Source organism: Lissotriton vulgaris, chromosome 3_1 (assembly GCF_964263255.1).
Source record: "Lissotriton vulgaris chromosome 3_1, aLisVul1.2, whole genome shotgun sequence".
In the NCBI taxonomy this organism is placed as follows: Eukaryota; Metazoa; Chordata; class Amphibia; order Caudata; family Salamandridae; genus Lissotriton; species Lissotriton vulgaris.
The window spans coordinates 1,078,280,139-1,078,352,227 of record NC_141689.1 but is presented as its reverse complement, the minus strand read 5'-3'; the positions used below and the strand labels follow the sequence as shown (position 1 = coordinate 1,078,352,227).

The 72,089-nt window shown below is 41.0% G+C and overlaps 1 protein-coding gene across 2 annotated transcripts; it reads right to left on the bottom strand.

Moving 5' to 3' along the window:
- Positions 1-52,419: 52,419 nt before the first annotated feature.
- On the bottom strand, positions 52,420-71,213 carry LOC147727430 (uncharacterized). 2 transcript variants are annotated; one of them, XM_086963114.1, is made up of 4 exons: positions 71,108-71,213; positions 58,436-58,507; positions 56,028-56,066; positions 52,420-53,174 (listed from the first exon to the last, which is right to left on the bottom strand). In XM_086963114.1, exons 2-4 carry the CDS (start codon positions 58,493-58,495, stop codon positions 52,794-52,796), a joined length of 480 nt encoding a protein of 159 aa, XP_086819240.1. In that variant the 5' UTR covers positions 58,496-58,507; positions 71,108-71,213; the 3' UTR covers positions 52,420-52,793. The 2 variants fall into 2 exon arrangements, with proteins under 2 accessions (XP_086819240.1, XP_086819239.1); XM_086963113.1 differs by lacking the exon at positions 71,108-71,213 and having other exon boundaries at positions 58,436-58,512.
- Positions 71,214-72,089: the final 876 nt, after the last annotated feature.

Genomic DNA, 72,089 nt, shown 5'->3' with positions numbered 1-72,089 from the left:
AGCAACGTTTTTTTTTTTAAATAACAGTAAAACGACATACTTCATTAATAAAAAAGCAACTTCTGTGTCTCGACCACTAAATGGCTCTAGACGCCATGTTTTGTCTTCCCCTGAAGAACATTTTATTTCAATACGTAAACAAGCATTACCATAGCCAATAGGTCACGCCTTAGGACCTTTTAAGTGTTGAGCCATGCAGCATATTATCCTGAGTGGTTCAATTATATCTTAATTCCTGAATATGTGTAGTTTTGTTAAGTTGTTTATAGTGTAGTGTTATGACTTGCGTGTAGTTTAGTAGTGTAGGTAGGCTGCAGAAATGGTATGCATGCACTTTGGTGAGGAAGGGGCAAAATTGGTGTGGTTCATTACATCTCAAATGTGTGCTTATTCGTAACTATGAAAGACCCAACTGGGATTTACGATTATTTTTGATTCGTATGGTGGGTAGTTTGCGTTTGTTTATGTTATTATAGACCTGCCTCGCTCTGGGAACATCACCCACATCCAAACAGAAAACTAGCCCTGAAATGTTAACTAGGCCAGAAGCGTAGGACGGATGAAGCACGTGTGCGAAGTTTATTGTCAGTCTGTGTTTGTTACGTGCTTTTGTGCGCAGTGGAACACTGAACGTTTTTTGTTGTTGGTTTATTTGTAATATGCTTGGCAGCATATTAAAGACAGCGTGGTTTTGCTGTGTTTTAAGTATATTTTTGTCTCTTTAAAGTAAATAGTTAAGTGTTTTTTGGGGGAAAATGTGCTAAATGTGCTTAGAGCATCTAAAAGGCAGCGTGTGTTTTAGTTGTATCTGTATTTTTGAATTGCAAACGCTGTATACATTGGCAAGCGCGTTCTTCGAACAGTATGCCTATATATTCGACATTTTCAATTAAAAAACATAGGGGCAGATTTACAAGCCCCTTGCGCCTCTTTTACGCCGCCGTTGCATCACTTTTGTGACGCAGCGGCGGAGCAAAAAATGCGCCATGATGCGGGGTACTTACAACGTGACGCATCTGGGACATGCGTCACGTTTTAAAGCCCTGCACCAGAAGGAGGCGTTCCTGCGCAGGGTGGGCGTTCCGGCGCAGGAACGTCTCCTAAAAGTGGCTGAGTGAAATCTACAAGATTTCACTTAGTCACTTTGGGGCCCATGCTGCGTCAAAACCCTGCGCCTGCTTGAAGCTGGCGTAAGGATTGACGCAGCATTAACAAGATAGGGCCCCCCAGAGCCTTGCTGGAGCTGCATCGCGCTTGCGACGCAAATCCATTAATGCGTGCCCTTACGGCACACATGTGCCACGCATCTGTGCCGTTTTTGCCCATTGGTGCGCCACATTGTAAATGCGGCGCATCAATGGTGGCGGAGGCATGGCGCACAATAAGTGGCGGATCCCTGCTAGTATGCAGGAATGCACCACTTATTGTAAATCTGCCCCATAGAGCCTTATTTATGAAGGTCTTGCGCCGCCGGTGCGTCACTTTTAAAATGGGAAAAAGTGACTTACCAGTGGCGCAAGGCCTTCATAAATGAGGCCCATAAATGTTAAGGGAAAGACACGCTACTTTTCAGATGCCCCTGAAGCCCATTACCAAAAAGCAATTGGAAAATAGACACATAGCCTTTCAAATCGCAAAAATGGCATGCACCGATAAATGTAAAAGTTTGAGTAAATAAGCACATACTTTTTTACAAACCATTAACACTATCTAGAATGAAATTAGTGTAGTAGTTTAGCAAACGAGAGAAAGAGACGCTGCTTTTCTATTCGCACATGCTGAGGTTCTGCGATTTCAGATTTCGTCCCGTATCTAGCCGCCATTTTGTGTTCTGTCGAAATTTTGTGTTGCCCTCACTCAGGCGGCACGGCGAACGCGATGCTTTTGCTTTTCCAGCTGCTACGTGTCCTTTCAGTTAAAAAGAAACTCCATTGTCCTTGTTCATGAAACCCGATGTCAGGGTCTGGCCGAGTTCCTTAATCCATGTCTGGCTCGATTGATCCCTGTCTCAGCCGACTATTTGCCCTCTCCTATTCTTCCCTTATACTATCTTATCCGACTGGCCATCGCTATTCTCTCCTTGTATGCTCCTACTACACAACTATCCATTGAAACACACCAGCATGTCCTGCCACCTGCGAGAGGGGATTGTGAACACCATCACTGATTAATTTGTTGGGAGGGGTAACACACGGGGTCCGAGAAAGAGGCGTTTACTAGGATACCTGATAGCTTGTTTTCCAACTTTTCCTATTGGTTCGTTTTGTGTGTGCGGGGAGTGAGATATCGTAAATATGTTTAGTATAAGAGATTGTACGCCACGGATTGAAGTGGCAGTCTCCTTAGAATATACACTTTGCATGTACTTCTGGGATAACTGTGCTTAGCTGCAGCTAATAAACCTGGCTTCCACGCTCAACGGAGTGTCTTGTGTCTCTGTTAGTAACAAGGCAGGTGAGCCCGCGGATTAAGGCGTGCCCTGCGCCGCCCGGCCCATAAGGCCCGGTTCTCCAACTGGCGCCCAACGTAGGGCGGTTTCAGTGGTAGCGGTTCAGCCCGAGGGTCGTGAGAAGCCCCGCAAGAAAATTCCGGAGGATTCGCGAGCCACACCAAGCGACACCTGCATGTCGAAGTGGACCGAAGATCTTTTGCAGCGTGGCTGCTCCTTCTCGACAGCTGCTGATGACTGCTTCCCTGACTACCGCCCTGCCTTGGACCCTTTGGTGATGATTGGTATCGCGAGACGTTAGACGGACCTCCGTTTGCGTGAGAAGACCATCTAGTTAAGTATTCGTGGGTAGCGCCCACTTTTTTGTTTTGTTTTTGTTTTTTGTTATTCGCCTGTTGCAATAGTCGAAGCTGAGGGGTGAGTACTTTTGTACTGTGTTCTTTGCTTTCACTCCTTGAAGCTAGTGAATGGATCAGAGTGCTTGAAATGCCTGGTCTGAGCGGACTTGGGAAACTTTGTTGTTGTTGTTGTTCTAGGGATTCCCGGTTTGAGGAATCATGTCCGATTCCTCCGGTTGGAACTCCCACTTATGAGCTTTATTCTAAGCATGGTGTTGGTCCTATTGCTTTTAACGATGCATGGATTCGATACACAAGAAAGATGGTATCTTACGGTGGCCACAAAATAGTAGTTTTGAGCCTGACATATTAGATAATTTGGAATCGATTCTGTTTAAAAGAAAAGCCCGTCGGGCAATGTTTGACTCTTTCCGCCTTTGCCGTAAGGAAGCCAAACAGAAAGAAATTAAGCAAGCAAAACGAGATAGGAAAATGAAAGATATGATGGTTCTACAGGCTGCCCAGCAATTTAAAGACGAGGAGACAAATTGAGTGATTGAAGTCTCAGATAGGCAGCATCGGATGGCAATAGATAGGTGCTATCCTGTGTTACCCCCGCAACGTAAAGATCTTGAAGAAGATCCTTTAATGTCTCATTTACTGAAATTGCCTCCGCCTTATGCGCCAAGCACTGATGCACCTGTATTATTGCCACCTGCGCAACAACCTGTTGTTCAGCCGGGAGCTCCGGCTCCTGCACATCCGGCTCTTCCAGTAATACCACCAGCACCTCCTTTGCCACAATCTTCTTCTGTACCTCAGTCTCCTTTGCCTTTTGTATCTGTTGGAACAGATAGCCCTTCTCTACCTTTGTTTAATACTTCATCTCCAGTTTTACTCCCCACTTCCTCACTGATGCGTAATAGGCTAGTTAATACTGTTTCTGTTTTTTTCTTCCCTATCTTTGGTTCGTTTAATAGGACTCCTGCTTTCTCTCGAAGATAATCTCGTAACCAACTCCCAGATTCTGAGGAACGGGTTGTGTTTGACTCCCTTGCTCAAAAATGGATGATGAATGGTCCATTATATAGTGTACCCAATATCTTGAGTACCTTTCTTCAATGGAATGCACCTACACAAAGATACGTTTTTTATGTTATGTGTGATGCGCTCATTAAAGGTTGGGAGGATATGGAGTTGGACCTAACTCCTCAGGGTTTGCTGGAGATACAGAATAAGTTCGATAAGGGACTTATAGTGGGTCCTGATGTTCAGGATTTCATACAGACACTTGTTGCTTTTAGGACCTTGTAATCTTCTCGGACTATTCCCGAACCTGATCCTGGAGTTAGACAGAAAACGAAGAATTATCCTATGAGGGAAGTTCCTCCAGTATGGAGGGAAGCGGTTCCCCAAGCAGGTGCTAATCCACCTATCCCTGCTCATTTTCAGCGTGTATGGGTACATGTTCCTTGGAAGAGAGCTGAAGTTTTAGCACTTAAGCAGACTTTGCCGGACCCTCGTAAAAATCCAGCTGGCTATTATAAAGAGTTGTCCCAGAATGTTGATGCATGTCTTATGAATTTGGCCGATATTGATCTGCTGATGGGGAATGTGGTTCCACAAGCGTTAAGGGCTCGGATTCGTAGAGAGGATCACGACCAAGCTTTAGGTGGTAGTTGGAATGATATAGTTGCCGCGGATGCAGCACAAGTGGGTGGTGCTAAACCAGATGATTTGATGACACAGTTGCCTGGTAGAATAATAACTTTAATGAAGACGATGATGCCTGCTTTACGTGTCAATTGGGAAAAGCTGGCTGCGTGCAAGCAGAAAAAGGATGAGTGTGTTTCCGATTTCTTTACTCGATTCGAGGAGACGTTTATCGACCATAGTGGTCAGGACTTGAGTACTGAAGGGGGACAGCGATTATTTGTGGATACATTTGTTTTTAATTCACTTCCTGAATTATAAAGATTCGGAAAGCTCTTGGGCTGTTTCTTCACCTGCTCAAATATTGGCTACTGCTCAATATTACGAGAATAGGGACAAGGAGGAAAAAAGATAAAGCTGAGAAGAAGACTAAGGATTTAAAAACGAAAGTTCTTCTTCAGCAGGCTTATCCGCCTCGTTCCGGTCAGCGTCAGTTCCAGCAACCTATTCAGTCTCGAAGGTTGCTGCAGACACCTGAGCCTTTTGTTCCGCGACCTTTTCTGGGTCCTAATCAGTGCGCCTATTGTAAAGAGGAAGGCCTTTTTAAGAATAGTTGTCCGGTTTTATTGCAGCGTAATGGTGGATTTCAAGGGTCGCGTGGCCGTGATAGTTTTTAATCAGCACCTAGAGGTAGAGGGCGAGGTACGTTGCCTCAGGGGCAGCGTTCCTTTACCCCTCAGAACTCTTCAAATTATTTTGATCAGCAGAATACTCAGTCTGCGCAGTATTATAATGATGATTATTGTGTGGAAGGTGAGGTTCAGGATTTTCATTCTAGTTAGGACTGCCATGGACAAAGAAAGGGAGTCGTATCAGTTCCAGTGGATCAAAATGGGCCTTATGTTGAGGTTGTTGCTTTGGGTGTTGCAGAGCCATTTCTTTTGGATACTGGTGCAATGAGAAGTTCTATGATTCATTCAAAACCACATGGGGCACCTTTGTCTGGCTTAACAAACGTTTCTGTAGGATTTTCTGGCGCCCCAGTTTCTAACCCAGTTTCTTGTCCTTTGCCTCTTTCAATTGGTCCTTATGATCTGGAAGCTCCACTTATTTTGACGACTGGCTGTGGAGAGAATTTGTTGGGTCTGGATTTGTTGAAGTGTCTTCATGCAACGTTGTACTGTTCCCCCTCTGGTGTGCGTCTTACTTTGGGTGAGAAATTAGTTTCTCCCATATATCCATCAAAGGATAGTTTGCCACCTGAGTTGCAGTCTCTTCCTTCCACACTCTGGGCTACAGGTCCGAACGATGTTGGTTTACTACAAATTCCTCCTTATGTGGTTACCATCAAGTCGCCAAGTATTCCACAATACAAGATCTCTAATGATGGTGAGCGAGCCTTGATGGCTATTATTTATGATCTGGTTCAGAAGGGTGTGGTTGAGGAAACAAGAGGTAACGTTTGCAACAGTACTGTTCTCCCTGTTCTTAAACGTAGCGGTCCTTCTCAACTACCTGTGTATTGTTTTGTGATTGATCTTCGAGAGGTCAACAAGATTGTTGTCCCCCAGTTTCCTGTTGTTCCCGATATTACTGCTTTACTTACCATGATACCCGCTTCAGCGGCATGGTTTTCTGTTATCGATCTGAAGAATGCTTTCTTTAGTATTCCCATTGCTGAGGAAAGCAGAGATATTTTTGGCTTCTCTCTTGGAGGCCGAAGCTTCCGGTTCAAGCGTGCTTCTCAAGGTTATTGTGAGAGTCCCTCTATCTACAGTCAAGCTTTGAAATCTCAGCTTGATGCTTTTGCTTTGCCTTCAGGTGCTACTTTGATACAATATGTTGATGACTTGCTGATTGCTGCCGATTCGGAGGATATTTGTAGGATGTGACGGTTTCTTTGTTGCGTCATTTGTCTGACTTACATCATAAAGTGTCTCCTAAATTGCAATATTGTCGCCAAGAGGTTACCTACTTAGGTCATCTCTTGTCGAACGATGGAAGGCGATTGACCCCAGAGCGAATTCAAGCGATTGCACAAATGTCTGAACCAACCACACAAAGGGAGGTACGTGCCTTTCTGGGTATTACCTCATATTGTAGGCAATGGATTCCAAATTTTTCTTTGTTAGCTAAGCCCTTGCTGGCGCTTACGTTGAAAGATACGCCACAATCCTTCCCTTGGACCGATGAATGTCAAAAGAGTTTTTCTGATATACGTGATGCTTTGTGTTCTGCACCTGTGTTAGGTACTCCGGATTACAGTAAGCCTTTTACACTCTATGTGCATGAAAGAGAAGCTTGTGCATTGTCAGTTTTAACACAACAATTTGCAGACAAACAACGGCCATGTGCCTATTTTTCGGCTATGTTGGATCCAGTAGCCAAGGCATTACCTAGTTGTCTCAGAGCCACAGCAGCGGCAGCAATTTCTATTCGACAGTCTGCTGGATTGGTATTGGACAACACCCTTGTTGTCATGGTACCACATACAGTAGATACTCTTTTGAACAGAACTAAGACACAACATTTGACGAGTGCTCGCTTGTCTGGATATGAGCTAACACTTTTGGCTAGTCATATACATATCAAGCGGTGCAATACTCTGAATCCAGCGACATTGTTGCCCATACCAGATGAGAAAGACATTCAGGAACAGCATGATTTTTTACTCCGAACAGAGGAGGAGACGAAAGGCAGAATAGATCTAAAAGATACACCACTCGTGGATCCGGATGGGATGCTATGGGTGGATGGATCTTGTTTTAAGCTTCCGAATGGAGAGACAACTGCAGCTTATGCTGTTACTACTTTGCATACTGTAGTGGAGCAGCACATATCACACAGAATTCAGCCCAAGCAGCTGAGTTAATTGCTTTAACAAGGGCATGTGTTTTGGCGGAAGGAAGGAGGGTAAACATCTACACCGATAGCCAATATGCTTTTGGTGTAGCTCATAGGTTTGGTCGCTTGTGGAAGGAAAGAGGATTCTTTACTTCACATGGGACTACAATACAGCATGGTCAGTTGGTGACTGACCTTCTTGATTCACTTGCTTTGCCTAAACAAATAGCAATAATCAAATGTAGTGCTCACAAAAAGATTGTCGACGATATGGGTCGTGGGAATGCTTTTGCAGACGAGGTAGCAAAAGAGACAGCAAGAGATGTTACGAGTCGAATGTATGTTGCGGGTCCTGTGAGATGGATCAGAGAAGGAGGAATGTGTGAGGACACAATAGAAAGTGTGAGAATGATTCAAGAAGAGGCCACTGAGAAAGAGTTGAGTAAGTGGAAAGAAAGCACTGGAATGTTGAACGCGACTGGGTGTTGGACGTAGTTGTCGGGGCATCAACGATGGCTGTTACCAGACGCCTATGTAATACCTGTAGTTACTATGGCGCATGGCCCAGCCCATATTAATGCGAAGGGCATTTGTAAAGTTTTGGCCCCAGTATGGCAGAATGAAGGAATTCCGAAATGTGCAGAAAACGTAGTAAAGCATTGCATTGTCTGTCTAATGCATAATCCAGGAAAGGGAATTCCGACTCCAGCAGGTCATTTTGCTCCCACTACGTATCCGTTTGAGGTATTGCAAATTGATTTCAATCATATGGATCGTTGCAATAACCTCAAATATGTTCTGGTGGTGGTTTGTGCCTTTTCCAGATAGATAGAGGCCTACCCCCTAAAGGACAATACTGCTCTATCTACTGCTAAAGTTCTTTTGAAGGAGTTTTTCCGGAGGTTTGGTTTGCCGCGCATTGTCTGGTCTGACAATGGAAGTGAATTTGTGGGCGAGATCATGCAGAAAGTATGTGCAGGTCTCGGTATCAAACAGAAATTTCAAGCGGCAAACCACCCTCAGTCAGCGGGATTGGTAGAGTGTTATAATGGTATTTTGCTGTTGACACGAAGGGTCCGTGAAGTGAACGCCTGACCCTGGAGACTTGCCTGCACTTCATCCTGTCTCCCACCGACCAGAGCTGCTCACCTTACCCTGCCGAGTCCTCCTGCTGCCGCACCGCATTAACAACAGCGGCCGCAGTTGGGAGGAACTCGGCTTCCCAGGGGGCATCGCTACCGCGCCTCGGAGCGCGTCATCATCGAGCGCCTGGCGGCGCTACAAAGCGGAGGCACGCCCGCAACGCGGGACGCCCGGACGAAGCCCGGACCAAGGGCGGGCCCGTCTAAGCCCATCCAGGACCGGACCGGGCTACCACCCTAACAGCTGCTCTACAAACAGTAAGGACTCTTATCTTTTTGTACTTGCTGACTGTTTCATCTATCCTTCTGCTCGTTTTCGTTATCACCTTGCTTACACGATAACTACCACTGGATGGACGTTCTATATTAAACATTGAACTGTCCGCTTTGCCATCGCCTATCAATCTGCATCATGGCCACGCCTTGCAAGGGTGCTCTTAACCCATTAACCCCACTGGGGAGGACAAATACGAAAGGACCTCTTGATGCCTACCTAATAAAGAGGGTTGCAGCTATTGACCAAGAGATTGCTCTTGTGGAAAGACGTTTGTCTTTCGACTCGCAGAGAAGCAAACACTCCCCTATAGACACCAGCACTCAACTCATACCCTCTCCTACACATCTAGGTTCATCATCGACATACTTAGATGTCCCACTCATATTTCAAGAGAGCTTACCCCCACCAATTACAGTAAATAGCCCTTCTCCTAGTGATGTACCTCTGGAACTCTCTTCAGATCTATCATTAATAGAACCCTCATTGCTACAATACCCATACCAACACCTAAGAGTGCTCCCGATAAGCCTGATAAGCTACCATCTGATAAACCGCCAACAAGGGCATACTCTAAGAGGAAAAAGGGGTTCGCCACTGAAGGGGAGAATCTCGAAAGTACCCAGAATTTCGAGAACATCTATTCCAAGAAAACACCCTCAAAATAATACTAGGAAAGCTCCTGCACGCCCTGAGTCTCTTAATAATTTATACACTCCAGCAAAGGTAGATGGGTCTTTCTCTTGCACCCTTGAAAACATAGAGCATCTTATGAAAACACTAGTTATGCCACTGGTAGAAAGAGTAAAAAGACTGGGCAATGATCTGACTAACCTGTCAGCTGTAACAAACGAAAACACCAAACTGTTGAGTGAAAATAATAAACTTTTGACAGAACTATCACTCAACACAAAAGCTTCTAGTCTAAAGGTCCCCCCACCTACAGCAGGCCAGCAGCCCGATATTATGCCCCCTGTACTAAGTACAGCTACATTACATCCAACATTACATCATAACCCGAAGGATACCCCAACTAATAGAAAGGCTAAAGCACCTGCGCCACCTAAAAGCGCTAGGTAGGACCTACCTAAAACAACTTTGAACACTACAGTGACTAACCCCTCAGAGACAGTGGGACCTAAACCAACAGAAAAAGAAGCTGAGGGAACTCCCGCCTTACACAAAATCATTCCTTCCAATAGGACCAACTCATCCAGGGAACTAAATAACGACCGATCTTACAAGAGAAAGAACACCAATATTTCCAAGCATATTGATCTACCCCCTGATTCTGCCCCTTTTGTCATCATACTCACAGGTGTGCCTGAGCTCGTAAAGGGCAGACGGGAAGGTTATTATGATTTGTCCGGCATTTGTTTTGTTTGTTCAATAAGAGTGGTCCAGCCGGTCAGGGACAGGACCCAGCCTTTCCCCTTTTTCCCTTGAGCTCGTAAAGGGCAGACGGGAAGGTTATTATGATTTAAAAAATAAAGTCACACATTGGCTTAGAAATAATAGACCTCTACCACCGCATTTGGATGGGGAAATAGTGAATGTAAGGCGTCTGTGGTGGGTGGGGAAGAGGCCAAAAGATATCTCGGGAGACGTGATTGTGATTAACTTTAGAGATCACAGGGTGGTGACACACATCACAGACTGGTATGATACCCGGGGGGCAAATGGCATCTCCTCAAGGGATCTAAGCTATTTTTACCCTCAACCCATAGTTGCTCCCCGGTATAATGGGACCTCTTTCGACAACCCCTCACACCGCCCCTTTGTTCCCTCGCTATTGGACATGCATATTGGACCTAGGAGGCCTTTGTGGAGTATCCCGAGACCCAGATTGCCCAGACCAAACCATAGTGCCTGGGGGAGACCAGGCGATTTCATCCCGCGCCTTTCATACGTACCACACTGGCAAATCCCTTTGGATAACAGATACGATGCTCTGTCAGGACTTGAAGACCTAGACTGACAGGCAACTTACTCTGCAAAGGAGGAGACACCACCTCCAATCAATACACTACAACCAGTACTCTTCTGTCACCTACCATCGGAAGAGCCAGACTTGAAAACAAAGGATAGTCCAAGGCCACTTCTAACGGCCTTAAACGTGAGGGAAGGCTCTGTGCCGCCATTAACTGGGGAAAATATAAAGAGAACTTCTTTAGATCTCAATCCTGTTTTACATCAATTCCAGCTATCCCTAAATGATTATAACCTTGTCACCCCCACGTTAACAGTGGACCCACTACATGCATCCCCCTCGCATACTCTTAACTCAAATGGGAGACCCGGACACAACCGAGAGGATCTTAATAAGACTCCTCACACACTGCTCTCATGGAATGTGACGGGCCTTGGAAGTAAAACTACCTATAAGCCCTGGTTAGATATCATCCAAAAACATGGCATACTGTGCTTTCAGGAGACATGGCTCCTGGAGGAAGTACACCTGTTAGGATACCAGACTTTTCATTCACTGGCGATTCCATCCACCCAGGGACGCAACAAGGGGGGACTTTGCATTTATGTTTCAACCACTGAGGATGTTAAAGTCCATAAATTTTACTCTAGCCAACACTTCCAAATATTATCATTTAAGTGGGGTTTTACTCATAACATTATCATAGTAAACTTTTATAACAACATGTCAAGTAACGAGATGGAGCCTACTATGGCAAAAATGTTGAGTTGCATCAATCAACTGGCTGAAGAACTTGTAGGGGAAAAAACGATAGTGTGAGTGGGGGATTTTAATTGTACCATCTGCCCGTTTAACGAAACAGATTTGTGCGGTCTGTCAGACTACGGGGAGGATGGTCCCATACACTTTTCCCACACTAAGATGGGGTCTCTCCTTAATGATATTGTTTTCCATCTTGATTTTTCATTTGTTAACCGGATTTGTTCACCACCTGTCCCATTCGAGCCAACCTTCAATGGCCGAGGTTGCAATTCGACAATAGATTTTGTCTTAATCACACCCGTTACCCCGGGATTCATAACCTTCTGGGAAGTTGGGAAAGACCTATCAAGTGATCATTACCCACTGACCATTGGTGTAAATGTTACAGGGCCTCACTGCAAGAGATCGACCATATACACTTATCCACATAAGATCAACGTATCCAAAACCAATGGATATGTTGTTAAATGGGAAAAGATCGTGCCTCGAGTGTTCCTCCAAAATGTGCTTACATCATGTGCTGCCGACGTTTCTGTATGCTTAGAAGACCATAATGATTCAAAGAACGTAATGGCTGCTTTTTCAAAAATACAGCATCACATTAAAAATCTGCTGGTCCGAGTGCCTAAAGGAAACACAAAAAGGCCCCAAGGGTGGTTCAACAGCAAGTGCACTAAGGCACTGAAAGATCTCAAAAGAGCCCTGTCTTTAAAACCTAAAAATCCAGACCTAATACGCGAGACCAGGAGAGCATATAAATCATCTATTAAAGAAAGAAAGTTGACTCTGAAAAAGGAGGCATGGGAATCATTAATGGAGGCATTGAGGCAGAAGAACAGCTCTGCTTTCTGGAGGGTGGTAAAATCTTTATACCAGTCAAGGGATAATGATAACACCATGGACCTAGCCATAACGGGTGAAACATGGGTAAGCCACTTTAGACAACTGTATAATCCATTAATCCCTGGAGAAAGCACAACACCATCAGGGGTATGGCCATCAATAGAAACGGGACGACATAATCGTGCTACGGAGTATCTTCCAGTCCACCCATTCCCTATCGATCTATTATTCACTGTTGAGGAAGTTCATGACGCCATCAGGGAAAGTGCACCAGGCAAAGCCCCAGGACCTGACTGCACGCCGGTGGATGTTTATAAAGCAGAAGCGCACTTTTGGGCTCCCCTGCTCACAAATGTCTTAAATAAGGGAAACCAGAGTGGGTTTATTGATACCTTGACTGACGCTATCGTGGTCCCTATATTTAAAAAAGGTAACAGGGACGACCTTACCTGCTATAGGCCGATATCCCTTTTGGATGGCCTAATGAAAGTGGTTGGAAGAATAATTCTAAAGAGAATGCAACTCTGGGAAGAAGACCATAATGTAGTTTCCCATTTACAGTACGGGTTTAGAAAAGGAATAGGGACAATTGAACAGTGCCTAAATTTGTCCCTCCTTATCTCCAAGTACACTCATGCCAAACGCGGAGCACTTTTTATAACCTTTATTGACCTTAGCTCCGCGTTTGATTGTGTTGATCATGATTTTTTGTGGGCAACACTAGGAGATATGGGCATTGATAACCGCATCATTAGCTCTACAAAGATGCAGGGGCAAGAGTTAGGTATGGGAAACACGGGGAATGTACGGAGAAATTCCCGATTACTAGAGGGGTGAGACAAGGCTGCATACTGGCCCCGTTGCTTTTTACATACTATATTAACTCAATTGGCCAGCACCTTTCAACCCTACCTAATGATTACCCAACTGTTAAAGGCTTCCCGGTCCCAATTTTATTATATGCCGACGATGCGGCTATAATGTCCCAGACTAAAGTCGGTTTACAACGGGCGGTAAATACGTTTACGTGTTACATGAGGGATAGAGGCCTCAGAGTTAACATCTCGAAAACCTTCACGATGCCCTGTACCCGGAGGATTAACAGAATTCCTTGTACCATATTCCTAGATAATCAAAAAATTGCAACAACAGATACATTTTGTTATCTAGGAATTTTGTTTGATAGACGGTGTCGCTGGCAGGCAGCAATAGCTGCTAGGAAGCTGGCCTATAGTCGAACCATAGGTGCCTTGCGTGTTTTTTTCCGATAAAACTGGTCGCAAGCCTGTTAAGGAGCTGATTCAGATTTACCGGGCTAAATGCGTATCTACGGCTACCTATGGCGCTGGCATATGGGGAATTGAGAAAGATCACTCCCTACAGAGTTGCGAAAACCAATTCATCTGCCACCTTTTGGGTGTGGCAAAAAGCACCTGTACTTATATGTCACACATTGAAGTAGGAGTTACATATCTTAATGACATCATTAAGATGTCCCCCATTTTGCTATGGCACAAAGTGTGGGTCACACATGAAGCCAGTTTTAACAGAGACCTTAACGAAGACTGTCTAGCCCTAGAGGGGGCAGCTAATGTTGGATGGTTATCCTATGTGAGATCCACACTTACTGATTTATGCCATCCAGAGTATTTTGACAACCCTACAACTCTAGATGGGTTGTCAAGATTAGCTTTGAAAAAAATGATAACTACCCACCTAGAAACTGCCAGATGGAACAGCGAAAAATTAAGACGCACAGTGCTAAATTACCAGGAAATTACACCAACTGAGGGTTTGCAAACCTACCTCGTCCTGGTACAGAGCCCTTATCTCCGCATGTTGTTGACTCGCTTGCGCCTGGGCTCCTTCTTCCGCATGGTCACTCTACCTAACGTTAATGACTGGTCCTCTAATAAACTAATATGCTCTTGTGATCACACTTCTGTGCAGTCTAACATTCATATTATGTTTTTTTGTAATATATATACGAACCCCAGAAAAAAATTCCTGATACCGCTATTAAAACTATGGGGGTTACGAAAATGTAGACCAGCATATCAGAAATTGTTACAGTTAGAAGGAGATCATGTCATTTATGCCGTCTAATGTTTTTTAAAAATGGTAATAACGTATAGAAAATCATTGTATTAAATCATCTTCTCGTGGTACATTGTTGTTTGTCACCAATGAAATGCTTGTATTTTATGGTTTTTATGAATTTTATGAAATGTTTCTTAATGATCAAGTAAGCGTCTATTTCGTATTGATTATGCACAAGTCACTTTAAATGTTGTATCTATAAATGTTTTTTACAGTGCTTTTATGATTTTAACTGAAAAATCGAATAAAGCTTATTTGAATTTGAATTTGATATAATGGTACTCTCAAGCTTAAATTGGCAAAGATTCAGGTGAGCACAGGTCTCGCCTGGCCTGATGCCTCACCATTAGCACTTCTGTCTACAAGAACCACTGCTCATTCCCGCTAAGGTCTAAGTCCGTACGAGGTCGTCTTTGGGCGACCAGCAAATGTTTGGGGAGGGCCTCCGCCTAAAAAATACTCTGATATTCCATACCCACTGTTGATTGACTACTTGCATGACCTCACCACTAAATTGCGTGTTCTTCAGCAACAGGCTCAAAACGCTTTGCCCGAGGCCTCCGCAGACCCAGGTTATTCCATCCAACCTGGCGACTGGGTCTGCATTAAAAACTTTCAGCGAAAGCGGAATCTGGAACCTCTTTGGGGCCCGCTGCGTCAAGTACTGTTAACTACAAGGACAGCTGTGAAGGTTTCTGGGAAGAAGAATTGGATCCACGGCATGCACTGCAAGAAGATACCCCAGCCTTTGCCTTTAGACCAATGGGTTCGAAGGGTATAGCGGACACCGAAAGTGAGACAGTACCCAGATTTGTACCATTCAGTCGTGCACGCCTGGACCATACGACCTGCGAGAAAGAGGACGACGATGTGTTACAGGATGCCGTCCCAACACATCTGCGTTTGAACACTGTGAATCCAGAAACCTTGTTTAAGGACCAGACAATTCCCAACAAGACTCGATATAATTTACGACCAAGAAGGGTCGAGAACAATTGAATTTTTTATGATTTTTCTGGTCATACCTTTTATAAAACAAATACATTTTGTGTATGTATTTTTCTTCCACCATCCATCAAGTTGCAGGGTCACGGTATGAGTCTTAAGCTGTGACCTGAGTAGTGACCTAGGTTCCACAGGACTTGCAGTGTCATAGGACGGCTAACAACCACAGCTAAGTGATCTAGGAAGATTACCGTGAGCAACGCCTTTAAAGTAATGGATGTTGAAATGGAAGTTAATGATCAGACTGTAAATATGAAACACCGATTTAAGAAGCTTATGGTAGCCCTATGTATTTTAATATGCTTATTTACTCTATTAGCATGTGGAAGCTGGATCCTTTATTTTTTGCAGCCTTTACCTGTTCCTACTTCTGTCCCCATATCTTTTTCTGCTACTGCCTCCCCACACCGGTTCTATACATTTTCACCACACGAGCAGATCAGGAGGACCGAATATTTCAACAATTCGTTCATCCAGTTATTACATCAACACCAGTTATTAATGAATACTACTGATTGTTGGGTATGTGGGCTCATGCCTCATAATACAGAAAGAGGCATGCCATACTTGGTTTTTCCATTCTCATATGAAGGTTCCGCTTGGGCATATCTGGCTATGTTTTCTAATCTTTACCAGAATCAGTTGCAATACCCTCCTGGCAGTCCATGTGGTGGTGGAGCAGACTTTAGTCATAGCACTTTAATTAAGGGAATTGTGACTATGGCTAAGATTGCTCAGATTAGTAAGATTCCTGCAGATGAAAAGAGAGCATACGATGGATGGAACATAACCCGGTATGTTACCACCCTTACTGAAAAAGCCTAATTGAGGAGCTCTCCACCAATTTGGACTGTGCCTCATCGAGGTAATTTCTGTTTACAAATCAATGGTCAGAACGTTAAGAATCAGCCAGAAAGGAGTATCTGTTCCTATACCTATGTCTATACACCCCAGATTCCCTCACCGTTAGTGCCATCACAAGGCACATATTTCATCTGTCATGATAGAGCCTATACATGGCTTCCCACTTATTTCTCGGGAACATGTTATGTGGCTTTTCTACTTCCTCCAACCTATACCGCTCCTTCAAATCATCACAAAAAGAGGTTTGGTAGAGGAGTCTTTGATCAAAAGGACACAGCAGGACAGGAGGCAGCAGATTTCATCAAAGGGTTGCTTCCTTTCTGGGGCCCAATGGCCAATAGCAGAGACATCAGACACTTAGCTCGTGTTGTTGAGGCTACCATAAATGAAACTTCTGGAGCCTTGAGTAATGTAACAGCCGAGCTTCAGGCGGATCGTCTTATGACGTTACAAAATCGGTTAGTTTTCAATATTATCTTTGTAGATATGGGTGGAGTCTGTAAATTGATCGGTCTAGTAGCTGTGCTTATATTCCTGATAATGCCCCTACGGTATACCAAGCTATTTCTAAGCCACATACCTTCTCTGAGTCTATACATCGGGACATGGGAGATTGGTCTGTGAAGGGATTGTTTTGGGGACTACTGTCCACATGGGGATGGAAGATATTAACTTTCCTGGGAATGATTTTGGCTATTATCTTCTCTTGTTGCCTTTGTGTGCAGTGTGGACCTGTAATATGTGGCCTGTGTGCTACTATGTGTGTCCCGAAGCCTGCCTCACGAAAAACTGAGAACATAAGAATGATGATACAGCAACAGCTCGAAGACCTCATGGCCATTGATATCGATTCAGATTGACTTGAATCCTTGGTTAATTGCCTGAGTAATGGCAAAAGGAGGGTCTGAGGTTCTGCGATTTCAGATTTTGTCCCGTATCTAGCCGCCATTATGTGTCCTGTCGCCATTTTGTGTTGCCCTCACTCAGGCGGCACGGCGAAAGCGATGCTTTTGCTTTTCCAGCTGCTACGTGTCCTTTCAGTTAAAAATTAACTCCATTGTCCTTGTTCATGAAACCAGATGTCAGGGTCTGGCCGAGTTCGTTAATCCATGTCTGGATCGTTTGATCCCTGTCTCAGCCGACTATTTGCCCTCTCCTATTCTTCCCTTATACTATCTTATCCGACTGGCCTTCGCTATTCTCTCCTTGTATGCTCCTATTACACAACTATCCATTGAAACACACCAGCATGTCCTGCCACAGGGGATTGTGAACACCATGACTGATTAATTTGTTGGGAGGGGTAACACACGGGGTCCAAGAAAGAGGCATTTACTAGGATACCTGATAGCTTGTTTTCCAACTTTTCCTATTGGTTCGTTTTGTGTGTGCAGGGAGTGGGATATTGTAAATGTGTTTAGTATAAGAGATTGTACGCCACGGATTGAAGTGGCAGTCTCCTAAGAATATACACTTTGCATGTACTTTTGAGATAACTGTGCTTAGCTGCAGCTAATGAACCTGGCTTCCACGCTCAACGGAGTGTCTTGTGTCTCTGTTAGTAACAAGGCAGGTGAGCCCGGGGATTAAGGCGTGCCCTGCGCCGCCCGGCCCATAAGGCCCGGTTCTCCAATGCTTTGTGCGAATCATCTCGTTTGCTAAACCGCTATAGTATTTTAATGCTGCATCACGTTTAAACCTAATAAAAAGTTTGGGCTTTTTGTTCCAGATATTCACATTTGTGGGTGCCTTGGAGCAAACTGATAGAGAAGGGTAGTTGCACTGCAGGCAGTGCTTTAAACAGGGAAAAATACGTGCAGGTACTCATTAAAATGAGTCTCTTCCCTGCCTCCTTGTCAACTATTACACTTCTGTTTACAACCACTAGCATCTGCCACAAAAACAAGATGGCGGACAACACTTCCTCATTTCGACTGACTGGAATGTTGACAGACATCCAACAGCCAATCAGAATTCCGTGCACGCACGCTAAGGTCCGCTCACGTGCAAGGACAGTGCAAGGATGGTGCACGCCTGTACGCGCACCGTGTCCATCTTGTAGATATATAATTTGATGAAAGTCGATTTTCTCAACAATTACTGAAGGGATTTTCACCAAATATACAAAAGGCACTTCTGCATACTAAGCTCTATCATTTTGCCAAGTTTGCAGTAATTCCATTCAGCCGCCGGGCTGTAGCTGTGTCTAAAGGTCCTATGGAAAATTGCATTGGACTCAATTTCACATTCAATTTTTTCAAAAACTACTGAAGGGATTCATACCAAACATACAAAAGGCACTGCTGCCTTTAGTCCCTACCATTTTGCCAAATCTGGTGTAATTCCGTTCAGCCGTTCGAGCTGTAGCCTTGTCAGAATGTCCCTATGGAAATTAACATGGGGTAAAACACGTTTTGAGACCACCCTTTTTTCTCAGCCCCCGATTGACAAATCCCCCCGAAACTTTCAGGGAAGGAGCGGAGCGCAGCGAGGCAAATTTAAGGAAAATTACAGGCAGATCCCTGAATCGGCCCCAAAGTTATTCCCAATAGAATGTTCAGAATTTCCTATGGTAACTAACTATATATACCTACTGGCAACCGCCAGTAGGTAATATATATATATATATATACATATACATATACATATATATATAGAAGAAAGACTCGTCCGAAACTCCAACACTGCCAAATGCCACGCAGTCTCGAAAAGACGAAGAGAGGAACCCAAGGATGGTGCCAAACAAAGTGCGTTTTATTTAAGCTCAATTTTGCTCAGCATGCCCGCCATATATATATATATCCACACAGTTACAGTGCAAGCTAACATTAAAGAACATGAGCTCTACTTTGAAACCTTCTGTGGTCTCTCCGCTTTGGGCAAACCTGTGTTGTGAGGAGATATATATATATATATATATATATATTCAATGAAAAAACCATAGGTTATAGACCATATATAGTTAGGAATTCGCATTTACAAAACCTTATTTTACTCGCACAAAACCATTGAAATTCCATATATAGTTAGTTGCACTAACTATATATCGCGCACCCGCAATCCACTGCTGATGATGTCACATATTACATCATTCATGACATGGTCAGTGACATCACTGATGACATCACTGATGACATCTCAAATGATATCACTGATAACATCACTGATGACATCTCATTTGACATTACTGATCATATCACTGATGATATCATTCATGTGATAATACGATGAACCTCTTCAGACTCTAATATAACCTTAGATACAATCAGTGTAAACAGACACTCACAGACTGTCACTCATCCATGGAGTTACTCACACACCTAGTCAGTCATGCAAAGAATCAATCACACCTCCATTTCCTCAACTATACAGTTAGACAAACTTTACTTATTCAAACATATACTAACACATATTTACTCTCTTATACAATCCCTGATACAAGTTCACAATGATCCATACAGCCACTCACACATTCACTGGCTCTTATGCACAGTTATTTATATATGTCAACTCTCACATGTACTGTGCTTTACATATGTACTTACTTTGACATGTAGCACTGAGATATCCATTCACTCACCAATACACTCATGCACACAGTCAACCGCCCATACAGTTGTTTCCACATGCACTTTTGAAACCATACATCTAGTGAATCAACTGCTCACACATCTATGCACAGAGTCATACACCTCCCAGCCACCCACAAACACACACAGTCTCCCATACAAATACTTGGGCAACCAATCAATAACCCATATAGTTACTCATATAGCTACTTATCAACACATGCAACAGTTTACAGAACAACAGACATAATGATGCACAAATTAAGACAGTTTAGTCACTAACCCATGCACTCAGTGAGACACATTTAATAGCTCACTCATACAGTCAGTCATGCACCTACTAAATCCTTCATCCAGACACTTATACATCCACTCATTCTTCAATATGTAAGACATATTTTAACTTTACAGAAACATACAGTCACTGGATGTTGTCATCAGTCATGTCATTTGAGATGTCATCAGTGATGTCACTGACCATGTCATGAATGATGTAATATGTGACATCATCAGCAGTGGATTGCGGGTGCGCGATATATAGTTAGTGCAACTAACTATATATGGAATTTCAATGGTTTTGTGCGAGTAAAATAAGGTTTTGTAAATGCGAATTCCTAACTATATATGGTCTATAACCTATGGTTTTTTCATTGAATTTCAATGGTTTTTTAAATGTAAATTTCTAACTATATATGGTCTATAACCTATGGTTTTTTCAGTGAATTTCATTGGTTTTTTAAAAGCTAACATCTGTAGCTGTAAAATGTATTATTCTTTAAATCCCAAAATATATATAGATATTTATTGATAATTTTTTTAAAATATTTTTTTCTTCGCTTCTAGTTCGCGAACCGGGAAGCTTTCCGTTAGCTCATCTTGATGCCGCGATCTAGTCCGCGAACCGGTCAACGTTACGTTAGCGGAACAGTGACGCGTCGCGGAAGCGCGACATATCACGTTATCGCGTAATGCGTCTAATGACGCGTCGCGTTAGCGCTCCCGGAAGTGCTCCGGACCGCGGTCCAGAAGCGATCTGGGACGCGGCGCGCGCCGCGTAACGTAAGCGGAACAGGTCATGTGACTTGTTTATCAAACTTCTCATTGGTTCATTTCACTTTTGGTTTCCAAATGATGTATGACTAGGTCATGTGACCTAAAAATAACACTTTTCATTGGCTCAGAACTTTTGTTTTCCCCAAATCATGTAAACCCCTCCTTATTTCCTCACTCTGACTTTCATCTTGGTGAGAGAAAGACCATTTATCTGAAGATCCACAATGGCTTCCATTCTTGCTGCAGCTGGTGCACCCCCACCACCACCTCCACCTCCTCATAAGAAGAGAGGACCACCTACACAAATTATGACTAACAGAGAGGAGGAAGATGAGGAAGAAGAAGAAGAGGAGACAGAGGAACAACAATTTGTTGATGAGTTGCCCCGGGTTTCCAAACGAAAATCCAGTTTCATATGGCAGTTTTTCACCATCCCTCCTGGAACAAAGAAAGTGAATGCAAAATATGCCACCTGCCTCATCTGTGATCACAGATTGTCGAGAGGCACAGAAAAGAAGTACAGTATGGGGAACTATACAATGCATCGTCACATGAGCAGGTGGCATCCCTTGAACTACAGCCGGGCTGAGTTAAGGGATCTTGTAGACAATCCGACGGCAACTCCTGTGGCAAGATCTACATCCACATTGTCTTTGACGGGAAGAGAGGCACAAGAGACTGTGCCAAACATCCAACCTAACTTCCAGCACATAAAGTTATCTTGTGTTTACTGTGGTGAAATGCTGTCATATGGCAACATGAGTGTCAACCTCATGAACATTGCATATGAAAATCATAAATGCCCTAATGCACCCAAAAAGTAATTTTCTTTTTTTTGCTCCAGTTGAGCCGTTTTGAAAGCCTGTTTTTTGTTGTCTCCCCTCCATAAAAAAAACAAAAAAAACATAAAACAGTTCTAAAAATACAAAAAAATCAAAAAATGTTCAAAAAATAAAAAAAAAAATATAAAACACCAAAAACAAAAAAAAACAGTTCTTTTCAGAACTACCTCCCCTTTCAAACAAAATTGCTAGAATGTTTATCACTCTGGCAAGCTCTATTTCTTTTGGTTCGCTTCAAGTTCGCTGACCGGTTCGCGAACTTTAAGCGAACTAAAAAAATATTTTTTTAAAAAAAAGAAGAGTTAGTATAAGGGAAGTAATCAGAGAATAATGTAAAAAGAAAGACAGCTAGAGAGAGTAAATGAGAGATAGTGTCAATGACATCATCAGCAGTGCATTGCGGGTAAAAAGAGTGGAAAACATTTACCTTATAATTCTTGTTACCTTTTTTAAATATTTTTTCATACTTTCAATCTGTAAAACAAAGAACAAACATTTCAAAAAATATTAAAACATGTATTTAAAAATTAGAAAAGACAAGGGAAAAGGTTCAAAAACAAACAGTTTTTCAACAACTTTGACATTTACAGAAGTCTCTGCTTCTCTACGTTCACTACACAATCCTAAAGATATATATTCGAAAGAAACTGTATCTTGATGTTGCTGAACTGAGGCCTATTTTGGAACATGATGTTTTTCTTGCACTGCTAATGTCTCACAATAGTGATGCAATAGCAGCGCAAAAAAGATGTAAAGCCATAAAAAAATTGTGTCTAACATTGTAAATGATTGTTTTAGGATGCAAATAAGATGTGTGCTTTCAAGAGCTTTCTTTGAGGTGAGGCCTCTTTTTTTTTATAAAAAAAAAAACACTACCCAGAAGTACAGCACTCTAAGCATTAAAATTGATATTTACAGAACTCAGCTTACCCATATGTACCACACATTTCTAAATGTATATCATAAGGACAAAAAGCATAACATTAATTATACATGTTAAATGGTTTATTTTTGCTGTTCTCAGAATGTATCAAATTTCACTTAAATCAGTGACTTGAAGGTATTCATCATGTAACAGCGGGGAAAAAAAAACACAATCAAAATGACTGTGTTTAAAAAACCCATACAACCTAAGAAATCTGATTTCAAAACTTCTTAAAATTAACTTACTTTCAATGACGTCGAAGGATCTTCTATAAACAGCATCCACTCTGTTGTGCTTTAAATATTTTCAGCCCGCCACTTTCTGAAAGAAAACCTCCATCGATACGTGAAATATGTTACATAGAAAAAAAACTTCTCTCATTATATCACATGTTTCCACTAGGCCAAATCATGTTGCCGCGATTCGCAAATCTTGTAATTCTTCCAATCAAATCCCGACATTTTCTATTTTCGCAACTTTCAAAAATAAAATATTTGAGATTATTTTCACAATCCTGGACTACTAATATCTTACTCTTCTTTGTCACTCATGTTCTCCTTTTCCTATGACACTGATACTGCTTACTATGAAGCAGACTTACTTGCATCAGGTTTATATAGTTGAATTTTTAATCGAGACAGCATTGCAGACTTACATTCCCTCTACTTAAAATTTTGGTTTTAAAAACACCAGGTAAGAATTTTTAAGGTCAAACGGCAATTTTTTTTTGAACGTTACAACAGAATCATTACAGAATGACCAGCCGTTTCCAGACTTTAAGTAAGCTGTATAATGTCCTGATGTAGTTGATGAACCATCGTGATAGATAATTGCTACAGTAACAAAAGTCCTCCCTGATATTGACAGCTGAGAAGCCACAAAATTTTTTATTAAAGTTGACAATTTTGTTCCATCAGGCCTACATCGTTGCATCATTAAAATGACATACTGGCCATATCTACGTATAAATAATGTTGACATCATATCACATTTACATTGGCTACACTCCATGTTGTGATCCGCTGCATTTACTAGCTTATTAAAGGAGACTGATTTACTGTCTGGCAAAGTTAAATATATAAATCTTTCTGAGTCTACACTAGTAGTACTTGATACCATACAGTTCTCGCAGTCATGCTGCCATTGATAAGAAAGCCCAAACAGGTGATCTACATCTACACCCTCAACTTGCAATATATCAAGCATATACATTAAAAACTCCTGACAATCTTGCTGATTATTTTCAGAGAAGTCTGTTTGACCTGAACATTCATCTAACAGATAACGAACTTCAGACACACTTTCTACTTTTGTTCGATCAGTGCTACATTTCTCGAAAACAGAATTCAACAAACAGCATAAAATTTGTTCAGAATTCAACAGAATCTGTTCTTTTAAACTCTCTAGTGAAAAGAGAACATTAACCACTACATTTGCATAGCAGTTGACACCAGAACTGTTTTCAAATTGAAAACCGACAACATCTTCAACAGAATCCACTTTCTTTCTGCTAACAACTTTCGGTTCATTGACTTTTAGTCTTTTTGCAACAACCTCCCTACTATTACTACTATTTCTACGTTTCCGGCCTACCACACGTTTCTCAAACAAAGGATATTGAGGCAAATGTGGCGCATACTCTCTTCTTAACCTATTGTATTCCTTAACACAATCTAGATCCGCACAAATGTTTGTGACATCACAGTCAATCAAGTACAATCCCGATAAAGTTCTAACTCGCGACAATGCCACATATGCCATACCCTCCTTGAACACTGAACTGCCAATATTCACCAATGCACAGTCTACACTTAAACCTTGCGATTTATGGATTGTCACCGCATATGCCAAGCAAACAGGAAACTGTTTACGGCGAACATATAAGTCTTTAACAAGCAAAAACCTAGCAGAACAACGAGCAATTTTCTGTACTTCCTCAATGCCATCAAATTCAATTCGTAAAAATTCTATTCCATCTCTATTTCTGTATTTCTCAAAATCAACAACATTACCCATTGATCCATTTACCAGACCTCTTTCTACATGTAAATTCCGTCTCAAAATGATTCGGCAATTTAAACACACATTCAGAGTCTTTTCAAAACCCGCTGTCTTAGATATAGTCTTCTCTAATGAATCCAATTTTGATTTCAAATTATCTGACAAAATAATTGTTGATCCCATATGCTCTAATTTGTCGATAGCTTCAAGTTTCACAATCTCTTGCTTTTCTAAATTCAACATTTTGTTGTTGAAGATGGCACATTCTGCAAGAGTTGGCATGAGACATATCCCGGATTTCTTCTCAGTAATTTTCTGAAAAATATTCTCAGGCACAATCTCTTGTTTGGGATACAAATTTGACAGTAACCGTGCATTTAAAGCTTCTTTCCCATACTCGGTCACTTTTCCAATTCTAATATCTTGTAGAATATTCTTGTAATCTTCATCCTTTGCCTGACGCATATTTTGATGCAGTTCTGCATAATTGAAGTTTAACCATATATTGACGTTGCCAATGCTCCCTAGGCACTTCCTGGTATCTTCATGCGTGAGTATTTTGAACACAGGTTGACCTTTTACTGGTGTCAGCTGTAGAAGATCTCCGAAAACAATAATGTGTTTCCCACCAAATAAGACATCATATTCAGTTTTAAGTACTTCTTGCATTCTCAAATGCACAAAGGCAAGCATGACATTGGAAACCATGCTTACTTCGTCAATGATAAGTAGTTTCATTTTCCTCAAGACTCTTGAAACTTCACAGCAAGCATCTCCAGATAACTTGTTGTATTGTAATTTGTTGTCATGCTCCACCGGCAGCATCAATAGACGATGCAAAGTAATACCTTTAATATTATGTGCTGCCAGTCCAGTAGGAGCGGTGACAACACAAGACAGCGATGACTCAGTCCTTTCCTGCAAATAACAAGAGATTGCTTTAATGAGGAAACTTTTTCCAGTTCCCGCTTCTCCACTCACGTACAGTCGGACAGGCTTCAACGACGTACACGAGCACTCTTTCTTCTCATGACTTAATCCGTGCTCAATTTCCTTGGTAACTTCATCATATATTTTCCTCTGCTCAACGTTGAGTTGTTTTTCCAAGTCTTGTAAGTTAACTGAATCCTCCTGAGCATGTGCCATGGCTCTTTCTACTTCATTCATAGCAGTGGCAGCTTCATTTTCGATAATAGGTCCTCCAAGTGGATCTTGACTCAATGAAACAGAACTCTGACTGTCCTGAGAACTGTCTCTGGCAATCTCGGCTGCAATCGTTGCTTCCTGCTCAATTTCCAAAGTTAGCATTTCTTGATATTTAGAAAAAGCAGGACATTCTATGGACTCCTTGGCTGCATTGAAAGAGTCTTCGTAACAGAGGAAATCTCCAAGCAGTTCCTCTTCTGCACGCCAAGGCTTGAAAAGTTGCAAAAGTGCTAAATAGAAAAACTCCTTTTTTTCTGGAGATTCGCCACTTAATTTTCGATGGTTTACTAATTGGCATTTTCTTTGCTTGACCAGGCATCCCTCACTTCCAATTACAGCATACACTCCTTTCTCAATATCTTCTTTGATGTTCCTCTTGAATATATAATTTTGGAGAACCTCATATAGACAAACATTCTCAAGGTGACTGCTTCGATTTGGATAATATGTATCCAACATGTTGGTCTTCAAAATGTCGGTACTGTTTGGTTCCTTTACTGCCAAATACTCAATTTCCCGAACAGGTTTTAGAACTCGATTTCGCGTTGCAGCAAGACCAAGACTCGCCCAAACGAGACTCCTGGATTTGGCATAGAGACTTGCTGAAGACAATCGATCAGAACATTCGTAAGCTCCGATTTCTCGATGCGACAACATCTTCAGACTGAAACTGTACAACTTCTTGCTGAGGCTCTTTTCATGGGAAATGTCCTCCCACATATCCTTCAGTTCGGTCTTTTCTTTTTTGGTGATGTAAGATGTCACATACCGAGCCACTGCCATACAGTTGTCAGCCACAAACTGTATATCCATGTTCGCATTCCACATGGACAAAATCACTGGGTTGTAGTCATTGATGTACTTGGACTCTTCGTTCCTTTTCAAATTGTATGTATTCTTGGGTGATTTCCTCGTCACATTATGTCGCAGCGAAGACATCAAACTGTTCACTCTTCCTTTAGAAATCACCGGTCGTGGAAAGTTGAAACGACATTTGGTGTAGAACTTGTCCTTGTTTCTGAATTTACGACGACAGTACTTCCCACAACGATGGCTTTGGAAACGTAGAACTTGTTCTCTTAGACTTTTCTTCTCCGTTGCGTTTGGAACAGCACATGTAGAATACTGTTCGATGAAATTCATCACTAAGTCATCCGGATCTGTTCCAAATTTAGGTGCATCCTTGATCCACAGCAACATATGTATATGAGGGGCACCTCTTGCTTGATACTCCTTTCTCCAGAAGAAATCCAACACCTCTCCAAGAGGTGGATTCTTTTTATTTGTGATGAAAGACATCATAGCTTCAAATCTATGATTGAAGTACCTGCATACATTCACAGGATCCAAAGAACACAGTTCTCCAGGTGTCTTGAATTCAATGTTTTCAATATTTCCATTTGCCTCTCGTAGAAATTCAAGTAAGTCATCCCAGCCATACTCAGCACAGCTCAGAGTGAGGAACCATGTCGGAGTTCCTAAGTTCCTCAGCATACATTTTAAATCACCATGACGACGGTACCAGTACTCATTAGTACCACGCTGACACGCCATGAGATTAATTAAGTGAGAATCCAAAATACTGTCTTGGACATTGACTTTATGCATAAAGTCACTTGCCGAGATGTTTCGCATCTGTATACCACTTTTTAAGATATGGTTCACTGCATATGAAAGTCCAGACAGATCGCTTTCAAACAGGAGATGAAACAAATAGGGAATGCATTGCCGAAACCTAGGATCTTCTGCATACAATCGTAAAGTCCGGTATTCAGACGCAGGAATTTCACGAGGTCGCTCATCATATCTTCCTCCTTGACCTGTGGGAAATAGCTGTGGGAAACACCGAGCTTCCAAACTTTCCTCCCAAACACTAATGGGACTCCCTTTGGCTTGTTTCATTTGAAACAACTCAATAGCATTCCCCATGACTTCCTTGGAATGCAAAGGATGAACACTATAATGTTCATATATTTCTTCACTTTTAGAGGCCTCTAGTTTCTCAATTTGGCCAGCACACAAATCGCTATCCTCTTCATCACTTACTTCCTCTTCTGCAACATATACATTCTTATAGTACTTATTATTTTTCTTCAAATACACTGTTGCCTTTTTGACTTTCCTAACATCCACTAAATCTTGCCATATTTTCTTATTCTTTGTTGGAACCCCATTAACCAAGATAACCAGAGGTTCCTCTTCCACTTTTTCTATTCCAATTGTGTTAATGTTTTTGTTCAAATCTAGAGGCAAATAAACAACTCTTCCCTTTAATCCTCTCTGTAAATCTGCTGGAGGCAACTTCCCTGTCTTTGGCTCCATTCTTACAATAGCCTGAAAGGGATGGATACTTTGAATCAAAATAGATTCATAAGTATTTAAATCCTTCAATTCAGAAGGAATCTCAACCAATTCCAGATTATTATGAACTGCCCTAGCAGGCATCTGGTTTTGGTTTAATTTATTACAACAATAAGTACACACACGTTGATCCGATCCCAAATCAAAATAATTTTCTACCATCAAGTATGTGGCTAAATCCTTCCATTCACTATTATTTTCCCTTTCACTTTTTGCATATAAATCCACTACCTTAGTCTGATTCTTATAATAAGTGCGTCGACAACATACACAAGTGAAATTAGGCCTCTCACTTGATTTCATCTGAAACGTGGCAATTTCCTTCTGAAAATTATCTGTACTGGAAACCTGTACATTATCTTCCACATTACCCTCTACTTCAGGGTCAATTTGAACATTCTCATCTTTACTACCAAAGTAACAAAACTCAATTTCTTCACAAAGATTCTTCACATCTATTTCAGAACCATGCAAAAGAGCAGCACATAACTGTTTAAGCATAATTGCTGGACTCTTAGCATAATACAACATTCTCACTAAATTTCTCACTTTATTATGATGCACTGCTAGCATCCTGAAATGATGAAAAACACTCTGGCATACTCTCCTGGAAAGACAAGCCAGTGAATGACCACGCAAACCTGTCATTTGTCTCACTCTGCAAGGATCTAAATTTTGCAACAACTTCATTTTCTGCTTCAAACTTTTCTTATTAAATGTCCGTATAAAATCACAAAGCAAATTGATGGAAACCTGTCGCACACTGCAAATAGAACTACACTTCCAAATGTACACAGGACCCTTAGGACGTCTTCCTAAAACCTCATCACTTAGCGCCTCTTCTGTCTCTGTTGTCACAAGTTGTTCTTTTTCAACTGGACAACCATCCTTCACTTCATAAGCTCGACCATTGATGTCAACTGCATGCACCAAATCATTATCCTGAAAATAAGTCTCTTCATTAAAAAATGCCTCAGAACTTGAACTATGCATCCATTCTCCAGAAAAAACTTCACAAAAGTTAGTACGATTTACTACTCTCTTCCATCTACTTTTTGTTTTGAAATCAGAAATTACCTTGCTTAGTTTCCTAATTCTATTAATTACCAAAATAAACAACTTTCGCTTGATTTCAAAAGCATGATCAATAATTTTCTCTACATTTTTCTTCTTCCTATAAAATGCCGCTTTCTGTTGGCCTTTCTTTTTAATATTTTTCAATAAATTAACTAATATCCTATTACGGAACATTCGTTGTCGAATGTCCCTAAACTGTTGTTTCCTTCTACTATCATGCACAGAGTTATCTCTTCCTCTACCAGTAACATTTGTGATGTGTCTCTCCTTTCCATTTAAATTACTTTTTTTTTGGTGAACAGACACATTTTTTTGTGCAAAATTTTTTTTACTACAAATATTTCTTAAGAATGATTTCGTGCTCTTACCCGGCCCTTTCTTGGTGTTTTGACAAGTATTTGGGGAAGAGGACTGCTGCAATAAAACATCATCCTGCTGTCTTTGACGTTTTCTAGCCTTTCGTATTCGACTTCTGGAAGGCATTTTCCAAACTATGAAAGAATCTGCAGTTGAATCTGTGAAAAAATATAATATAAAATGTTATTAACCACTATTACCAAACAGTAAATAAATAACAGTCATCTAAAACTTAATGCCGTACTAATTATTTAACATAGCAAATATTTTCCACCAGCACTGCATCACAAAAATGACACTCAATGGTACAAAACAGGCATACAACACTCATAAATCACTCCCTAATATTTTAAATCATTAATTCAGGATGACGATAAGATGTAGCCTATCTAAAGGTTTGTTTAGGCCCAGATCTTTGGACTGGGGTGAATGTGTGTCATTGATCCACATTCAGTCCATCACCTGTTTTGTTTATTTGAGGTGAGGCCAACACATGGTTGCAGATAAGATTTTCACTGAAAAAAAACCAAGGTAAAAAAACATGTGAAGGCCTACCAATGAAGTAAATCATTAAATGAAAACCAATACATTTCTGGGAATATGCACTACTAGTGCTTCATAAGATGTTTTGGGTCATATTTATAAGTTATTTGAGTATCTAGTATGCTATTTTACATTCTTCATGGTGCAAATTTATTGTAAATACGCTCCCACCTGCGGGTGGCAAATTTAGATTTTGATTATGGGAGTTAGATAGGCATGTTAATAATTTCCCAAAAATGGTATATAACCCCAAACAACCTTTGTAGCAAATGCTCTTAGCCATGTTATCCACCTCCCATTGGATAACATGGCTAAGAAGTGCTTGCAAATGTGATAAAAAAAGGCCTGCAATGCATGAATATCGCAGAAAAATCAGCGATATTCATGCATTTTCCAGCAAATGCTCTTAGCCATGTTATCCACTTCCTATTAAATAACATGGCTAAGAACTGCTCAGGGCACCATGAGGAACGCTTTCCATTTAAAAAGGGAAAAATAACATCAAAGACACTAAAATGCCTTCTAAATATGAACCCAAACAACCTATGAAGCAATGTGGAAAAAACTGCCGCAATGCATGAATATAGCAGAAAAATCAGCGACATTCATGCATTTTCCAGCAAATGCTCTTAGCCATGTTATCCACTTCCTATTAAATAACATGGCTAAGAACTGCTCAGGGCACCATGAGGAACGCTTTCCATTTAAAAAGGGAAAAATAACATCAAAGACACTAAAATGCCTCCTAAATATGAACCCAAACAACCTATGAAGCAATGTGAAAAAAAACGGCCACAATGCATGAATATAGCAAAAAAATCAGCGATATTCATGCATTTTCCAGCAAATGCTCTTAGCCATGTTATCCACTTCCTATTAAATAACATGGCTAAGAACTGCTCAGGGCCCCATGAGGAACGCTTTCCATTTAAAAAGGGAAAAATAACATCAAAGACACTAAAATGCCTTCTAAATATGAACCCAAACAACCTATGAAGCAATGTGAAAAAAAACGGCCACAATGCAAGAATATAGCAGAAAAATCAGCGATATTCATGCATTTTCCAGCAAATGCTATTAGCCATGTTATCCACTTCCTATTAAATAACATGGCTAAGAACTGCTCAGGGCCCCATGAGGAACGCTTTCCATTTAAAAAGGGAAAAATAACTTCAAAGACACTAAAATGCCTTCTAAATATGACCCCAAACAACCTATGAAGCTCTAACAGTACATATCCTGAAATTTAATTCATTTCAAAATTCGTTTTTAAACACAGCATATAAATCAATTGTATACCTGCATTCATGAAGAAATAACTAAAAATGTCCTTGAGACACATGAAAGTGTTTTCTGGAATGCCCTAGCACCATTTTTGGGACACTATTAACATGGCTAGGTAACTCCCATAATCAAAATCTAAATTTGCCAAGCACAAGTGGGAGCGTATTTACAAGACACTTGCCCCATGAGGAACACTTTACATTTTAAAAGGCGAACACAACATCTTAGACACTCAAATACCTTATAAATATGGCCCAAAACAACCTATAAAGCTCTAGCAGTACATATCCAGAAATGTAATTGATTTCTTAAATCGTTTTTAAAAGCAACATATCTGTTTCAGCTTACATAACAGACCATGAAATGGCCTCCATGTATTACAATATCTTGTGTTACTGCATGCCAGAATGTTACACCAAATATGCAATTATAATTTCTCTATGAAACTAATTCTATTAGTATATCACTAGAGACAAAACCACATTTTAAAAACACAGCTTTCTTCATCATTTTCTCCTTAAATCATACTATTCTCTATCTAAATTAAATAAATCTTTTCTCACCTTAGCAAATATTTTTTGAGTTTTGAAAACAGTCTCAGAAATACACCAAATTGTCTTCAGCAGAAGAAAAAGGATGCACTCCAAAGGCTGCAGCTATTGAAAGCACAGAAATACAGATATTCTTTTCACATATCTCTCATATTAGCCAATCATACCTCTTCCCTCACTTTTTTCAAATCAAAACCCTTCCCCCCTCTGCCCTGTCTGCCTTGTTTCCATAGCAACCACCTCCTGGAAGACCTCTCATGTTTGCAAATTCACAAAACAATGTTTCAATTGAACTCTGAACTCTCAGTGCACCTGCGTATCCAGTGCAATCTTTCATTAATTGTTTCTTCCTTGACCATTCAAATTACATCTTTCAAAGAACACATCCATGCACCCTAACTTTCTGTTTTCCGAAATGGAAATGCACCAATCACTGCTAATGAATCATTAGCATAGTAAAACCACAGTTTTTTTTCTTTAGAAACTCCTACTGTTTCAACTGCCCTTTCATTACCACACTTCATCTGACTGCAGAACAACCTTCTTCCACCATGTTTAACGTCTGGATTGTTGGACATAGTTACATCCACTGGGCTCAAAGGTATGCTGAGAGCAGAAATTTACACAACCTCAATTTACAAGATGTGGAAATTAACTGGTTGGGCCAAAGAGGATTAAAATGTCACCAATTGATTCCATTGGTGAAAACCTTTATGCATTTGCCAAAACCTGACCTGTTAATAGTGCACTGTGGAGGTAATGATTTGGGCACTTTGACAGGGGTAGGTCTGGAAATGCTTTTAAAGGACACCTTGGCGCAATTAATGGCACTTTTTCCTCAAACTGCCTTGGTATATTCCAATATATGCCAAAGACAGAAATGGAGGTGGTCCAACCAATTTTGTCCACAAATTGAGAAAGCGAGGAAGCATGTAAACAAATCTGTTTCAGCTTACATGAGAGACCATGGAATGGGCTCTCTGTACAACAACAACTTGCGTTACTACATGCAAGATATCTACAGAGGAGATGGAGTTCACTTCTCAGATGAGGGCAACAGAATTTTCATTCTGAATTTAAGACTGTGCATTGGTACCTACTTATAAGTACCTAAATGTACCATAAACCCAAAAGCTCTTCTCAGAGCTACCCTACATCTGATCACTCACAATTATTATTTTTCTCTAACTTTTTTCACTAATTTTCCACAAAATTCGCTCCCCGGAGCGCTACCCGGTTCGCTAACCGAAAGCTAACCTCGCGGAATTTTTTTAAAAAACATTTTTTTTCCCGCACATATAAGCCTCCTCAGCCACGCTCAGAAAACCTAGGGGGTCAAGATAAGTCTACCATGACCCCTTCTACCCATTCTAAACATTATTTGCCCTCCATCTTGTATCTTAATGCGAACGAAACACAAAATGGTGGACTCCCGTGACGCTTAAGGTTCGCTAACCGGGCAGCTTCCCGGAAAGCGGTCCTAAAAAAAGGCGGGAAAGTAATTTACAGAAAAACGACTAGAGACACTCTCACCAAATATAGATTAGCTCATACTACATAACAATCCCTTCCATTCTCACAAATTTCATTGAAATTCCATTTAGCCATTTAGCCTGTAGACCTCTCCAAGTACCGTGAGGTAAATTACTTCACAAAACACATCTGAATTGTTGGAATTGACAACCAATGAAAATGTTACTTTCATTTTCTACTTTTATTACCTGACATTTGATTGGTTATATACCTGTATATATATAAAGGGAGAGAAGGAAACACAGCCATTTTGACTACTACTTCTTGTTGTACCTCCTATTTCAAAAGCTTCAAAAAACTTCAACTTCTTTGTGAAGGTAAGTTATAATTTAATATATTGTGCACTATGACTTAATATAGTAGACTTTTTCTGCTAGATATACACTATCCCTCTGTAGTAGTAATGTATTTAGATAGACTTCTCTGTTATAGTTATCAATGGAGTAAGGCTTGTCTTGGTTAAATCACATACACTTTTTTATAGTCCTATTTCCACTCTCATACTATACACTGCCAAAAGATAAATTCACTGATAAAAACTGCCTATCTAAAATTAATCCCAACAGTGCCCTATCTCTACTAATATATATTTTCTTATTCAAAATTTCAGGCAAAATGGAAGGCGAACAACAAGTTTCATTTTCGATTGAACTGAAGGAGAACAGCCAAGACAAACTTGATGACTTTATGGATGACAGTAGAGACCACGAACTTCTACAATGTGTTGAAGCAGTAGACAACTTGCTTCAAAATGAAAAACAATTACACCCTATAATAAATTATGACATTTCTGACAATGAAATGTTAGAAAATTTAATAAAATATGAAACACAATCATAATAAAAAAAAAATAAACAAAGAAAACAAAAAAAAACAAGAAAAACAACAAACAATTAACATACAGTATTAGAAAAGTCTTTCATTCTTTTATCCATAAAGTTCGCTGCCCAGAAAGCTATCCGGTTCGCGAACTTGGCGCTTACCACGCAAAAAAAAATTTTTTTTTTTGGACCCTCTAGGCCCTTTTAAAACCTCCACATAAAACCTAGGGGGTCAACGAGGATCTACTATGCCCCCTTATGGTAATTTCCCCCTTTGTTTTGGCCTCCTCTTGTCTCTCGATCCTACCGAGAGACAAGATGGCGGCCGCTCCGGACTGTTTAGAATGTTGACAGACACCGGAGGGCCAATCAGCTTCTCATCGCAAAGTTCCGTTACGCGAAAGGTTCGCTAACCAGATAGCTGCCCGGAGCGCTGTTACAGATATATATCTTGATTTAAACGTTAATTTCTCAAAATCCATTGAAGCACATATATTGAGACCTAGCAAAGGCACATCGGGCTAACAGTCCCTACAATTTTGCCAAATTTCGTGAAAATCCATTCAGCCGTTCGGGCTAAAAGTGAGTCCCACCGCCCTATGGAAAATAACATGGGAAAAACGCGTTTTGGGACCCCCCTTTTTTCTCGGCCCCCCCTTGACGAACCCCCCCCAAATTTCCAGGTGCTGCTCAGAAACAAAATGTGCCATTTTCCTGAAAATTTCAGCCAATTCCGTCCACAAACGCCAAAGTTATTAGGCATAGAATTTTCAAAAGTCCCATAGAGAAAAAATCCTAACTATATATACCTACTGGCGACCGCCAGTAGGTAATATATATATATATATATATATATATATATATATATATTCACTGAAAAAACCATAGGTTTCACACCAGTTATAGTTAGGAATTAGCATTTAAAAAACCTATTAAATTCACTAAAAAAACCATAGGTTTCACATCAGTTATAGTTAGCTGGAAATGTTACTGTCATAAAACCATTGAAATTCAACGTTATAGTTAGTTGGACTCACTATAACTTGCGCGTGTAATGCACTGCTGATGACGTCACATATTACATCACTCATGACATGGTCAGTGACATCACTCATGACATCACTGATGACACCATCCAGTGAATGTGTGTCTTTCTGAAAAATAAATAAATAAGAATAAATGTTTAAATAAGTGTGTAAATGGATGTTGTTTTTTAAAAAAAATGATTGGTTAATATGTATCAGTGTTTCACTTTGTTTATAAATGGCTGCATGGATTGGTGAGTAGCTACATGTGTGTGTATATGGGTTATTAGATGTTTTTTTAGTATCAGTATGAGTGTCTCTATGGTTTGGTGGGAGTGTTACTTAGCACATAGATGCATCAATGACTGACTCACTGTTTGTAAGTGTTTTGAAGACGGCATATGTGCAGGACTGTTTGGGTGGATTAGTGTGTATATGCGTGTGTTAGTGAGTGAATGACTGTCTCACTAGTGTCTTTATCAGTAACAAGATATGTTTAAATCTAGTATATGTGAATATTGATGTATATGAGTGATTATATGTGAGTGTGAGAGATTGAAAGACTTCTTGTTTAAATAAGTATGTGTTTCTATAAGTGATTGTTTAAGAGAGTAAGTATGTGTAAGTTTCCTTAGAAGTAAGGTGGTAGTGTGTGTATAGCTGTATATGCAAATAAATGGGTGTTCAATAGTTTATTTGCATGTGTGAGTATGTGTGTGAGTAACTTTTGGATGACTGTCGGTGTGTAACAGGATGTATAGATGTATCACTACATATGATGAGTGAGTATATGTATGAATGACTATATAAAACTGTTGATGAATGAGTAAATGTGTATATAGATGGTGGAATTATTGAATTGGTTGTTGTAACTGGTATGGGTATCTCCATTTTACTGAAAATGTTAGTTTCTTTTTTTGAATATGTGTTTCAAGGGTTACATTACAGTGAAAGGAGGTCTGTCACGCTGTCACAAGGATGATGTCATCAGTGATGTCATGAGTGATGTCACTGACCATGTCATGAGTGATGTAATATGTGACGTCATCAGCAGTGCATTACACGCACAAGTTATAGTGAGTCCAACTAACTATAACGTTGAATTTCAATGGTTTTATGACAGTAAAATTTCCAGCTAACTATAACTGATGTGAAACCTATGGTTTTTTTAGTGAATTTAATAGGTTTTTTAAATGCTAATTCCTAACTATAACTGGTGTGAAACCTATGGTTTTTTCAGTGAATTTCAAAGGTTTTTTAAATGCTAATTCCTAAATATAACTGGTGTGAAACCTATGGTTTTTTCAGTGAATTTCATAGGTTTTTTTAATGCTAATTCCTAACTATAAGTCTCACTTTATAAGTAAGACTGTTAGCGCTCTAGTTGTTTAGAACACTCTGGTACATTCTGTCATTGGGCTACAGTTGTGCTACATCTGGCTGAAGCTAGGGAGACATGCTCCATCATTCAAACCAACTTTTCAAATTTTAAAATAGTTTGTAAATTTTGTGGTCAAACGATTTGCTATGGTGAGCATTGCATCACTCTTATTAATCGTGCTTGGGAAAACCACAAGTGCCAAAGGAAATATCAATTTGTTTCCCTTTTTTTTCTCCTGTTGAGCCCTTTTGAAATGCCTGGTTTTTGTTTCTCTCCTTAAAAAATACAAAAAAACTAAAAATGTTCAGAAAAACCAAAAAAATCAAAAAAAGTTTAAAAACTCCCCCAGAAAAATATAAAACAACAAAAAGAACAAAAAAACAGTTCTTTTCAGAACTACCTCCCATTTATATAAAATGACTTAAATTTTAAAACTCTGCCATTCTCTTTTCTCCCTGGTGCTTTCCCGGGTGCGCTCCCCGGTGCGCGTACCAGGCGCGCCCCCGCGAAAATCGAAAAAAAAAAATTCTTTTTTGACCCCGCGGGGCCCTTTTACGGCCCCCACATTAAACCTAGGTGGTCAGGGGGGGTCTACCCTGCCCCCTTATGGTCAATTCCCCCCTTTGTTTTTGACACCTCTTGTGTCTCGATTTTACCGAGAGACAAGATGGCGGCCGCTCCGGACTGTTTCGAATGTTTACAGACACCCGAGAGCCAATCAGCTTTCCGCGCGCAAGTCGCGTGGCGCGACCGGAGCGCTCGCCGGTGCGCGTACCGGGGCGCGCTTACAGGCACGCCCCGGGGCGCGTAGCGTAAGCGCGTCGGGTCATGTGCCCTGAAAATAACACTTTTCATTGGTTCATAACAGTTTTGGTTTCATAATGATGAAACCCCTGGTCATGTGACCTAAAATTAACACTTCTCATTGGTTCAGGATATTTTTTTTTCCAAATGATGAAAGCCCCCACCTTTTTTCCTTATTCTACCTTTTTGCTTTGAGAGAGGAAGACCTTTACTTTTATCTATAGAAAATGGCTACATTAGCTGCAGCTGCTGGATCTTCTGGACCACCACCACCACCACCACCACAAGGACCTCCACAACTTCACAGTGGTGGAGATCCAGAACAGGAGGAGGATGAGGACGAAGAGGAGAGTAGATTCGTCCGAGAGGACAACATAACATACAAGCCAAAAGAGCACATCATTTGGCAATTTTTTTCTATCCCGAGTGACAAAAAAAAGTGAATGCACCTAAAGCAACCTGCCAAATCTGTCATCAGGAGATGTCAAGGGGGAATCCCAACAAGAAGTACTCCTTCGGCAACTACACAATGATTCGGCATATGCTTAGAAAACATCCCAACAACTATTCTAGGGCAGAGGTCAGGGAACTGGCCAAAAACCCTGCACAATCTTCTGCCAGCACCTCCAAAACTACTGTTTCCACCCCATCAGGACCAGAAGCTAGGGAGACATGCTCCATCATTCAAACCAACTTTTCAAATTTTAAAATAGTTTGTAAATTTTGTGGTCAAACGATTTGCTATGGTGAGCATTGCATCACTCTTATTAATCGTGCTTGGGAAAACCACAAGTGCCAAAGGAAATATTAATTTGTTGCCCTTTTTTTTTTCTCCTGTTGAGCCCTTTTGAAATGCCTGGTTTTTGTTTCTCTCCTTAAAAAATACAAAAAAAACAAAAAATGTTCAGAAAAACCAAAAATATCAAAAAAAGTTTAAAAACTCCCCCAAAAAAATATAAAACAACAAAAAGAATAAAAAGCCAGTTCTTTTCAGAACTACCTCCCATTTATATAAAATGACTTACATTTTAAAACTCTGCCATTCTCTTTTCTCCCTGGTGCGCTCCCGGGTGCGCTCCCCGGTGCGCGTACCAGGCGCGCCCCCGCGAAAATCGAAAATTTTTTATTAAACTTTTATGGCCCCCACATTAAACCTAGGGTGTCAGGGGGGGTCTACCCTTCCCCCTTATGGTCAATTCCCCCCTTTGTTTTTGACACCTCTTGTGTCTCGATTTTACCGAGAGGCAAGATGGCGGCCGCTCCGGACTGTTTCGAATGTTTACAGACACCCGAAAGCCAATCAGCTTTCCGCGCGCAAGTCGCGTGGCGCGACCGGAGCGCTCGCCGGTGCGCGTACCGGGGCGCGCTTACAGATATATATATTTTTTGGAACCTAAATTACTCAAAATCCACTGCAACACATATCTTGAGACATAGCAAAGGCACATCGGGCTACCAGTCCCTACAATTTTGCCAAGTTTGGTGGAAATCCATTCATCCGTTCGGGCTAAAAGTGAAATCGACTGCCCTATGGAAATTAACATGGAGAAAACGCGTTTTGGGACCCCCCTTTTATCTCGGCCCCCGCTTGACGACCCCCCCCCCCAAACTTTCAGGGAAGGACCGGGGCGCCGCGAGGCCATTTTGAGGAAATTTTCAGGCAGATTCGTCAACCGAAGCCAAAGTTATTCCAAATAGAATTTTGAGATTTAACATTGAAAAAAATCCTAACTATAACTACCTACTGGCGACCGCCAGTAGGTAATATGTATATATATATATATATATATATATATATATATATATATATATATATGTATATATTACCTACTTGTGTCGCCAGTAGGTAGTTATAGTTAGGATTTTTTTCAATGTTAAATCTCAAAATTCTATTTGGAATAACTTTGGCTTCGGTTGACGAATCTGCCTGAAAATTTCCTCAAAATGGCCATCGCGGCGCCCCGGTCCTTCCCTGAAAGTTTGGGGGGGGATTTGTCAAGCGGGGGCCGAGATAAAAGGGGGGTCCCAAAACGTGTTTTCTCCATGTTAATTTCCATAGGGCGGTCAACCTCACTTTTAGCCCGAACGGCTGAATGGATTTACACCAAACTTGGCAAAATTTATGGGACTGGTAGCCCGATGTGCCTTTGCTATGTCTCAAGATATGTGCTCCAGTGGTTTTTGAGTAATTTAGGTTCTAAACAATATATATATCTATGGCAGCGCCCCGGTACGCGCTCCGGGGAGCGCACCGGGCGCGCCACGCGACTTGCGCACAGAAAGCTGATTGGCTCTTGGGTGTCTGTAAACATTCGAAACAGTCCGGAGCGGCCGCCATCTTGTGTCTAAAACAAAGGGGGAAATGACCATAAGGGGGCAGAGTAGACCTCCTCTGACCCCCTAGGTTTGATGTGGGCGCACAAAAATGATGTGCGTGGGGGGAGCGCCCGGTACGCTCACCGGCGAGCGCACTGGGGAGCCTACCATGGGGAAAAAAAAGAATGAGAATGACAGATTAAAAAAAAAAATAGCATTTTTAAGAAATTGGAGGTAGTTCTAAAAAGAACTGTTTTTTTATTCTTTTTGTTGTTTTATATTTTTTTATTGGTTTTTTAACATTTTTTTCTTTTTTTGGCTTTTCTGAACATTTTTTGTTTTTTTGTATTTTTTAAGGGGAGAAACAAAAAACAGGGAATTCTAAAGGGCTCAACAGGAGCAAAAAAAAAGCGGAACACATTAATGTTTCCTTGGGCACTTGTGGTTATCCCAAGCACGATTAATAAGTGTGATGCATTGCTCTCCGTAGCATTTGTTTGTCCACAAAAAATACAAACAATTTTAAAATTGGAAAATTTGGTTTGTATGGTGGAGCATATCTCCCTATTTTCTGGTCCTGATGGGGTGGAAACATTAGTTTGGGTGGTGCTGGCAGAAGATTGGACAGGGTTTCTGGCCAGTTCCCAGACCTCTGCCCTAGCATAGTTATTTGGATGCTTTCTAAGCATATGTCTGATCATCGTGTGGTTGCCGAAGGAGTATTTTTTGTTGGGATTCCCCCTTGACAGCTCCTGATGACCGATTAAGCAGGTTGCATTGACTTTTTTTTTGTCATTGGGGATTGAAAAAAATTGCCAGATGATGTGCTCTTTTTTTTTATAGGTAATATTGTCCTCTGGGACGAATCTCCTCTCCTCCTCCTCCTCATCCTCCTCCTGTTCTTGATCTCCACCACTGTGAAGTTGTGGAGGTCCTTGTGGTGGTGGTGGTGGTGGTCCAGAAGATCCAGCAGCTGCAGCTAATGTAGCCATTTTCGACTGATATAAATGCAGGTCTACCTCTCTCAAAGCACAATGGTAGAATAAGGAAAAAAGGTGGGGGGTTTCATCATTTGGAAAAAAAAAGATCCTGAACCAATGAAAAGTGTTATTTTCAGGTCACATGACAAGGGGTTTCATCATTATGAAACCAAAGCTGTTATGAATCAATAAAAAGTGTTATTTTCAGGTCACATGACCCAACGCGCTTACGCTACGCGCTCCGGCGCGCTTACGTTACGCGCTCCGGGCCGCGCCGCGGAGCGCTTCCGGGTGCGTTTACGCAGCGCATTATAAGACACATCGCGCGGCTACGCGATACGTCACGCTTAGGCGACGTTGTTTTCGATCGCGACCTTGGCGCTAAAGGGACGCTTCCCGGTTCGCGCACCGGGGCGCTTCAAAATACTACGCTTTCCCGGGCGCTCACCGGGGCTCGCACCGGGAGTGCTCCAGGTCCAAAAAAAAAATACTAAAAAAAAGTACAACATTTTTTTTTTTTAAATTGTAAGGACTGGTAGCCCGATGTGCGTTTGCTATGTCTCAAGATATATGCTCCAGTTGTTTTGTTGTTTTTAAGAAAATGTACTTTTAAAAAATATATATTGGGCTATATATATGTTAGAGCCCAAATGTAGCCCAATGTAGCCGGATGTAGCCCAAAGATGGCCACCAGAGACAAAAAAATACAAATGTAGCCCAAATATCAGCCAGATGTAGCGTAACTATAGCCCAATGATAGTATGTACCAGAGTGTTCTAAAGAACAACTAGAGCGCTAACAGTCTTACTTATAAAGTGAGACTTTTAGTTAGGAATTAGCATTAAAAAAAAACTATGAAATTCACTGAAAAAACCATAGGTTTCACACCAGTTATAGTTAGGAATTAGCATTTAAAAAACCTATTAAATTCACTGAAAAAACCATAGGTTTCACACCAGTTATAGTTACCTGGAAATTTTACTGACATAAAACCATTGAAATTCCCACGTTATAGTTAGTTGGACTCACTATAACTTGCGCGTGTAATGCACTGCTGATGACATCACACATTACATCACTCATGACATGGTCAGTGACATCACTCATGACATCACTGATGACACCATCCTTGTGACAGAGTGACTGACCTCCTTTCACTATAAAGTAACCCTTGAAAAAAAAAATAGAAACTAACATTTTCAAAAAAGTGGAGATAGCTATACCAGTTACACCAACCAATTCAGTAATTCCACCATCTATATACACATCCTCTCATTCAGCAACAGTTATATAGTCACTCATACATGTACTCACTCATCATATGTAGTGATACACATATACATCTTGTTACACACCGACAGTCATCCAAAAGTTACTCACATACATACTCACACATGCAAATAAACTATTGAACATCCATTTATTTGCATATACAGCTAGACACACACTAGTACATTACTTCTAAGGAAACTTACACTTACTTACTCCCTTAAACAATCACTTATAGAAACACATACTTATTTAAACAGGAACTCTTCCAATCTCTCACTCTCACATATACTCACTTATATACATCAATACTCACATATACTAGATTAAAACATATGTAGTTACTCATAAAAACACTAGTGAGGCAGGCATTCACTCACTAACACACACATATTCACACTCATCCACCCATACAGTCCTGCACATACGCTGTCTTAAAAAACACATACAAACAGTGAGTCAGTCACCAACCCATGCAGCCACTTATACACAAAGTGAACCACTGATACATATATTTAAAATATTTAAAAATGACTCGCTAATATATGTATTCACTAAGATACACTTTATAAGGCAGTTAACCAATCAATATTTTATTAAAAATAAACATCCATTTACACACTTATTTAAACATTTATTCGTCCATCGACCTTTACAAATACATATATAAACATATTTATGTTTCAGAAAGACACACATTCACTGGATGGTGTCATCAGTGATGTCATGAGTGATGTCACTGACCATGTCATGAGTGATGTAATATGTGATGTCATCAGCAGTGCATTACACGCACAAGTTATAGTGAGTCCAACTAACTATAACGTGGGAATTTCAATGGTTTTATGTCAGTAAAATTTCCAGGTAACTATAACTGGTGTGAAACCTATGGTTTTTTCAGTGAATTTGATAGTTTTTTTAAATGCTAATTCCTAACTATAACTGGTGTGAAACCTATGGTTTTTTCAGTGAATATATATATATATATATATATATATATATATATATATATATATATATATATATATATTCTTTAAGCCAAGATCGGACCCAGCTGAGCTCCAGTATGCAGCAGCCAAGCAGTCCAGATACACCACAGCACAAACAGGGTCCAAAACACGATGTTTTCAGGTAAGAGTAATTTTATTTTCACAACACCATTTCGTGCAGACAAGGAGGACGGTCGACGTGTTTCGGCTATTGCCTTCAACTGGACCATAGAGTCCCCAATATATATATATATACATTTATATATAAAATATTCTTACATTTTTAGAAACACTCATACTTTCTAGATGATGTCATCAGTTACGTCATTTTAGATGTCATGAGTGATGTCCCTGAGCAAGTCATGGGTGATGTAATATGTGATGTCATCAGCAGTGCATTGCGGGGCATGATTTATAGTTAGTTCAGCTAACTATAACAGCTGAATTTCTCTGGTTTTGTATGTGTAAAATGTCAGCCTAACTATAACGTAACTGAAACCTCTGGTTTTGTCAGTGAATACATATATATCTTTTTTTTACGCAAAACAGAAATATTATAACAATAAAATTCCAAAATTTTACATAAATTACTAAACAATTAAACTAAATTAAAAAAAACTATTTACAAAAAATATTCAATAAAATTATAAACAAATAAGATTATAAACTAATACCATAAAATTAAAGTTATAGGCAAATACTTTCTTTTTAATTAATCAATATAAGGAAATCTATTGGTGTTTTGGAATACTAGATATACTGTTCTCACTCCACTTTTTTCAACAGTAGGGCAATTGTAGGACTTCAGAAGGGTTAAATGTATTATTTCCACTCCTAACAGTGCAACAGCAGGGAAAACGTTGGTCTTAGGAGGGGTGATATTTACTATTCCTACTCCATTCTGTGCAACAGTATGAAAAATGTTAGACTTTGGAGGGGTACGATATACTATTTCCACTCCTGTCTGCAACAGTAGGGAAAGTGTTGGACTCAGGAGGGGGTAAGAGTTACTATTTAGATCCAGTCCCAGCAACAGTAGGGAAAGAGTTGGACTTTGAACAGGTTACATTTACTATTCCCACACTAGTCTGCGCAACAGTAGAGAAAGCATTGGACTTCAGAAGGGTTCAATGTACTATTCCCACTTCAGTTTGTGCAACAGTTGGGAAAGCACTGGGCTTCAGAGGGGTAAGAGTTACAATTCCCCCTCCAGTCTGTGCAACAGTAGGGAAAGCATAGGACTTCTGACGGGTAAGATTTACAATTGCCAATGCAGTGTAAGCAACAGTAGGTAAACGACTTCACTTTAAACACATTACATACTTGATTAACCCTATTATTTTAGAAAACATACAAAACTCTAATTATAAAAATTATTTCTTAACATAAAATATATATAAGAATTAAAAAAACGTTTATTCAATTTACAAAATTCCTAAATGATGTAATAATTTATTTTCAAATTAAAAAATAATACTTATTTGAATATTACTTAATTACCTTTTCACCCTAAAACCCTACAATCCTCGCAACCCACACCTGAATTGTAATGAAAATAAATAGGTATAACACAATTTACGTAATTTAGAAACAATTGCATACTCAATTTACAATTAACAGTTGATTGCTAATTAATTATTACCTAATTAACTTCCCACCCTACAAACCCAGCAGCCCACGCCTAATATACAATTAAAATCAGGGCCAGCTTTAGCGCTGGTGGTGGCCAATGCAACAATCTTTTTTGCCGTCTCCCCTCCCCTCCCCCGTGACCTCCTCCTCGGATTCCCTCACTACCACTCTGCAAAAGTGCCCCTCATACCTCCTGTTTCTAAATCACCTAAAATAACAAACTATATTTAAAAAAAATTCTAACAATTATACAAACAATGCTAACAGATAACATTAATATAAAATAAAGCACATTAAATTAATTAAAAAACAATATTCTTTACAACTATATTATTGATAACGATATTTAGAACGATATTCTTAACAACAATATTACCTGAAAAAATGATATTCTTTTGACAATGATATTACTGCATCATGACATTTTGACATCACAATTTTTTTTCGATATTTCTGTCTCCTGATATTTACAACTCAATATTTTGTCCAAATACCTAAAATAGCAGACGCCTAATAAAAATGTGCACAATTTATTCAATGTGTCACGGTATCAGTGTTCTCGTCCACAACCTGCCCTCCTAAGTATTAGTGTTTATGCATTACTTTTTTAAGCTTCTCTGTTAGGAACACTGTTTAGTACAGCCATGTTGCTCTCTGCAAAGTCTGGCCAGTGCTGCAGTCTTAGAGCTCCTTGGCTAATGTTTGTATCCCTTTCCATCTTAGAACATTCTTTGCTCAGTCACTCATTTGTGAGTGTGGAGAAACTTGCTCGTCTGAGCAATTTAAATGTGGAAGGCCTGTAAGTGTTACCAACTTCAGGAGTGAGAGAGGTTTGCGTTGGTGCTGCCAATGGCTGTACTTGTTCCGGTAAACATCGTTTACCACAAAGTTTTTACAACGCGGTACCTTTACCACGCATCCCTTACAACGCAAGTCGTTACCACGACTTGCGCTGGAGGGCGCTAAAGGATTAAAAATAGTTAATTTACTATCCCAACACCTTCCCTAGGGTCCACGGGGACTGGTGTTAGAATAGTAAATTATACTATTCGAAATCCGCACCCCCAACGCAAGTCGTGGAAACGACTTGCGTTGTAAGGGATGCGTGGTAAAGGGATGCGTTGTGACGGTACGCGTTGTACCGTCATACATCCACTTGTTCCATATGTATGAGGGAGGCTGGTGCTGATGCTGCTTAGTTGATATTTGTTCCAAGTGCGAGAAGGAGATTTGCACAGGTCCTGCCAAGTTTGACACTTTGTTCAGTGTGTGTGTGTTGGAGCTTGCACGAGGAAAAACAATGCTAAAACAAGGCCAAAAGAGACCTTAATTCTCTCAACCTCCCTGTCTTTTCTAAGATTTATGGTTTTAACTTGCATGCCTGCAGGGCATGGAGACAGAATAAAATAAAGCAGAGCAGGCTGATGGTGCTAATTATGTTTATTTTTGTTGTTGCAGTTTTATATAGAGCAAACTTGAGCCGAAAGTATTGGAGCACTTTACATGAACACCAGTTAGGCTGCACAAGGACATATACATTTTAGGTAGGCAGGGGTAGATTAAGGGGCCCATTAGGATCAGGGGCGGCTCGTCACCACCATGCGCCTGCGATCTAACCCCGCCCGCCAACCATTTCCCCCCGCCATATTACTATGGCGGGGGACCGTGATGGACAGAAAGACCGCCCGCCGTTGACCGGGCGGAAAAGGCTTTAATATGGTGGCGTGTCTGCCCCACTGTAATATGGCTGGTGGTGTCTAGCAGACACCGCCACCATATTAAACCCTTTTTCGCCAGGTCAACGAGTAATATGGCTGGCGGTGTCTAGCAGACACCGCCACCATATTAAACCCTTTCCCGCCCGGTCAACGGCGGGCGGTCTTTCCGGCATAGTAATATTGCGGGGGGACTGTGGTAGACGGAAATACCGCCCGCCGCTTTTCCGCCCGGTCAACTCGTTGACCGGGCGGAAAAGGGTTTAATATGGTGGCGGTGTCTGTTAGACACCGCCAGCTATATTACCATGGGTGCGGTAACATACCTGACTTATAGCACGTGTACCCAACTGTTTAATACATACTACATTTTTTAGGGGGGTGTAACACCCCAAACACCCCCACCCACTAAAGCTATGCCCTTGAATACACGCCACCCTCTGTGAGGAGTTGTCCCATTGTTTATAGCTGCTTTTGCGTAATTTGGGTTTCAAGCTGTCTCGTGGCATGAGAGAATACAACCTCCTGCCAGATGCAGACAAGTGCTGTTGACGATCATCATTCTGAACAGCTCTGAGTACCCCCTATTTGTTGAGTGCTATTTCTGTGATATATAACTCCCGCACTGTGCCCATTCCAGAAACAGTACCATACTTATGCATCTGCATTACTAAACACAGCCAACAGACATTGTCTTTGGTGGTCATTGTTGGCCGCAGTTTATTACTTATTACATGCGTCATACAGATGCAACTCCCCTGGACGCCTTATTGGGGCCGGGGTCATAAATCATCCTCACACGTCATTGCAAATTGGGAATCATACAGTGTCAGTTGGACATCATAAATCATGGGTCATAAATCCTCTCAGTATCATAAATCATTCTGTCACAATCGGTCATCATTTGTTGTCATAAATCATTCTTTATGATCATCATAAATCATCAGCCATAAATCACTTGTTTGTCTTTAGCTCATTTGCATCTCCTAGGGTCGTAAATCACCCTGACAGTACGTAGGTTGTTCTTATTGTTCTCCACCCCCCTTTGCCTGTGGAGTTAGGCCCCAACTCGCTACCTTGCTAATCTCTTTTGTCCCCTACCATCTTGCGTGTGCTGGGCTGCAAGCGCCATTTCCGTTTGCTACCCCATTTTTGTCAGGCCTACTCACCCTGCTGTAAGGCAAAGGTAATGGGGTGTTTGGAGTGTTACACCCCCATAAAAAATGTAGTAAACAGTTGGGTACAAGTGCTATAAGTTAGGTATGGTGAGTGAGGTTTATTGGATTTCACTTGGTATTTTTACATACACCCGCAGACATAAACACACACACGCACCCCCCTTGTCTCTGTTGTAAAGGGCTTAAAATTTCATTTTTTACAAAATATGGATATAAGTACCCCTCACAATCCACATTCCTCTCCCTTCCTTCTGCTCATTAGGGACCCCCTCCTGCCCTGCATCTCGTATAATGTATATGGATGTGATTGTTGGAGAATCTGACACTCACTCCCCCCAATCAGAATGACCAAACTACACCCCTACATGTATTTGTCAAAAGCCCACATCAGCATACCAACAGCTTCAGTAAAATAATCATAGACTATAACCAGATCTCTGATGCAGACGAGTAGCGTTGACGAACACTGACAAAAACGTGGAAGGCAATTTGAGTGTGAAGGTTGTGCTCAAAGAAATCATTGGAATATCTACTTTATATTCATTATTTGCCCTGAAGAAGGTGGTCTATATATTTTCATCCATCGAAATGTGTGAACGATTAAAAGAGGTGGATCTCTTGCCACACTGGAGTTTAGAAAGCCTTAGACATATATCTGGATCTAATATCTGATGTTGTGTGATATAAGAGGCTAACTAAATCATTTTCGAAATATTTTTGTTTTGTAAAATCATTTTTATTGGCATTTCTGATTTCCACACAGTGCATACTTTACAATTTATTCGGGGATAAACAACATTCAAATTATACATCATGTCATTTGGTATTGCCTCACATCAGTATTCGACAAACATATCATATACTTAAGTGCCATTGCCGGCGTGGGAAGGAATACTGGTGTGAAGTGTGAGTCTGTGGGAGATTGCCAATAGTATGTCCTGTGAGCTAAGCACTAGGGTGCAATGCAAGCCCTACGATTTACTTTTTGCTATACTGGGGATAAGGATCTGAACTCTTCAAACGGGGTGACTATAACTCGGGTACACTGTGCTTGAGGTAATATCGCACGATTGGGACTGGTAAGCTGATGCATCCGAATTAAGCTGTGACTTGCGTGTGCGTTGGGAGGAGGAGATTGGGTTGTTGGTCTGGGGGTGCTATATGTACTGTATATCCTCGACTTCTAACCCCGCCTCACTGGTCATCAACTCTGCGGAGGGACGGCATCGGGCAACTACGTGGTGCGCCTCTGCTGTGGGGGATCGATTAGTCGGCAAAAATGGCTCCTCCACTATTTCCTGCTTCAACAAATGTAATAGGATAGCCCACTGCATGGATATGGCGTGTTTGCGGATACCTTTAATTTCTTCAGACCGGAGCACCTCTTCCTCCGCAGCACCCCATTTGTTGACCGCCCACACCCAGGCCTCTAGTGGTGCCCCTTCGGGCATTTACATTTTTACATTGATGGATTGTTTTGGCGTTTATTTATATGTTTTGAATCATGATGTGCATATTAAATTAGTTTTTGTATATGTGTTTATCATTTTTTTATATTTTTTATATTTAATGAATGATATATGTTTGTATGTTTGCGTATTGCATCTTAGTTTATGCCCCGGGGAACTTTTACAGTGTGCCTGTCTGTGTGACCCTATCTCATGGTTTTGAAGGAGTCCCTCTCTTTCTTTGTTTCTGTTCAAAATGTAGTTTAAACATTTTCTAGGGAAACACAAAGAGTCTCATTCTGCAGTGACCATTATTTGATGCTGTAATACTCCTCCCAGTAATTATCAGTTGAGAGCAGTGACAGATTTAGCTACTTTCAGGAAGCGTCTCAAAACTCTGTTTTTCAACCAATAAATGCGAGTATTCGGCCCTCTCTTTCTGTTGTCCCCTCTTCCAATTGTAGCTGGTAGGGGAGGTCTACTCCATTGGGCTTTGATGTGCTGGGACACTCTTTTGAGTAGCTGTGCGCTATAGAAATGCCTTTATTCGTTATTCATACTATTATTGCTCTATACTGGATTACAAAGCTCAAATGGGGAATAACACAATAAGGAAATATTCCTTCAGGTATTACCTGGTGATATGTGTGCAGGTAAACAGCTGTGAAATGTGCGCAATGCACAATGCCCGGAATGCAAAAAGGTCATAACTTCTGGTGCATGCATTTTGGGTTTTTTCTTTAGTTAATATTTTGTATTTGCACACTACTCATATTCCGTTTGGCACTAAAAATCCAGTTTGTGCCCAAATCACGACTATAATTTTTATTATTTATTCTTGTATAGTGAATAGCTACCTGTAAGGTTTCCTAGTGCTGGAGGACAGAGGCCAGTAACCTAAATGCTTGACCTAAAAATAGCCAGGTTTTTAATATTTTACTGAATCAGATCAGGAATGGTGTCAAGGCTGTTCCCGCTCTGTTGGCTTGATGAAGACCCAGCTTTTAAGTATACATACATGGGTCGAAACGTCAACATTAAAATAGAACATGACCTTCATGCTAGCTGACTGTTTAAGGGCAAAATAATGAGTTGATTGTTTGTCCTTTGGTTGTGGATACAATACATTACAAGCTCATATTATGTAATACAAGTTCACCATCTGTTTTGTTGTGACCTCACTTTCATGGGCACCACGCTGTTTTTCACCTTTATGGAACACCCATATGTGATTCATTTTTTGCCTTACATTTCTAAATATAGTTTGTTTCTATTAAGTGGTGTGTTGTTTGCCAATACAGTCAATACATAACTTGTTTTAACTTGTTAAGAGGATTCCTTGAACCCCTCATCAAGAAGAAAAACTCTGCTTCCGACAGATTCACATGGTAAATGTATATGGTTCAGACTCAGATCTTGAGGGTTACCAGGTTTACTCTGTGTATATTTAACTGCCCACCATACCACCCCTTTCGGATGTTTTGAAGCTGCAATTGGGATTGCAAATCACTGATACCTTCCTCATTGAATTGCAAAAAGGAGAGGCCACCCTTTGATGCCCCCTTTTCTTTGCGATTTTGTAGTAGGTCGCAAAGTGTACTTTGTGTGTTGGAAAGACATTTCTAATTTGGTTAATATCTTTAGTAGTTTGCAACTTTCTTTTTGTGGCCAAAATGACTGTGGTTATGCAAATAGGAGGCTTTGTGAGTGCAAAAACTCTTCCTACTTCAGGTCTAAAGTCTCTAAACTTGCTCAATTGGGAAAGTGGCCCATAACATGAACTTGAGTATTCTCTTGGAGCAGGTTTTAAATATCTAGTGGCTCTGAGTGAAGGAACAGGCTTGGACCAAATTTAAGGACAGCTCCTTCTCTTTGCACTGTATAATGTTTGCATGATATCAGTGCCACAGACAAACACTCTCCTTAGAATGTTCTAAACATACTTTGCTCAATACCTGACAAGCAAGTTATTAAATACAGAAGAAACATTAAATTGTGTAAGAGTTTTGCCAAAATATAGACACTAAACAGATTGAGTAAAAATATCAAATCCTGAGTGCCCCCACCAGGGCCAGGAGATGGAATCGAAGAGCTGGTGACAGATTAACTGAGGCCGGGTCCAGGAGACAGTGGTTAAACTATACTAGTAGTATGCCCTACATACCCATCTGTGCTTCCAGTATTAAAGGGAGCATTTCATCAGCTATGCTTTGAAAAACCAGTGAGATGTAAGAGCAAGATTGACGCCACTAGTCCTTTGGCCATCATACTCAAACGATCACCATTCACTGCACTGTAGATTGTCCTATGCTGCACTATTTCCATTCCGATGTCCAATAGGTTCTTAATAGAGAATCAGGGGTATATTTACAAGCCCCTTTTGCCACCGGAGTGTCACTTTTTTTGATGCTCCGGTTGTGTTGCGATATTCCCCATATTTAGAAGATGGCCCTAAGCTACCTAACATGGCTTAACATCACCTTGTAAATATGCCACGCTCCACAGCAGTCTGCTGTGTCAAAGGGGCGGGCAATGGGTGTTGATGTGGGCGTTCCAACACAAGACCCATTGCTTTTTTACGCTGCCCCAGATTTCCAAGACTGGGGCAGCGCCAAAAACTAAGACCAGGTACTATCTGGTCCCAGAATGGCGATATAAGGATAATTATTAATTTCTCCTGGTTTTCTCCTCTTTCTGTGTGCTGCATTCTGCAGCACACATAGAAAGAGCAAATCGCTGTGAACACTGGTTTATGTACAGGAAGATGTCCCTTCCTGCACATAAACAATCGCCCCTGCAGCGCAGACACCCTTGCAACATGGTTGCAGGGTGCCTTCGCTGGTGCTAGGCAGCTTTTTTTGCACCAGTGCTAGGGGAAACACAGGGATGCGCTGTAGTTTTGTAAATAGGCGCATCTCTGCATTTTAAAAATGTTGGAGGGCAGTGTTGACATTTGTTTGTAAATTTGCCCCTAAGTTTCTATGCAGTGAATTCGTTGGTTTGTCTCATACTTCTCGCTCATTTTGCTCACGAGGGAAGTGTTTGATTGAAGGCTTTCTGAGCCATTTATGTCTAGTTTTGGTGTTTTCAACAGGCATAATAGTTCACCAACTTTAAAGAAACTTCTAAATTCTTCTCCATCTACTAGACATTCTCGGCAGGAAGCCATTTTGTTCCCAATAATTCTAAGCATCAATTGATTCAAATTGCTAGACAAACATATTGACAACATTTAGAAAACTCAACAACGACTAAACATTATTTCATTTTAATAACAGACATAAACACGAAGTCTATAAACAGCATTGCAGCAACAATCAGCAGCGGCAAGATTCAAAGATGCAATAAAGGCACGGAAACACGTCATCCTAGAGCAGACGACACAACGGATCTCACACATGCACTTGAGCTGTTTGGTGCTCCGGGATGAATTAAATTAAGCACATTGTAGAAGAAGAGCGTATATTCCCAGTTCTTTATCTAAATGCAGGGAATACTGGTGTCAGTGTTGCTTTAGCTTGTCCTACCAGGTGAAATAATTTTTTAGAGAAAGTAGCTGCTTGATCAAGTCTGTAAATAGAATAAATAATCCAGCCTAGGCCTGCGGAATATATATTTTTACAGCTGTCCAATGTTTGTGTAATCCCATGTATTAGAACAGATTGCCACATTCTCACCAGTTTATCAAGATTGTCTTAAACCTGACTGTGGCGTGGGATTAAGTTCTTGCTACACATCCCCCCTGTTGGCGGTTGTCGTACTTTGAGTTGTTGTTGCAGTTGTGCTTGTTGTTGAGACTGTACTTGTTGCTGGCGTGGAGCTTGTTGTTGACGTGGTGCTTGTTGTTGATGTTGTACTTGTTGTTGATGTTGTACTTGGTGTTGATGTTGAAGCTGTACTTGGCACTGTGGATGTACTCGCTGTTGAAGCTGTTGTTGATGTGCTTCTCGATGACGTGCTTGGAGTTGACGATGAAGCTGTTGTTGGTGATGTAACTGTGGTTGGAATTGTCCTTGTTGTTGTAGTTGTCTTTTCAATTGTGGTTGTAGTCACCACTGGTGTTGTTGGCCTCTGTGTAGTTGTTGGGATGGTCGGTACTGGTGGTTTTATCTGTAAAATAATAAATTTGAACGAAAATGTTCATAAAATATTTTGCTTCTTATTTCTTTTAGGTTCTTTAAGCATTATGACTATTCCACCATCTAAAGATAATATATAAAAGGTGAAATACATTGGATATTGCAGTAAATATTATTGCATCATACATTGATAGATTGTCCAGCGTAGATCTAGGAGGCTGCTACATACATGACAGAGTCTCAGGATATCCACATAAGATACATTTAAATACCCCAAATCCAAATGAAGCTCGATTAAATAACTAGTGGCAATCCTAAAAAATAGACGTGGCTAGCCCTCCTGGGCCTATTCTGGACACCACAAAATATACAGCTGCACTGAAAGTAATATTGCATTCATTGCCATTGTTAAATGTGGCAAGGGGCGTGTCTCATGAGATTTAGGGGGCCATTAGGATGTCCGCCCGCCACCCTAGCGGAGCTGGGACCGACCACCTGTGGTGCTGCGACCCCACCCCGACGATTAGGATGCCACCGCCACCGTGGCGGTGAGTCCTCCATTCCCAGCATTGTGGTGGATGGTGCTCTCAGCGCCGCCCGCCACAATGTTGGGACGGCACTGCATGCATTGTATTGCACAAGTGACTGCCACCATGCCCATGATAATGCAGAGGGATACCATAGGTACCCCCCATGTGCACCCCCCACCCCCCAGAGTCCCTGCGGGCCTGCAACGGCCCCCCGTAAGAAAACTCTGCATGCCTTTCCGTGGCGGCATTGGCATGTTTCCGACCCCACTGTAATATGGCTGGCGGTGTCTAGCAGAGACCGCCACATATTAAACCCTTTTCCGCCCGATTGACATGTCGATCGGGCAGAAAGGCGGCGGACAGTCTTTCTGTCCGCCATGGACCCCACAGCCATCATAATATGGTAGGGGGTCTTTGCTGTGTGGCCGCCCGCCATCCTAATGGGCCCCTAAGTGTCTGGATTAATTGACAATGCCTCTCCCCTCTATTAGTGGGAATGGTTTTATATAAAGTATTTGGCTGCTGCGTTATTTGCAAAGAAAAAAACACAATTTCAAGATAATGGCTCACTTCATAAGTAACAGTCGAGTGAAAGCATTATTGCTCGAGGATAAAGCGTGGGTCAGCACAATATTCTACACTCATTGCATAGTTGAAAAAGAGATATATTGTGCTAAAGGGAGTAATTTTTCAATTTGTCAGATTCAGAAATTATCATATCTGTTGTAAGCCCTTACATTTTAATTGTACCAACTAAGGAAAAAAAGGGTGAGATTATGCCTCATATGGTGCAGCATTGTGGGGTTATGCCAATCTGGACAGTATGCAGAGGGTAGAAAACAAGCTTATTAGAAGAATCTTGTCGGTTCCAAACTCTACACCTACCTACTCCATACATGAAGAAGTTGGCCTACCCTATATTATAGATGGTTTGAAATTGGCCCCTTTACTTTTTTGGGCCAATACCTGGTTAAATACTGAGTTGTCTCTAAACCACACAATTCTTAAAGATGTGACTGCAAGGGAGGGGGCAATGAAAATAGCCTGGTTGAGATACATAAAGTCATCATTCACTGCCCTCGGGAGACCTGACCTATATACAACACCGTCAATAATTAGGAAAGCGGATATTGCATGGATTAAGAAGGAATTCCAGGGGAGGACACGCTTAGAGAGAGAGGAGTTTGAAGTTAATAAACCACTAGTAAGAGCACACTTGGTTTTGTCCTCTTCCCCCTCGATGGAACCATACCTGCAATATGTTTCTAAACCCTTGCACAGATTTTTGCTAACTAGATTTAGACTGAATTTGATCCATTATTCACTAGGCACCTTCCCTACGTGGGGTAAACCGGAGCATGCACCACCCTGTGAGTGTGACCAGTTTTCCAATCAGGACACTCTCCATTTTCTGTTTTTTTGTGCATTTTACAACACGGAGAGGAGAAAATATCTAATTCCCCTCCTGAAAACTCTTGGCTTCATACAAGTGAGACCAGCCTTGCTCTATCTTCAAAGATTACCGGATGCATACGTCACTTTTTGTGTAGCAAGTTTTCTAACAGCCGCATACAGAGGAAGAAACAAAATCCCTAGAACTGTACTGTTTTTAAACTAAAAACCAATATATCAATTGTAATTCCATTTTATATATCATGGTGATTAATTAAGTGACTCTTTTTACGGACAATGTGTAAAAACAAAATGAATTGTGGGTATTTTTTAATGTTTTTCAATGTATGTATTTCTCTTGCCTTTTATGATTTTAACAAAAATCGAATAAAGTGTATTTTGACTGACTGACTGACTGACTGGGTGAGATTATGCACTTTTTACTAAAATATTTTTAAATATGTATTTTCTCTACCTGTATAAAAATCATCACCTTAATCTGAATATGGCTCAAAAAGTATAAATATTGCATGGGCCCTTCAGAAAGGAAAATGCCCAAAAATCACACGCGACCACAGCACTTTACCCTGAAGACAACTTTGCGAGATTTCAGTATGAGGTGTTCCCAAGCCTGCAGACTGGTAAAAGGGACGAGTTAGAGGTGTAGGGCTAACATTATGATATTATTTATTATAATGAGGGTGAAAGCATGGCTGTGGTTTGGAGTAAGCGTAGGCTTGTCAACTCCCCCAAATAGTAAAATCTATTCTTGTTTTCGGAATGAGCAGTACATATGCGAATAAACTGCGTCGAAATTCATCATATGTGTACATTTACTGCATTTATAATCTTCGTGGATATTCAGAAAATCTGACTGAATTTTATTATTGAGAATTCACGTTTTTGAAGGTAACAATCATGTCCTTGTCTTTTCCTCTAATAAAATAAAAATATCTACTTACACATGGGCGTCGTCTCCGGTGATGGCTGGTGCTGTGGATCTAAAAAACAAAGCAGGACAAAAGTCAGTCAGCTTTTGAATTATTTTATTTTTATTGTGTGACATTCGCGTCAATCCCTCTATGCTCTTCAATCTTCCTTTGCTTTGGGCGGCCACTCCCAAAACCAGGTCTTGCATCATTTTTCGGTAAGCATAAACCAATAATGCCATATTGAATAAAAAGGGGAGACCCCAACCCACACGCTATTAATTCAATGATGTTGCTGTCTCTATTTGACGTCTTTCCTGCACAAAATGGCTCTTCCTTTAACCACCAAGTTTTACCCTTGACTCTATAAATGGCTGCCCTTGGGATAGAACTGTCTTTCAAGCAGAGATTGAAGTGCAATCAGCGGATTTGGGGGTAACGCCACAAGAAATTTGGAAAATATTAGTGTAAAATTAAAGAAGATTGGGCACATACAGCCTGATTCATGAAAGGTAATTGCGCTCGCAAAGGGCCAGATTCTCAGAATCTGGCCTTTGCAAGAGCAATTTTTGCATTTGGGTTTAATCATCCCAAATGCAAAAGTCGCTATTTAAGAACTCTCAAATTTGCGAGGAATAGCATTTAAGGAATCTCTATTAGAGATTCCTTAAATGCTATTCTTGAAACATTTAAAAATTGCGAATTCGCAATTTTGGGCCGCTATTTACCGCGAGGTCAAACCTCGTGGTAAATAGCGAAAACTTAGAAAAATGCTTTTAAAAGCATTTTTCTAAGTTGCATGTTACACACACACATGTCCTTTGGACATGTGTGTGTGTAACATCTGTGTAATTTAACATTTATGGGGTGTTACAGGGTGTCCTTTGGACACCCCTGCACCCTTGAAATCGCAATCTCATTTGCGATTAGCTAATTGCTAATCGCAAATAAGGAATGACTCCCCATGCACTCCTATGGGCCTTTAGGCCCATAGGAATGAATGGGGAGTTATTCCTTATTTGCGATTAGCAATTAGCTAATCGCAAATAAGGAATCTGTAGGAATCGCAAAAAATATTGCTATTCTTACATGAATCCCGTTTTGCGAGTCTGGAATAGCGATTCCTTATGAATCGCTATTTCAGACTTGCAAAACTTCCCAATGATGAATCAGGCTGATAATTCCCAATAGATCCCACCCACAGTATCCTTAGACTAAAACCTTCAGCATGCCCTTGACACCCTTGCTATGCCACCGCTTAATACTCTTGTACTGTGAGGCTGTGGAGGGCAAACATGCCTGCAAAGTTTGGCAGACATGTTTTAAGATGGTGCAGAACCGGATAGCTAGCCAGCGAAGAGCGCTTTGGGCCTCAAGTCACAATTGGTTTTGTTAAGTCCTCAGGTGAGTAAAGTGTTGGATTGGTCAAAGTGAGGGGATCGAGTCAAATCCAAAAGGGGTAATCCACCCCTGTGTCCAAGAGAAAGGTTTCTTCATCGGCTGTGTTTAGCTGTAGCCAGCTTCACTTCAACCGAAGATCAATGCCAGTGTGGATGGGGCTGATGCTGGAAGGAATGGGACTGGATGGTCATATGCAAATGCAACTGCGTGTCTTTGTTGTAGTAGTGACTTTCCCAGAGACAGTGGCATAAGTTGGGGGGCAGCAGCCTCACCCCCCCCCGCTCAGTTGGGAAATGTATCTTTTGAAGAAGAGATGTTAGAACCAGGTAAGAGCTGTCTAGTTGATCTTGGTTGCAGAAGCAGGCCCCTCCAGAAGAACCGGGTAGTAAACTGAGCTAAATAGTATGAAACCATCAGGAAGAAGTAACACAGTTGTATGCCTATTAGATGCCCAATGCATCAGGTTGAGCCAAACTTCACGTGGACTTTGTAGTAGACTTTTTAACCAAGTAAGTGAGTGTTTTTTTAATACATACCATTACATGGACATATGTGACCAAAGGGGAGATGTTTGATACAATATATATGTAGATGTTCCTTATATGAAGAGTATTGAATGCTGGATTGTATCTTGTTTAATGGACTATGAAACACTTGGCAGATAATGGAACTATGGCACAGGGAGATGCAGTGATTTGCCCAAGAGCACACAATTTGTTTAATTGTAGGCATTACGATAAGATATCAAGTCACATGGTTACAGGCCTGAGCATTTATCTACTAGACCATTTTTAAATGAAGTTCTCTGCCTGTGAATGAGATGATATAGAGGCAAGGGTGCCCACAAAGCCCTTTGGGATAATTAGAGCTAGGGTGCGGTCTGCAGCGTTAGACTGGTCTCCACTTATCCCAACCACAGGCACATCACTGTCAGCCACAAAAACGTCAAGCCACCTCTTGCCTAACACCAGCCTCATTATAGAACATTGCACGACACTTTGTAATTGTTACATGTGCATAAGTATTTCAAGCATATTTACCTGTGTGCAATGCAGGGCAATCAAAAGAAGAGCGAGGGCACAGGAGAGATGCATCTTCATATGGTGAACTGCCTGAAACAAAAATGAAGTATTTAGAAACACGTTTGGATTAACCGGCATTCGACTACAGCTGTCCTTCATTATGGACTGTGAAACACCCACCGTGCACCGTAGGAATTAAGTACATTTATTTTCATCACAAAAAACAAATACCCTCCCGAAGGTTGTTCTCTGCGTTCTTACAGCGACTAATGTGTCACCTTACGAACTGATCTCCCTGGAAACACCTATCCGGATTTTTTGTCGTCGGGATTGCTGGGAACAGATTTCCCAGGATTCCGGAGTACAGACGGCTCACAGTGCTGCTCCCTTTTAGTTACTATATTCCAAGATAGCCTGAGGCGCGAAAAAGTATTACTTTGGGCGCCATCTTGTTTTGGTGACATCGCATATTTTACTGAGAGAATTAATTTGCCCGGTGTCGGAAGCCATATCAGAACGTGCTGACATTAGGGCTGCTATGGGCATACCCAGCATTGAAGTGAAGTTAAATGAATCGATTTTAGCTGCAGAGGCAGAGCCATAACAATACTACCTACAATATTAGGGTGTGAGGCAATTTATGAACCCCCTCCCCTAAATAAGCATTTTTTCCTAAATTATAACTAGTTCCTTCCATTTACCTGCTTCACAAAACAGCCCCTTTTCCTTGTGGGATCGAACTGTGGTACTGGGAGCTCTTCCAGAAAATCTTCCAGAGCTCCGTGAAGAGTGTGTAGAGAGCCTGGGTGAAATAAGCGCTTTTTGACACTGCGCTCCTGGTCCTGCCTGCGTCACTCGTGATACAGAGACTTAGGGCTCCGACGGAAACAGGTCCAAGCGATGCCAGTTGGAATCAAGTTTGGATTAGGGCTGATTCACCAATGCTTAGTGGAACGTGCTGGTAAGCAGGAGCGGCTAGGCTCACTCTACGTGAATCATAGAAGCAGGATTGGGAGGGATTTGACTGAAATGACACATCTGCAGCAAACAGAAAATTAAAGTGATATCCCTACTCAGGAACTCAAGGGAACGCCGATCAAAAATGATATCCGCCCTCACACAAGCAGAACAATAGAGGAAGTTCAATTGTCTGTGGAAAATGTATTTCATATGGAACTATGGGCCTAATTACGGGTCTGGCCGTCCTCGGACCTTCAGACTCATGGTGGGGCGGCAATGGCAGTCTTTCGACCACCACATTATGATCATGGCGCTCGTGCTGCTTAGGACAGCCGTCTCTCCCAGGGAGCTTCTGTTCCCTGTCGTTGGTGCGGCGGTCTGAGGCAGTAATATGCTTTGCTAGACCGCCACGGTCCCATCAAGCATATTACGACTTTCCTCACTGCCACTGATTTCATAGGGGTTTTTCATCCATGAAAACAGTGACCGTGAGAAAAAAAAGGGGGGTGGGCTACAGGGCCTCACTGCCTTGTGCCCCCTGTGTGCATGCACTCCCAGTTCCAGCACATCATGGACTTCACAGTCCATTCTGTGCTGGAACTTCCTTTGACGTTCCCATTGCGGTGCCTGTTTATAGACACAGCCATGGGAACACCGAAGGAACCGCCCACCACTGACTAAAAAGCCATAATACGGCGGGCCACTTCTCTTGCTGGTTTGGCGGTGGGGCGGTCACGCCGCAGTACCGCCAGACTCCTAATTGGGCCCTGTGTATCTTGTCAAGCTATAGCCAAAAGCACTCCTTTGGGTAATACAATCACAACACTGGAGAGGTTTGTTGAAAAGGCTCAAAAGACATTATAAACCCTAAAGGGGGTATACACTTTAACATTAAAGAAAATCAAAATATTGCTGATGAACTGTCAAGATAGCCAACAGTCAAAATTTCTCAGGCAGAACGGTTTTAGCAATCTTAGAAGAGGCAAAGTCAGCATCAAGCTTCAAGAGGGATCATAATTTAATTTTGAAAGCCAGATACCAGGGTTAAGGTGTATATATATGTACCTTTGCGTTATATATATATATATATATATATATATATATATATATATATATATATATATATATATATATATATATATATATATATATATATATATATATATATATATATATATATATATATATATATATATATATATATATAACCTGTTCATGGAGTATTGAACAGGCGCTGACACAGGATGCAGGATGCAGGTTTAAACCACAATGTTTTTATTCTAGTATAAAACCAATGTAATGCATTTCAGTCGAGGACCAGACTTTCTCACACATCTATATATATGTATATCGCCAAGGTATATATATATATCTATATCTCCATATCTTTTTATATATATATATATATATATATATATATATATATATATATATATATATATATATATATATATATATATATATATATACATACATACACACATACACACATACATACATACACACATATATATATATATAGTGGAGAAGTGTGGCTCAATGGTTAGAGCGGCAGACCTTGATGCAGAGTGCTGGCCAGGGACCAGGGTTCGATTCCCACCTCGGCGGGATCGGGCTTAAATTCCTCTGACTGGATATTCTCGCCTCAGTGCTGAATCTAAGCATGGGCCCCACGCTGCAACTCTGGGCAATAGCTTGCTTAGTCTCCACAACGGCCCCCGATACACAAGGGATGCCTGGTTTCACCATGGGATGCCCAGGAGTGGACACCTCACAAGGAAAAGCGCCAGGAGGGGTTCCCTTGTGGTAGGAGTACAAGCGCCGGGATACTTACGGGTGACTGTTCGCGCTATACAAATACAATACATTTACATACATACACACATATATATATATATATATATATATATCATATATCTTCAGGGTACATAGATGGGGAGTTAGCATAGTAAATCTATACTTCCCTATATACATTTAGGTTTCGATATTTCTCCTTTGATATTCTGTCTTCGATATTCTTAATATTCTTATACCATAGTATTCCGGTGGTCAATATTCAGTAGTGCCAATGTCTTTTGATTGCCAGAATTTGTCTATTTCTTCATGGTGGGTAAAAAAAAAAAGAAAACAGAATCATTCATTTTGTTTTTGAGGAACCATATACAATGCAAATAAAGGAGAAATTCTTGCTCACCCCATAATCCTGGGGTCACTGCTTAAGCTGTTCCCAAGTCTGCAGCATATTTCACTGCCATGTGCCCATACCATTTTATTAGGCATTGAAACTCAGGGGCGGTTCTTCCATTTGAGCGGAGGAGCGTCGCCCTACAAAGAAAAGTCCAGAGCTGAAAACAAATGATAATAACGTTTATTTATTACCATTGTATTTTACAGCAACCGACCTGTCCCAAACTGAGTAACAGGAATGGGTGGGGACAGTGCTAACAAGTAGCAGCAGGGAGATGTGCGCTTTAAAATGCACTTGTCTATCTGGCCGGCTGTCTTACCACAGGCAGTCAGACATGCGCTTTTTAAACTTCTCTAACCTAGCTGTCTTAGACAGCTGGGTTAGAGAAAGTGCAGGCCTTCAGTGCTCTTGAGAGCGCTGAGTGAGGACACTCCTCCAGTCCTACCACTACTCTCATGCTGGTGGAAGCAGCCCCAGGATTGGGTAGGGACGTTGGTTGGGTCCTGCGTTGGAACCTGCCTGGAAGAGAGGCAACCAGTAGAGGAGGACATTGCGTCTGAAGTGAAGTGTATTTTATTTATTTAATTTTTTTTGCACCCCCGCCTCACTACTCTCAGCACATGCCAGCCGCCACTGTTGACACTGGCAACAAACAAGACTCAGTCAGGAATTTGTCCTGGTCCAGGGCAAATAAAAGTTTTACTACTACACTGAAAAGTGTCTGATCGCTGTTTTCACGCAGAGATGCAACACTTTTCATAAATGAGGCCCGTAGTTTGTGAATTTCAAAAAGTAGTAAAGTTACTTCAACAAATCTAAACTTACACATAAGTGTACCTTTGTGAATCAGAAACATAATTTTCTGAGTTCATCCCTCTCCCAGGTAACGGATCATAGACTGCCCCAACCTTTTATCTCACAAGTGTTTACAAAAATCTTTTTTAAAGCATTTTGCTCAGATGTTGTGGAATCTATTAGCAAATTTTTCACTTCAACGTCCTGTGACGCTTAAATCAGTAGGGTATGTTGTCAGCATTCGTTTCTTATTTTATATGCAACTTGCTTATTTCACTGTGTTGCTGAATGTAGGTCCAGATGAAAGAACAGACTGGTTGTAAAAAAGTGGTCGCATATTTCACGCCAACGTTTTCCAACAAATCTTTAATTTTGCAATAAAACCTATGAACAAATAGACGACCTCACAACAAAAATTCCAATCACAGGGGGTCTCAGAATTATTTGCCTAATAAATGTTAATTAAGCAGGTCACTATTTGTAATCCTTGTGATTGACAACAAGCTCAGGGATGATGACTTGCAAGGAATAGCAGACTACCTTCTCTATGATTACATTCCCAAACAGTAAACCTTTTCTTTTTAAAAAGCTCAGTTTTCTTAGAGAAATCAATACTGCTTAAAAAGCATAACATTCTGTTTGGTAAGACAAAAGACCCTGGACCATACCTCCCCCTCCCCATAACCCCCACACCGATGAAGCACAACGCTATTTTAGTAAACTTTCCCACAGCTTCAGTTTCCCCTTTAGAAATCAGTTGCCACCTCCTTTGAAAAGGCAGTACCATTGGAATGGTTTACAACTGCAAGCGCAATCACAAACCATTATTTCATCACATTCTGAATTGCAAATAGGAGGGGACTGGCTTTTCACAACCCTTTGTGGTTTGAAATGAGCCATTAAACCCATTTTCAGATTTAGAAAGGCTTTACTGAATCACAAAAAGATTTTAATTCACGGCAAAACATAATTTTCTTTCATAAACCCTGTGATGTGAATCACTACGTTTGCAACCAAAAATGTATCTGGCACATCTGGAGCTATATAGGCCCCCTGGCAAAGCAGTGCACTAGGCCCTGCCTACACAACTATTCACAGAAATAAAATTGTTCAACAGAAAATGTATGTTAAATTCTGGTCTGCTTGGGGTTCCTATGCTCATGGGGCCCCCGGGCAACTGCCCAGCGTGCCCATGTGTTAAGACGGCACTGCCCTTGGTACATAACTCATCTTGTATCAGAAATGGAGCTTACAAAGGGTTAAGCAAACATAGATCACCCCAGGGTTAAAGCTCGGAATGTTGACAGTAAAGACTTTGGAAATGACTGGTCCAGATTTCGTCTACTTTTCACCGGGAAACAATGGAACTGAATAAGCGACATCCTACATCGCAAGGCTTCAGCGATGTAGACAAATAAATTGGAGTTTCTTTTATGACATAGATAATCTCCTAAACACAAGTATCAACGGTCAAGTGGCAGCATAGGTGATCCTTTGCCTGTCCGCTCTTGTGGTGGTCAACCACATCCAAGTTCTACAGAGTCTCAACACGTACCTCTGTATTACAGACGTCAAACCAAGGGGCAGATTTACAAGCCCCATGCAACACTTTGCCCCACCCTTGCATGACTTTTGTGATGCAGCACCGGTGTAAAAAATGCGGCCAATTTGCAACGTGACGCATCTAGGGAGATGCATCATGTTGTAAAGCCCTGCGTCACATTATACCTGCTTCAGGTATAATGTATGGATGGTGGGTCTGCCCACACAGGAAAGCCTCGTAAAAGGGATGTAGTGAAATCTTCCAGGAAGCCACTGCATCAAAACCTTACGCCTGCTTGAAGCAGGTGCAAGGAGTGACGCAGTGTAGTGGGATTAGGCCTCAAAATGTATTACTGGAGTTGCCTCGTGCTTGTGACATGACTCCAGCAATGCATGACTTTTTCCCCAACAGATGCGTCAGAATTCCTGATGTATCTGTCACTCCTTGCGCCATGGTGCCCACTATTGTAAATACGGCTGATCCATGGTGGCGCAAGGTTTTCTTAGGGTGGCGCAGGGAAAGTGAGGCATCTCTACAGATGCGACACTTTCTTGTAAATCTGCACCTAAGTTTTTTCCTTAGTGACAGCCCCTGAACTTCACATTTCTGAATGTATTCTTATATAAGGTGATGGGTGCATGAGAGCTTCCTTTATCTGGATGTGTCAATGCTTGCGTGATCTTCCTATAAAAAAAGAGAATGGCATGCAGTGGCATAGGAAGGGGTTGTGGTGGGTGTGATTCACCGCGGGTGCCATCACTGAGGGGGGGGGGGGTGACAAAATGGCAAAATATGTGTTTTAAACACATATTTCTGCCATTTTAACAAGCCGGGGGTGACAAGAAATTTTCTGCACCAGGTACCACCTGACCTTGCTACGCCACTGATGGCATGGTACAGACTCCCACTTGTCACATATTTAAGTTATTTCGCCAATAAATTGGCTAGCAAAATGGAAGTTTGTTGTGCTTCTCTCTCTCAAAACCTATTTTTGGTCACTTGCTACTTGATTAAAAAAATCTATATTCCATGAAAGTTCATGAAATTTGTGAATTTTTTTCAGTTGTTCAAAAATCTGCGGTAGCAAGGTCATGTTTGTGCATACACCTATTCCACTACACACAGCTTCTATATCATGTGTACGCATAATTTGTTGTTCAATGCCTTCTACGTCATGTTTTGAGTCTGTAGGGCTAATTCTGAGTTGAGGTAATGGAATTCATTAGTTTCCCTGAGAAAATGCTAAACGTACAGTCAAAGGCAAATTCAATTGTTGAGGATCCTACTCCATGCTATCCTACTGGAACTAATTCTCCTCATTACCCAGTGTGGAGTATTTACAAGGACCAAGAAATGCCGCCTATACTGAATTTTGCGTGGAAAAATTAGACATTACTCCAAATTACAATCTCTCCAAAAACTCTAGTCTGTGGAGAGATCAGAATTTACAAAAACAAATGAAGGAGTATCCCCAGGACACAGCGTCCTAGTGATTAAATTGGAGAGAAAGAGATGCAAGTAACGATAAACATTATTTTCTTTATACACCCCTCACTCACCAACCTGGTTGGTGACATGCTTCATCATCGGGATCCACCCGAGTGACCGAGTGCCACTCAGGTGTGCTGCGACGCCTGCAACTGCAGAAGAGCTGGTGATTTTGTGAGTTGTGAAGGTGATAGTGGATTAAAAGTGCACTACATGTACTCCCTAACTATTATTATTCTCGAGTCATGTGTCTCATTTAAAAAACAGGTGAAGGACTCGTACTGGTGTGTATTGACCGGAAAGTACCAAAGTTAAAATGTGAATATGGTCAACATGTTTAAACCTTTCTGCTCTTTGTTAGGTTTTCGTCAGGACCAAAGTGGATTGAGTCAGGAGGTCTGCACTCGCTAAGGTGCACCCGTCCCAGACTCAACTAAGTTCCAGACTGTGAACTTACGGTTTAGTGTGCTTACATCCTTCTGAGTAAGACAAAATTTTAGCTAATTCCAGCTAGACCCCATGAATACCGTGGGGCGGCCTGTTAGTGAGCGTTTTGTCACTTAATGGCGGCCCGCCGGAAACCTGTCGAGAGTCCACACGGAGTCCCGAGGACTGCTCTTGTCATCCTCCTTCTTTTTTATCCCTTTCCCACCGTTTGCACAAATTAAACACTTGGGCCAGATATAAAAAATTTCCATTTCCAAAAAGTTGTTGCGAATTGCACACCAACTTTTTGCGAATGGAAAATGATTTTGCAAATTAACATATGTTCTAATAGGTCGAGTCTCAAAATTCTGAATTGTAGTGGGTCTCAATCTGACCTAACTTATCAATATTTATTGAGGTAGGTAGCAAACTGCAACCCATTACAATTGGATGCCATTATAGGGATGATGATCTGCTTGGGTCAGCAAACCACCATGACTGTGATGCCATTTAAATTAATGTTTTTAAATGCCGCTTGCTTTCCTGATTGGAAACGGGGTTGCTTTTAAGAAGATTGTTTTTAAAGTTTGTTTGAGAGTTTTCTGTGGTCCCCTGGACCACTGCCTGCTCCCAAGCAAGCCTTTTTTTACATTCTCAAACAGGAAGTTTTCTCTTAGCGACTCCCTACCTTTTGCAAATGTTTTACCACCCCACCTCAGGATTTGGTAAATGTTCAATGTTTTGCACTTGGATTTTAGTTGTAAACCATTTTGATACATACCACAACGATTTGCTATTTTGAAGGGACGTTCTAAAGACGCCCCTACAAATAGCGATTTGTTCTGCCCTTCCAAACCCATTATGCGATTCAGTCTCATGTTACTGAATCCCAAAAAGGGCTTTATACATTAAAGAAAGCTGTTTGGGAGCCGCAAACCTGTTGATTTTGCGCAAGGCAGATTACGTGTCTGCAAAATGGCTGTGTACATATGGTCCCATGTCCTCAATATAAATCCATAAAACAAAATGTATAAATAGATATACTTCTGTGAATGAACAACGTATTTACAATCTAGGTAATCATGCCCCCATGTTTTTCTAAAGTAAATAACCCAATGTTCATGATCACATTAAAGTAGCCAGCGTCCAGTTATATATATTATGTGCACCAGTTGAACATTTTGTGAATAGAGATCTAATAAGTTTAGAAATCTTCTTACCTTAAATCAAGTCAACTAACCTTTAAATGATGCCAAACCCCAGAGAAATTCATGCACCATATACAGGGCCAGGGAGCAACAGTCTGACATGACCATATGGGTATAGCTATCATAGGTGCAGCAGGTGCAGTGATGCCAGGGCCTAGAACTGAAATTATTGCTGTCTTCTACCATCCGAGCAAAAGACAGGGAGGCTATTTGCCTTGCTTTTATTAGGGCCCATGACATCCTTTAAGAGCCAGAGCATGACAGAGATGGTGAAGGTTTTCGATCTAGTTTTTTAAAAACCTTCTCAATCATTCTTTGTAGTAGGGTTTTATTCTGTGTTCAGTATTGTCAGCGGGAGAAGCTGTTGTGTATGTGGACTTGGCACTTTGGATAGGCTTCATTATTGTGCAGAACATATCTGATGCCTCCAATGGTTACATGGAGTGTAACATGAGTACCAGGGCTCTCGACAGGCGGCAGCTTGCACCAGCCCATTTCTCCTGTTAGTGCCGCCTAAAACAGAACCAACTACTAACGGTGAAAATGGGGAGAGGATGGGGTGTAATGGCTAGAGCTGCCGACTTCAGAGCTGGGGAACCAGGTTTGAGTCTCAGCGTCGGCTCAACACCCTGGGAAAATCACTTAATCTCCTGTGTCTACCATCAATGAATGTGTCCTTAACTGGTGCTCATGAAAAGTGCTGGAGTTGGTGATTAAGTGCCGGTGCTGAGCACCAGAAACCACTGGCTCAAATTAATCACTTGATGCCTCACCACAAGTAGGCCAGTGCTTGCAAGTCCATTCCTCCACTGTGAAAATCTTGACAAAATATGCTCCATACCCAGAATCTGACTCGTAAATCCGACGTTCATGTCAGGGCACTTTCACGTTTATATGCGTCAACTGGACAAAGACACTTTTCTTCTCTGCTTCAGGTATACAGCGCCACGATTCCGCCAGTGCTGTCATACGCTCTTGAAGACATCCCAATAAGCCAATGGAACTTTCTAGACCTAAAAGAAGGGAAGATCTTACGGAAGCTAACAAAGGTGTCTCAAGCTGTACAGGTACAAGCTCTCCACCTCGAGTTCTCATTAACCAGCTCCTATGCCAGAGGAATTAGTAATATCATTAGATGGGCATACAGCCTCCTCCATGCGGAAGAAGGAACGCTTCGATCTCTACTTAAAATAGAAACATTTGAAAAAGAATCTTCAAAACATGTATTCTCAAGGAATGTTTTAACTGCTTTTAAGTTATCTAAATGTTAATATTAATTTGTTACAGTCATTGACACCTGCCTAGCTGAAGCTCCTTTTAAAACATCTTACTCCAAGACTCAGCTTTGATCTTGACTCTCAACACTGCACTAAATTGTCTATATATAAAACTTTCGCAGAAATTATAGTCTTTAAGAAAACACAACAGTATATCAATTTTAATCTAAAGCAAGGGGTCAGGAGATCGATTGTGCTGCTCCGATTTGGGATACTTCCTTTAAAAACAGTTACATACAGGTGGCTACCAAAAGAAAAAACAAGTATTATCTGTAAATTGTGTGGGGAGCAGGACTTGGAACATTTGTTGTTCACTTGCCCAAATGCGACAGTGGTAAACGCAAGAAAAAGGTTTTTACAACCAATTTATACAAAATGTAGAATTAACTCTGTACAGGAATTGATCATACTATGTAAGGCTCTGCTAAATGAGTTTGTCTGCTACAATTTATACACATTTTTAAAACCTATTTTAATTTTGTATGAGAATGAAAACCTTTCTTTTTTAACAAAACTGTTTAAAATGTTATATCATGTACTGAATATTTGTGGTTCTCAGTGGAGATCTAAATCAAATAAATTAACTTGAACTTGACAATGGGAGCTATTCTTCGTTTAAAAAAATCTTTACGCCCCTTATCTGTTCTGGGTTTCTGACTGGTTTAATAAAACTCATGCAGTCACTTGAGAAGTGGTGGTGTTTTTCTTGGGAATGTCAGGTCTCAGGTTCACACACAGAAGTGGGGTCTAGCCAATGATGCCTTTGTGGCTTTGGCATTTCTTGCTGTTTGCTTTTTTGTTTCAGATTGTTTTTCGTTTAGACCCTTGACTCTTTTTGTTTCAGAGCTGGTGGGCACCCAAAGCTGGGGGACTTTTGAACCTTTTGGCTAAGCCTTGGTAAGTTTTTGGTGAGTATTTAAGAGGCTGCTTTTATGTGGTGAATTAATTTTGGAGTTTTGGTCTGCTTTTTAAATTCCCTATCTTGGATTCCCCTTTGGATATAGATATTGCTGTGAAAGTCAAGGTGTGAACCCTGAATCGAGGGAGCACAATATCGAGGACAGACTATCGGAAAAAAATAACGACAGGTAAGTACGCCTAGATTTTCTGGGTCCGATTCCCAGAATGAACTTAAGACTCAATCCTATACTCACTACTATTTTGGTATTCACATAATGCACTTACTACTTTTGGTATTCACAGAATGAACTTACTACTTTTGGTATTCACAGAAGTTAGAATTTTGTCTTAAGTTTGTCTTAAGTTTGTCTTAAGACAGACTTAAGACAGACTTAAGACAAACTTAAGACAGACTTAAGACAGACTTAAGACAGACTTAAGACAAAATCCTAACTTAAGCCTGTCTTAAGTCTGTCTTAAGTCTGTCTTAAGTTTGTCTTAAGACAAACTTAAGACAAAATCCTAACTTCTGTGAATACCAAAAGTAGTAAGTTCATTCTGTGAATGCCAAAAGTAGTAAGTACATTCGGTGAATACCAAAATAGTAGTAAGTTTAGGATTGAGTCTTAGGTTCATTCTGTGAATCGGGCCCTCTGTGTCTAACTCCACATAGATGTACCTACACAGTACATATGTCTTAGTAATATCAAATCTATACTTTCCTATGTGCACTTACCTTTCAATATTTTGCGCCTCGATATTCTGTCCTCAATATTTTTCTATCTCGATATTGTCAGTGTCGAGGTTCAGTAGTACAATCAGAGTCAAGAGGTAGACATCATAGAAGCAAGGGCTGTTCGTTGTCCAATTATTTTTTTCTGGACTTGATTAAAAGCGAGCCAGATAATTATGGCCCCTGCCCGAGCCCTGTTTGCGCGATAATCAGAATCACAGGTTGCACAGAGTTTGCCCCATCCAATGATTACCATTTGTGATAAGCTGCACACCCTCAGAATTTTGCAAATATATCAAACTGTCAAGATGTACTACCGAAGAAGCATGGAAATACTGCGGCGCATGGATTTTGGTGTGGAAAGCACCAACATCTGCATAGCAAATTGAGTATTTATCGCGGCCAATGAATTCTGAACTGAGTATTGGATCTCACCAGGGATAATAATTATCTCACCCCCCTCTCTGGGGTGCTGGAGTTTATGGCTTCTGTCAGTATCCACCAGTATCCGCCAGCAGTTTATTGCAACAGACTTTCCTGCCACAACGTTCCACCTTGTGGTTGTGGGGCTTTTGGGGACTGTTCATGGTCAGTGAATAAATCTTTCAGCGTGTGTGTGTGTGATTGTGTGGCACAGGGGTGGTGAGTAAAACGCAGTGGCATAACGCAGGCCCTTGCAGCCCCTATGGTGCGGTGTTGGAGGGGCAACCATTGGGAGCGTCCCAACCCTTGGGGGGGGGAGCCCATTGAGCCCAAGGCCAATGAATATTTGTGAGATATGGCAGACCCACGGGCCCTTCATCAAATTTTTCAGGGGACCCAATAATTTAGGGTCTGGCCACACATACCTTTAAGCATTTGTAACTGATGCATTAAGGTGGGAAGGTGTCTGCTCTGTCCCAGTGGTGTTCGCCTCTCGACTACCTCATGCCGCCCAAACCCCTCCCCTCGTCCGGCTTGTATCGCCCATTTCCAAAACCACATAACAACTGAGCGGCCAGATCTGACACTGTTCCAAATAACCAACATCTACTTAACAGCTGAGAGCATTTTTACACCTTAAAATTAAAGACGTGCAGTAGATGCAGAGAAAAAAACCAGAGAGGCAAACTATTAATATTAAGAAAAATAATCTCTGAAATTAATTTGAATGTATGTTTCAATCCACTTACCTTGAATGGCCCTGATGAAATTTAATCTCAGCTGCGCTGTCTCTTGATCACCTTGTGACTAGAGTGCTCACCTTGACCTACAGTGACTGTCTCAGCCTTCCAATATTTATACTGTGCAGTGAAACCTGCATTCCAACAGGGACACTATTATCACCGACAGAAACACTGGTTCGATACCACATCCTGGAAACATGCTATTGTTATGGTTATAGGTGTCTGTCCTCAGCACCCACACTTGATGATCTGCAGCAGTTTTGCATCCGGTGTGACTAACTCTTACAAACCACTGCTCAGTTTCGTTCAGGATGCACGATTCGATTTAATTCTTTATTCGGCAGATAAAGCAGCCATAAAAGTACACACCACCATATAAAAATACAGTATAAAAGAAGACGCTCACAAAATAAAAGCATAACCATAGAGGTACAGTAAAAAGTATTCTAGGTGCCACCTAAACCATACCTTTCCTAAGATTAATTGCCCGTTTGATATAAAAAGTGACATTAAAACAAAAACGAGGGTCTTGGAGTGCACGTAAATAACTCAATGCTGATTTAAAATCTTTAAATTCTGTGCTAGGAGGTCTAGCTTAGTCTCCTTAAGTACTTGTGATGGACACAGAACAATAAAAAGTGCTGGGTGCTTTGCTTAGATTGCCCATCACTGGGGCAAGGAAATGAGTCTAGCGGGTGGGCCCCCATTTTAGGGAAAGCCGACTTGCTGATGAGCTGTGTCTGCACGTAATCTAGTCAAAAAAAAAAAAGGTTGATAAGTATTATTAACAAATGACAGATAATGATGGTAGCCTTTCAGGTTACACATTAAAAAAGTATTAAATAAAAATGTCTCTTTAACTCTATATCAGAAAATACCCTCAACATTCCACGGATGGCCATTGAGGGAAACGAGATCCTCCAGTTCCAATCAGGTGATTAATGCTTTGGTACTCAAAGTTTAAAGGCAATTTATGCTGCATAGCAGC

Excerpts from the sequence above, each read along its gene's own strand:
- LOC147727430 (XM_086963114.1), bottom strand. The coding sequence starts at position 58,495 with ATGAAGATGCATCTCTCCTGTGCCCTCGCTCTTCTTTTGATTGCCCTG. Across the intron at positions 56,067-58,435 it reads TTGCCCTGCATTGCACACAG|ATCCACAGCACCAGCCATCA; the intron begins GTAAATATGCTT and ends TTTGTTTTTTAG. Across the intron at positions 53,175-56,027 it reads ACCGGAGACGACGCCCATGT|ATAAAACCACCAGTACCGAC; the intron begins GTAAGTAGATAT and ends ATTATTTTACAG.